The 71,688-nt window shown below is 45.2% G+C and overlaps 1 protein-coding gene across 1 annotated transcript; it reads left to right on the top strand.

The window, feature by feature from the left end:
- The first annotated feature begins 38,711 nt into the window (after positions 1–38,711).
- SYNM (synemin) lies at positions 38,712–60,039 on the top strand. The gene is made up of 4 exons (XM_075714632.1): positions 38,712–39,523; positions 45,798–45,922; positions 53,478–53,551; positions 55,085–60,039. Exons 1-4 carry the CDS (start codon positions 38,738–38,740, stop codon positions 58,903–58,905), a joined length of 4,806 nt encoding a protein of 1,601 aa, XP_075570747.1. The 5' UTR covers positions 38,712–38,737; the 3' UTR covers positions 58,906–60,039.
- The last annotated feature ends 11,649 nt before the right edge of the window (positions 60,040–71,688 follow it).

The following is a 71,688-nucleotide window of genomic DNA, read 5'->3' as shown; positions in this document are numbered from 1 at the left end:
AGTCTAACACAGCTGCATTTCAATGGAAATGAAGTGATTCCTTTATATTGTAGCTATTTTGCTAAGAGCATATGGTGTGAGGTGGATAAAAAGGACAATATTGCAGACAGCCACAGGAGAACCTCATCTATCCTACTCTGAACCTCCTCTAGCGCAATTTTTATGTCTCTCCATCACTAGCTGACCCCTTCTTGCCAGGATGTGCAGTGACAGGAGCACTCGCAGTGTCCCCCAAGCAGCTCAGCCATCAGATGATCTGCTTCATTTCAACCCCAGCTCAGCAGAACCCATTTCCTCTCCAAGAGCAAGAAACACCGCTACGTTATGGCTGCGGAGGAAACATTAATGAGGGTGGCCGTATTTTCCCGGCCTCTCGTACCCGGTGTTGCAGCCAAGCAGCCAAGGTACCCCATGGGGGAGCTGCTGTTGATTTTGGAAGGGACTGGTGGCACAGGGACGCGGGGACTTCTGTCCCACCAGAGCTGTAGGCTATGGGATGAATTTTCGCTGTCAATAGATCCTGGGCAATGAACGGCAGGCTTCAGGGCAGCCCTTCGCACAGTGGGCTCGGGTTTTATTTCTGGCAACCCCTACTGGAGAACGTTCACTAATGCATCCGAAACCTTCTTCTGACAAACATGCCGCTTCCCAAGAAAGACAGAAACTCATCCTCTTTTGTTTTCACCCGTTTTCACAGTGTACTTCTGTTGAGCTGACTGACATTTGAATAAGCCCCAGGAGAATTATACCTAGGACGTTTCTACTAAATATTGCCGTTGTAGTAGGAGGGTGCAAAGGCAAGGGAGGCATTTGGAAGAGACTTGTAAACAGTTGCCTTGGTACTACCTAATTAGAGTGTTACATTGTCTGGTGGGATCCACTCCCAGGGATGTTCATCGCCTGGATTAACTTTCCCAGAGCCAGGGTGGTAGACTGCAAGCAGTCAAGATCAGGAAATAATTTGTGAAAGGAGCTGGGTCACTTTTGAATCTCTTTTCCTGGGGGCTTTTGTACTGGTGAGCAGAAAAGAAGTTGTTTAGCCTGACACTACGGCAGCTGTGCCTGCATAATTGAGGGTCCAGGTTCTTTAATGAGAAATATTGTCATTTATCCTCTCGCTGTGGGGTTGCTTGTGTGGAAAGCAGCATGGTCTAAGGAAACATCTCCACAGGAGGATTTCAAAGTCCTGGGTTTTACTTCTAAGGCTGCTTTTGACCTGTTTGGCAACCTTGGCTAAGACAGTTCTTCTGCCCTTGTTCATACTCTAAATTTTATTTTCCTGGTCCTGGGGCTCTACAGGTGTACGTATCTGTACAGGTGCCAAGGCAGACCGAGGCGCTGCTGCAGCTCAGGGTAATACAAGCACATGGTAACACATCTAAGGAGATTTCAGGACCATATCACCTGGGCACCGTTCGAAGCATCCTTCTCTCAACACCGCCATGAATTCTTTCACAGACCTTATCTATGGTCAAAATAAGCTTGTGCTTTTTGGCTCTTTTTTCCTGTTCTTTTATTCACCTAATCTATCACACTTCGTTATGTCAGCACCCGTTTTCCCCCCAGATTCTCCTACATACAGCTATGGAAGAACCATCATGTGAGAATGTTCTGGGCTGCATCCTTCTTCAGTGCTTGCCAATGGCTTAGTACTTGAACGCAAAACTCACGTGCCCACCAGCTATACTACCAGGGAATATGGTAGTGCTTCATCCCTGAATACTCTAGGGGAAAAAGGATCTTGATTTTCTCCTCAGTCAGAATTCCCAGGAACTTTCTGGAAGTCTTTCCTAGGTGCAGAACTGCTGAGAACGCACATGCTGGTACTTGATGCTCGATAGAAGCTGTTGTGCGTGTAGGAGATATCCTGGAAAAGGAAAGGAAGCGTCCTCATGCCTCAACAGGGGAGCAACAACACTAGGTGATCTTTCCCGTGCGAAGGATCAGACCTGACTTAAGATATATGAGAGAGCTCATTAACACAGTCTAGCCATTTATTGCACATACTAATTAGTTACTTAATGGTATTGCTATTTGATTATTTAATGGCTTTAGCACCCCTTTTGATCATTCTTTTGTACACGCTTCAGTGTAACAATTTCCAATTAATTAAATGGCTTTGGATTTCATATCACTATTTTAAACAAAAAGAAGGGAGGTTAAAGATAGCTGTTTGAATAATTCTGGGATTCCTGAGATTTTTTTAAGTCTGTTTTCTCAATTACGGAGGAGAATTAGTTCCAGGTTCTGAATTCTGAATTCTGAATGTACAGAGGGAAAAGTGCTGGGAACCAGCTCAGCCCACAAAACCGAGAGCAATGTTTCTGTGGGGCTTCTGATAACCATCTCTGTGAAAAATTCTAGATGATGTAATTTCAGCAACTTTCCCTACCATGACTCTTTTCCTCTATAATGCCAGCTGAATTGTTGCTCAATGTATTTAAAGAGAGTTTTAAATTTTAAAACTACCCAAAAAAATCAAAATGCAAGCTAAATGTCATGCAAACTTGACACCGCAGGTCTGACTGTGAGCTCATCTAGCATGATGTCCACTGGAAATTTAATCAATTCCACAATAAATTCTTCTTTTATTAATGAGTAGCTGATTGAATTTGATTCCTGTGGACTGACATGTGTGAGTCCACCTGCCAGTTTTTGTGGCTTCAACCATCATATTTTAAAAGGTTTTTACTCTCGCTCTCTTTATATCATTGTGAAAAAACAACCACTTGAAGAACAAAAGGAAACTACCTAAGTGACCGCACAGTGGAAACACTGAAACCAAATACCCTCTCCGCAAAGTGATATCGAATGAACCAAGTCAGCAACCTGGAAAGAAAGAGACAAAACCATTCTTCTTATCTCTTTCAATTTTTGTAATCTTAGACGTTATTTTCGACCACAGCAAAAATAATAAAAAAAAAAAGGCAATTTTAAGAAGCTTTTAAAAAAAATGTGCCAGGACGCCGGTGGAGCTGCTGCCGGTTCACCCCGGCGGGAGCCGAGTCAGGCTTGGCCGGGTCAGGCTGCGTCCCTTGTCCCTTGGAGCCTGCGATGGCAAAATTCGGGTTGTCTGCTTGCTCGGTCTGAAGTGATTTCTTTATATTGGTGAGTCACTAGCCAGGAACTGCATATCATGCGGACCATATGCAGGGAGCTGCAAAGATCTGACTCAGAGATGTAAATCTGTGTCGTGGTGAGGCACCGGGGGGTTTAGCGACACTTTATTCTTTCCGCCCTTTTTTGCTGTTGTGGGGGCGGCAAAAAAAACCCTCTTTTGTCATTTTAGGGATGTTTACATTAGGAGAAATCAATTTCTTCTTTGTGGTTGTGATCAGAGGTGCGTGGAAAACGCGCCGGCGCTCGGATGCTGCCCGGGTCAATCGCCTACAGAAAGCGGCGAGATGGTACGTGAATCCCACCGCTCGCATTCCTCTCGCCGGGACCACCCACATCCGACGGGAGCCGTGGAGGCATGGAAATCATTTCGCTTGCGTGCGCGCGCGTGTGTGTCTGAGCGTGTAACCTCAGAGCTAGGAGAGCCGGGCTCGGTTTTGGGGCACGAAAAGCGAAGGCCAAGCCACCGACCCATGGCTGCTCCTCGGCCGGTGGGTGACGGCGCGGGGGCTGCCGAGAGGCGCCCGGAGCTGCCCGGCTCCCGTCGGCTGCCGTGGGGTTGGTGGTGGCAACCGCCTGGGTGGCCCTCCCCAGCCCCTTGCCCTCGGGCTGCCCTTGGTGCCCAGCACCCACGGGTCTCCCTCCAGGTCCCGATCCCACCCAGGCGAGACTCCACTCCGCTCTTTAGGGCGCCGCATATTTTGCTCATGACATATGGACTGTCTGGGGGTGCGCGCCAAGAGGTGGGGTGGACTTTACTTCGGGAAACCTGGATCCTCATTGAAAAACCCTCATTCATCCAGAGCAAAGAGAGGGGGAAAAAAAAAAAAAAAAAAAAAAAACCACCCAGCTGCAATGCCTGCAGGCAGGCTCTGCTCCGCTATAAATAGACGCTGTTTATTTTACACCAATTTACTGCACCCTACCACCGAATCGCGAAGCAGATTTCTCTGGGTGCGGGCTATCTCCGCCTTGGCTACCTATGCTGATGCCAGCGGGCTTTGCCTTGGTTCCTTTGTTTTGCTTTGATATGTGGAATTATTGTCTGATAAAATCTTCCAAGCTGGGATGCTGAGAGAGGAGGAAATGAAAGGTGTAGGGTGTAATGGGGATCGCTCAGGAAGAGTGGCTTCTTCACATTATTTGGAGTTGTAAAGTCGTGAGACAAGACCACAGGTGGGCAACCTGTCGGCAAAGTCTTCCTTAGCGTGAGCAAAATTTTATTCACTGCCCTTCCTGTACAACATTGCCTTTGCGACCAGATAGAGAAGCTGCCGCAGGCTTCAGCTGGACAGAAGAAACCTAAACTAAAGAATTAGTTGGCCTTTTAAATTTAAACAATTAAAATCGGACCTAGGGAGCAAAGAAATTCTGAAAGAAAACAGCATTTCTACTACCTTTGGTCTCTTTCTGAGGCCCCCTTATGTTGCTTAAGGTTGAGTCCTTGGTATTGCAACTACTACAAAAACCTGTGCAAGAGCTGCTTAAGGCTGGACCATTGCATCATGCTGGTAAACTGCAGATGGATTTTGCATAACTCTCCAGTTCTAATTCTGTTGTTACGGTGCGCTCTGGACGTCTGCAATGGCTCCTCTGAGGAGTGCATGTTCAGAAGCTTTCCAGAGGCTGGAGCAGACAGAAGATCGTAATCTCGATGGGGCTGCTCCCGCCAGAACAGAAGGGGTTTGTGCGCTGGGGCTGTGCAGAAACCCGCTCGGGGCCTGCGGTAGGCTTGGAGAATTTCAGGACCGTCCTAATTGGTTTTCTGCTTCTCCCTAACCCTCAAAAGCTGAGCAGACCCTAACAGAGTGAATGCAGGCTGCACATCTGTCTTCTCTGCCAGGGAAGCCCGGTGGTGGGAAGTACGCTCAAGTGGCCACATCTTTCCAGAAATCATGACAAGGAGGCATTAGCGCAAGGCTGAAAATCAGGGGGTGGCTGCCGTGTCCAGAGGGATGCCCGAGAGCGGGTACAGCAGCCGCACCGCGCGCAGGGCAAGAGGAGCTTGCGGTGCCCGTGCGCGTTCTTCCTCCCATCTCCTGCTGCCGGTCCTGCTAGGGAAACTGGGATTTCATTTTGCCACTCCTGAGAAAAGCAACTCGAGGCTGGGGGTGCTTCCTGGCAGACAGGGTGCAGTACGGGTTGGGTAAGGCAGAAACAATGTGCAATGGCAGAAAGAGAGAGGACGGGGGGAAGAGCAGGAGCTACAGGTCTGGGCACAGTCATGCCTTCGGTAGGAATTTTGCAAGTCCCTGTCTGCATAGTGTTGTTGTTGATTTTGCCATCTTTGATCAAGGTAAACAGGACTGGTGTGCACAATGAAAACAAACAAGCCAGGCTGGAAAATATCATGAGTCAATAAGGCTCTTTCGGTGCCTCCACCTTTCTTAACCCCGAGTCAGCAAATGCTTAAGTGCTTGGCGGATCCAGGGAAGAGCCCAGGACTCAAAGCCTGGGGCAGCCCAGCCTCCACGCTGGGCTCCAGCCACCTTCCCCTGGTTAATTAAAAGACCATCAGTGAAATGTTTAAACACTGGGCAATCAGCGTTGTGTTATGAATAATTGTACTGACACTACGGGAAAGCAGGTTCCCTCTGCATCTGAGACTTAGATCGAGTCTGCAAAGGATCCTCCCAAATTAAATTTGTGGATCAGCAATAAACTATTTTTCCCTTGCTGCAGAGTAGCAGCTCACTCCCTGTACTCCTTCTCACCTCTTCCATACAGCTACCATCAGCCAGAACTTACACTTTGTTACAGCGCAGATCTTTTCTTTCATCTGGAGCCATTTCTCGGGATGATGAAAAGTTTGGGTGTTTCTTAAAGTTTTCTGCGTTAGGCTGATGAAAAAAGAATTGGACATTTAAAAACTATTCCCTCTTTTTGTATTTTATTTCGGCTGGATCACTTCCTACATTATTTTTATGACGAAACACGCTTTTTGACATCAAGACAAATGCTGGCAACTTTCCAGGAGCCCGGGAAGTGCAGCGCGTGTTAACAGCAGCCCTGGCTGTCTTCTGGTGTGAATGGAAGTTAGTTGGGGTGGAAAGAATTTTTCCTGAGCACCAGCTCTATGCCCTCTAACATGCTCTCTCACCTCTGCCTCTCAAAACATCACTCACCTCTACAGCTTGGGATGCTCAGAAAATTAAAGGTATAATATTAACCCAACGCAGACCACTTGCACGCCATTTGGGTGCTTTAAATTTAGTTCTTGCAATCTCAATTTCCTTCTCAAAATGTGTTCACCCTCTCCCTGGTTAAGCCAGAAGGGCCCAGCATCTCTAAGCGGCATTAAATTGCTCTCAAAGCCTCTTTTTTTACCTTTTTTTCTTTTTTTTTTTTTTGTAGCTCTGAGGACAGTAGGAGTCAAACACACACTTATCGTCAGCCCTTTTCTGGTTTATCTATAGGTGAAAGCTGTGACGTTCTTCCCCGCTCACTGGAGAGGCAGCGGTGCCTTCTTGATCCTGCTGAGCCTGCGCGGCACCGCGGGCGATGGGCCAGGGGAGCCGGGACGGAAACTCCCGACACATCCCCGACACAGAACGGTTGCTCCCTCGGGAGCGCCCAGGGCGTGTGGGACACGGCTTTGCCCGGCGTCATCCTTCCCCGTGGGGATCCCGTGTCCCAGCTTTTCAAAAAGCAGAGCCGAACACCACCGGGAGCGGTTCGTCCTTTCTAGCGTGGTCTTTGTGACTCTCCCCGACCCCCTCATTTGCACCTATTCGCCCTCTCTCCCTGTAAGCATGGTTATTTTGCTCTTACAGAGCATGGATCAGCAACGTACCATCTGCCCCAGCCATGGCTTATCAGCCTTATTCCTTAACAGCCTTGTTTTTAACACCCCGGTACCACAATGATGGCCTCTAGAGAGAGGGCAAAACTTGCACCTCCCACGTGGCACTAGGGGACCATTACAATGAAGATTCAAGACGCCAAGAGGAAGACGACGTTGGCCACTACCCCAAGCAACTGGGGCGGCTGTCACCTCAGCAGGCTGCTCCCCTCCCCAGGACGCCCCGCGGCCACTTCAATTATTTCACTCATAGGGAGATGCTGGCATTTAAGTGGCTTAATGGCATTTTTTTTTTTTTTTTAATTACTTCAGAGTAATCGTGGTAATCATTTGAGAACCTAGAAAGAGAATTCAGCCCCTGCATATATTTTAAATTATATGCTTTGTTAAATAAATGAACACAAGGCACTGAACAATTTCTCATTTCTAGGCGGTTTTGAAGAGACAATGAAAAACCCCAAGATATTAGATAACATTTTATTGCAGAATATAAATTAATCTCTGTTTAGCTAAGCAGAGAATATATCACTCAAAAATTAAATGCTGAACTCCTAAAAAGTAATAAAATTATTAAATAACATAACTAATAATAAGAATGTCCCACAGAATTATCTCTGCTTTCATCACATGTAGCTCTTAGAAGCACTTTTGATTATTCATTTATTTTGTTTTCTTGTTTGGGAAAAAAAAACCCAAACAGAATTTTATTTAGTTATTTCCATATTAAAAAACCTTGCCCACATACGAATTAAACTTTTTTTATTGCATTGCTGAAATTAGGTAACACTTATTTCTACCCCAAAAGTATCATATGTAAAAGTATGAAAACTCTAATGGAAAGAGAATGGTAGAACTGCTCTTCTATTTGCAATATTTGATTTATTCTTCAGAACAGTTTTGCCGTTTTCAATAGAAATACTTTTCTGTCCATTTCATGAAGAGCCATTAAGTGTAACTAGCTCCTCAGCAACTATTTTAATCTTTTCTTTTTAGAATTAAATTATTTTTAAGCACAGATTTCATGTAAAACTTCTCTAGACCACCATCAACTGCTATAGTTAAACCACTTTACAAATGATACACCGGTTCAGTTGACCAGAGAACTGTACAGATAGTTCTTTTTTTTCCAGACTAACAGAATATTTTGGTGTTTTCTTTGTTTCCTCCAGAAAAAGAATGGTTTTCCAATTTAGGATTTTTAAGAGAATAGCCAGTAAATGGAATTAAACATATTAAATTTTCCAATAGACTTCTGCAGAGGCTTTGTAAAAAACACTCCCATACCTGAACTGTTCACAAAGTACGTTTTCCATTGAGTATAACAGGAATTTATCTGAAAATGGGTGTCAGGCTTTGCTTTGAGCTAGATCTGATTTCCACCCCAGTACTACAAGAGTAAGTCAGGTGTAACCCTGCTGCACCCAGTGGGGCTGTAGTTGTGTGAACTCTCTGAGAGGCCAGCTGGAGGGTGAATGCTTTAGAGACATAGCTGCTTTCTTAACAGGAATCCAACTTGTACAACTGAATTTCTCTGGTAATCTTTAATGCCCTTGAACTTGTACCCCTTTCTTTTTTTAAAGCCCAGAGCTTCCCACTATGTTCAGCCTCCAAATTTCCAGCCAGCATCCACTCCTGATGCATTTTCGCCCTCCGCGGTGGTGGTGGGGACGTTGCTAACATTTGCCTGGATGTTGCATGGGCTGCTGGAGGTGGGAGGGTGGAGGCTGTGGGCTAAACAGAGTTTAAACCTCCATTTTGGGAAGTTTTTCATATTTCAGTATGTGTAAAATACTTTCCTGGTGTTGGACTTCTAATTTATTCTGCACCCTGGTTTCAATTTACAAGAAAAGATGTCGCAGTTACTTGCTTTTGAAGGTATCCAGTGCCAGTCAATTCAGTGACAGTGAGCGGTTTTTAAGAAGAACGAATGCTGGCCCTCTGTATCCATCACATGGGTAACCAGTAACCAAGGCCATGGTAAAAAAATCCAAGTTATTGTGAACATGTGTTATAAGGAGTAACCAGAATACCGGTTGTTAAAGCGCAGTCGTGGCTCTCGTGGCGGCGGGGGTCTGCCTGCTGCTCCCAGAGAAGTCGATCCTATGGCAAAGCATCTGCCTGTGCCACTTCAGAAAATAAAGGAAGATTTGGTAGACTTAGCTTGTACAGATTTATTAGCATACCTTTTTTCTAATTGCATAAATTGAGTTGTGCATGTACGTGAGGAGTCTTAAAAACTTCCCTTCTGATACCTCTGTACAGTCCTTCCATGGCATTAACAGCCATCATTAGGTTTATCAGAATAATGTCTGGAAAACCCAGCTACGAAATGTGATGCCAATGTCCCAGAAGTTGTACAGACTCAGAGCCAAAACAATAATCCTTGAATTCCCCCAACTAAGTAAATCACAGTGGTTTTCAGGAACTGTTTGCAGGATTGGTAAGATTGCCTTAAACTGTTATATTGATTTTAAATTTGTGATGGCAAAACTACTAGCTCAAATGAAATGAAAGCAGAATACTACCTTTCTGTAGAATCAGTCAAAATTTTCCCATCGCAGTTTTGTTATAGATATTACCTATATTTATTATATTATACTAATTATATATTATATAGTTGCATATATTATTTAGGCTTGCATCAAAATGGGAAAAATGAATACTAACATTCTGCATTACATACATTTTTAATCATCCAGAAAAAAAACCAAATAAAAGGGTAAACCTCATGTTTATTAATTCACTTTCTTTTTTTTTTTTTTGGCAAGTAAATTAGTAACTTTTCAATCTGATATGCATTTTTCCCATTGACTCCTGTGTTTCCTGATTGCAGCCATGACCAGGGTCAGAAACAATAAAACTCGATGAGAAAGGACAATTCCCAGAGCTTTCTGAGCCAATATTATCTGCCTCAGAGGTTGGGATCATTCAAATAAAGATCAGCACGATATCAGAACTTTCGGTTCTTTATCCAAACAGCCGAGTCTTTCCCAGCTGGCCCATCACAGCTCAATAATCATATAGAGTTATATCAGTGATGCTCATTCATATTTCACAGGCTATAATAAACACAGCAAAAATTAGATGAGGTTCCATTTGAGGTTAAATGTTTCCATGAGATAATAATTTCTGTTTATAACAAGGGGAAGAAAAAAAAAAAAAAAAAGACCACTGGTCTATTTTTAAAACCTAATTTAGACCCAGTATCCAAAATATCAGTGCACAACAGACCATGAATGAGACAGGATTATGCTCTCTTCTTCATAGTTTTAAATGTAAATAAGGGCGTCGGGAATCCTGCTGTGCAGAGGCTGAGCGGGAGGGAGCCGCAAGCCTTTGTCTTGCCCACGTTGCAGGTGGTTTTCACTGCATCATCCCTAACAATTCTCACAATAACAGATTTTCCTGCCCTGTCCAGGGCAGAGCCTTTACATCCTTGTGCCACGTTCTGGTTTCTTCCTAAAAGCTGGAATCATCCCAAGGAAAAGGCACCGCATCCCTTTCCCCTCCCTCGCAGCCGCTTAGGGGTTTTGTCCAGCTCCGGGGAGCTCCTGCCAGTGCCACGGGGAGGGTGGGACGTCGCCGGCTGGAACGTCGCCATCGCACACGAGCACGATTGGGCAGCACGGAAAGAAAAACCGGGGTAAGCGATAACACAAAGCTCACGTTGGGAGGGACGCAGCCTCTGCTGCCAGGCAGCTCACCTGGGGCTGCGGGCGTGGGGGAATGGACAACATCTGCCAAGGCGTGAAGGCTCAAAACCCAGGACCGTCTAGTGCAACAATAAATATTGCTATTTCATAGAATTGTAGAATTGTTTAGGTTGGAAAAGACCTTTAAGATCATCCCGTCCAACCATTTGTCAGTGGGAACCTTCAAACAAGCACTTGGAAACATACCCCCGTTGACTACACCAAAACATGTGGCTATTTGGAGCTGTAGATAAGCAGGAACCTAACAGGGAGAGCGATGCTGCTGTCTAGCTAAAGGAAAGCAGGACCAAAGAGTTATCATTAATTGTACCTTGCCAGTGTGTTCAAAGCTCAGCTGAAGTTTGAGCTGCGACGCGTTGGGCGCTGAGCAAATGCGCCAGCAAAACACGATCCCTTGCTGCGAAGAGCTTCCCAGCGAGATCAAAGGGTGAGACGTAAATGCATTAGTCTTGTTTTGCAGTTTGGAAACAGCAGCAGCAGAACATTTGCAGGTGATTTTCCCCAAGGTCCTACTAAAAGTCCAAGATAAAGGTTGAGCAGACCTCCGAGGCCGTGTTCAGCACCGTAATCACCCGGCTCTTCTCCCTGCGTTGAGCTTGCGGCTGCGTTTCCTGCCCTCTCCTTGACTTCAATAGATTTTTAGGGCACGCAGAGAGTAAAACTTCCATAATTACAGGCACCGACGTGTTAAAGAGCACTCCAAATGCTTTCCTCTGGTTTTGCATTGGAGCAAGAAGGCACAGTTTCTTTTTCCCTGAATCATGCGGTTATTTGGAGTTTAGGTATTTCTGCCTACGGAGTTGTACGTTCTGTTTTTATGCCGTGGTGTTTGTGAGCCATAGGCTGCAGTCTCTGTCAAATGAGAAAACAATAAGACAACTTGCTTTGTTTCATTTCAGACACAGAACATTATACTAGCTAAAAAGTGCCTTTTAGAAACACAGCTTTGCTTGTGGAAGAGGGCTATTAACATGTTACCCCATCCTCCAGCGACTATAATTCATTGTGCCATTAAGACCATGTCACAGGCTGATAGCAAAATAAATAGCTACGAGAAAACGTTCAGTAAATTATTTTGCAACTCGAGTTTATTAAAAGCGTGTCCTTTAGCCTGTCTGCCTTAGAAAATTCAGGCAGGGTGACGGAGACTGATCCTGCTCTTCCTGGGGCGGACAGAAAGATGTCCTGGGCACCCCAGCGGGTGCCACCACGACGAGGGAGATCTGCTGCCGCCAACCCACCCGCGGGACGGAGCCCGGGCCACGGCACAGACTCCCTTGCTACTCTGCAGACAGCTCAGGCACAAGGCTTAAATTCATGCTCTACAGGAAAAAACCTACATTAGTGCAGATGGAAACCACCTTTCCATTGCGGGCGTGAAGAAATGGCAGAAAACTCCAGCAACCTGACCCCGCTAAAAACTCCAGCGCAGGGTCTCGGAGGGGGAGGTGGGGAGGAGGCACCATCCCTCAAGCCGCCGCTCTCAGGCACGTGTGTTTTTGCCAATTGCTTTTTGGAAAACCGCAGAGCCATTTATCGAGTGTTCGCATGAAAATCTCCAATTCCGGAAGTTTTAGAGCCAGATAAGATCAGAAATGTGAAGCCAAGGTTTCAAACTCAGACAGCCAGTAAGTGCTTTTTGAGAGTTTGCAGTCTGGAAGCCCTGTCTCTAGAGACAAGCGAAGAAGCTCCTTTCCGCTGAGGAGGATCAGAAGCAACAGGCTCGTGCTCGGCCAAGGGCACGCGGCGCACGAGCTGAGGGGGAACTCAGGATTTTTCAGCCTGCAGGTAGCACTACCAAGAAAATTAATAAAATTAATATCCCGCGCTGTGGTTTTTCATTCCTCCTTCCAGCGCGACGTAGCTAAAAGAGACCATCTTATGTCAAAATCTGAAAAAAATATCAGGAATCGCGGGAGTTAAGGCTTCTTTCCAGAAAAATAAAGCCCATTTGGCAGAGGGAAGGTTTCCAGGCAGGACGTAGCTGCCCGTTCAAACAGGCAGTGAGCTGAGGGAGGCAGGGAGGGATTTTGGCCAACTAAGCAGTGTTTAAATCTCATTCGATGTGGCTTTGTTTTAAAGCAGACAGGTGACTGGGAAAGTGACACACAGCCCGGCTGGGGACTGGAAATACCCCATGTGTTTTGCACAGTACCCTCATGCTAACCATGCTCGCTGAGGGCTAACTCAGCCCCCCAAAATCCCTCCCCTCCAAAAAAAACCCCGTAGGCAAGCCCTTTCCCGCAGCCAGCGCCCGTCAGTGCGTGCTGGGGGCTGGATCCTGGGCTCGGGGGCGGGTTCCCACCAGGCCTGGCAGAATGGAAACCTCCCATGGGCAGATTTTAGACTTCCAGGTAAAAAGCCTCGACGAGATGGGGAACAGAAAAATCCTTGGCAATTTCCTCAGCTTAATGACTTTTAAATTGGATGGCATTGATTATTTTAGTGATGAAGTGTACTTGGAATGTGGAGACAACACAAAAGCATGAATGAAGATAAACTCTTTTTTCCAACCCTAGAAAATGTTAAAAAAGAGTTACCAGAGTATCTGAAAATATTTTTAATAGTTTGGAACAACTAAATTTAGCTAAGCTGCAGATAGGCCTCTCTTTATTACAGCTAGAGTTACTATGGCAACATGCTACAATTATTTATCGCCATGACGATCCACTGTAGATTTTTTAAATGCATTATCTATTTTTGTTTGCATTGTCATTCCTGCCAGGGGAGGGAAGACACCAATTTGGTGCGCTGTGAAATGGTCAACATTTCATCCAGGCGATCGCGGGGTGGAGGCTGGGGGAGATTTTAAAATGAGCAGCAGTGAAGACCGAGGAACAACCACTCTCAGGATTTTTTTTTTTTCTTTTTTAATCTAAAATAGGTTACTGTTTCTAACTGACAAGCAAATAGGAGCTTGTTCTTTGCCTGTCTTCCTCCTGACTGCTCTTTGATAATCTGAGATACCAGAAACAAATGTGAATGAATGAAGTTCTGCAAACCCATGAACTGTTATTATCTCTGCCATGGAGAAAGGGAACGAGCGCGAACGAGCTATGTTAGGCAACTTCTCTAAGGTCACATCACCAGGCAGCGATAAGGACGCGATTAGGACCTGCTTCCGTGGCCACATTCTCTGGTGTGGCGGCAACATCGCGATTACAGTGCCGCTGTCACAAGTGCTCTGCGTCTTTATTATATATACCAGGTCAGGGGAAGTTGGAAAAGCCTGTCCATCCCTAGTTTGCAGGAGAAGGAGAAGGATATCTGCTATGTGCTGCAGCTTCAGTTCTTTAGCTGTGACAGTACAGGCACTCCACCAGCTCACGAACGCTTGTGGGACTTTTTTGGGTTTCCACATCGCCCAGCCCACATCAGCGTTTCAGGGTGGAGGTAGCCGGGTGCTCCAACCCGGAGATGTCTCGCCCTGGCAGAGGCACAGCAGACCTCCCTCCATCCCGGGGCACGGTGTGTGGGCAACCCTGTCTCGTGCAGGAAACACACCACCCATCTCCCTGTACCCCTCTGTGGGAAGATGCTCGAGTGGAGCGGACGTGCTTGAGGAAAGGATGGTGGATATTGTTCTGACACGTCCAAATAATGCTCTGCTGGTCTTGTCCGGAGTGACGGTTAAGTAATCCTAAGGAGGACTTGGAAAGAGCTCCCTTTGTGGCTCTCTGACTAATGAAAAGCCCTTTATATAATCCTGCAATCAACTGCATGGGGCTGCTGGGACGGGTAATTGGGCTACGAACGGGCTCCATTTACGGGAGATTATGTAATTTACCCTTCTGTCATCGTCTGCTCCCAAAACTGTGATTCTTTCTCCAAGGCTTACATTCCCAAAGATACAAGTAATGATTAAGACTTGGCTCTTTGCATCTTAGATCATGAACAGGATCTTCACAGATGTGGCCAGTTTGGATTAAACCCGACTCCCCGGTGCGCTAAGGTGGGGAATCTCCTGGCGGGAGATTCCAGATTTTTGCTCTTGTACAGCACATGGAGATGTGAAAGTGATGGGCACTCAAGAGATGAATAGACAGGCAAGCTAGACAGAGGGACTTTGTGGCTTGGACTGTATCCTAGCTTCTTTCTTATCAGCGGGTGTCCACTGAGGGCTTTGTACAGCAGGTAAAATAAGAAAGGTATTTTAGATTAAAGACGTACCTCAACAAAAAAGGACATAGCATGCAGAGACAGAAAATGCTACATTACACATTCAAATATCAGGCTGGCAGAGAATTTGCAGAGCTGCTTGAATTAGCAAAACATTAAAGAAGAAGTAAGTGTTACTTTCATTAAATAAAAACAAATGTTTTGCTCTTTTAGTGTTCAGGGTCTAGAGACAAGCAATGACTGCCCACTAACAAATGCCAACGACAACTGGTGAAACTGGAGAGGAAAGCTCCCTGGTGTTGCACATTGAGAAAGACTCCCTGGAGGGGCAAGAACCATTCTGAAATACCTCTGTACTCCCCTGAGCCAAAACCACATCATTTTAATGCTTGAGAACATGGGCTATACTGAAAAAAATCTCACTCATATAGCGGTTTTGAAATTATAATCCAGCAAAACCACCTTCCTTCTAAGGGAGCTCTTGGGTCACACATCTCCTGCTCCTCAGTCTAATAGAGCAGAGAGTGCTGGTGCTCACCCCTGGTGTCTCCTGGTACTTTATGTTGCAGGACAACCTGGTATTTGCTGCTTGTGAGGGTGTTGGAGCCAGGTCTTTACTCGTTAGCAAAAAAGCAGGGCACCCCACTTCCCACTCCTCTGTTGCCAAACACGCACCCAGCAGCGTCAAAGCGGAGAAGAGTTTTTACAGCAGCCCCAGCAGTGACTCACCCGTTGGCTTCCTGGTCCTTATCAGGGGAGATCCGCCTTGCAGAACAAGCACCGTGCTGCTCCGCGTCCCCGGGCCTTGGCGGCTTCATCCCCACCATTGCCCCGATCTACGCGTACCAAACAATGGCAAAGAGGGCGGCATTCCCCAGAGCTGGCGCCCACAATTTGCAAACTCAAACCAGCGTGTGGAAGGTGGAGGGGGAGAGCAAAGGGAGCAGGATGGAAGAGGGTCGCAATAATCCCAGCAGGATTTCACATGGATTTGGTAGGTGCTCAGCTTGCAGGGTGGCAACCTGCTGCTGTCAGGTGTATGTGGAACAACAAAAAAGCCTGACCATCTCCAAGGCCCAGCTTAGTGTTGCGCTGAGAGGTTAGGACTAGCTATAAGCAGGCTTGTGCGATGCTTTCCCATGGGTAATTCATCCCGCTTCTCAGAGTCTTCAAGGGGGACCTTGCTGAGGGTCAGCGCTGCAAGACCAATAACCAGACTGACAAATATAAAGAACAAGCATAAGAAAGGCTTGCTTTCCAGCCCTGTTTCTGAGGTGACGGTTCCCTACCTTTGGCACATGCTGTGGCACAGAGACTCCTTCAGAGCGCTGCGTGGTCCTGCCTGCAAAGCCACACGCCACGTCTTGTGGCAAATCACCCGAGATGCACGGTTGTAGCGAGCCCCAGAGCGCTCCTGCTGTCATGTCAATGGTCCCTGGGCAAAGGGAGTTTAGAAACTGCTGTTTCAGACCAGGGAGGTTAACATTCATTGATTTAATACTTTTCCTCCACCTTCCAAGGCTGAGACATTGCTGAGTAGATGGACTTTTTTGCTTTTTCTCCTGACTATATAAACCACAGGTCCGAGTACCAAATCCACCGGTGACTGCTAACAAAACCCTAAGAAGCATTTGCAGAAAGCCTGAGCACAACCAGGCTCCGTGGCAGGAGCGTTTGATGGGTAATGGTTGGGTCACACTGAATAACAACCTCTTTTCCATCTGGCAGGGAAATATCGCTTGAAGGAAAAGAAAGAGGCAGGACCAAAACTGTTAAGACCTCCAGAGTTTGTTGTTGCCACGAGGGTCCACAGGCAGCGAGAACGGGAGCATCTGTCATCACGGTTTGAAACCCTGAGGATACAGAAGGTGAGTTGGAGCAAATGGGATTTCCCTGATTTTGCGGTTTTGATGCCAGGATGGGGAGAGGGCAAATGTACCCCTGATGCACAGGGGGACATGAGGCCGCTTCTGCAACACACGCCACGAGATGCCAGCTGCAGCACAAGCCTGTGCAGAGGAAACTCTGCAAGTCTTTTTCTCCCCCAAGTTACTCTGCTCCTGTATAGGAAGCTGCAGACGTAGGTGGATTATATTTTATGAGTTTTGCAGGACCAGAGAAAACCTATGAGGAATTAGGCCCTTGTTGTACTAAGCACTGCAAATATGCAAGGTAAAGGACAGTATCTCTCTCCAGCTACTTACGATCTGTCCAAAGGAAGGATGGGATTTCAACAAGAAACTGGAAACATGGGTATATTCAGTGATTTTTCACAGGTGACACGCACAACAGAGTGGTTTCTTTGCTCAGACTATTTACTGATGTGAAAACCAAAATCCTGCATGAAAAATCAGACACACGCTGTTTGAAAAGGTCTTTTCTAAGAATTAGCTCTGGCTAAAGTCCTGAGCCCATCTTCGCACAGACTATTGCATCAGGTGCAGGAGGACAGATTTAGTTTTAGGATGGGTCTGTGGGATTACAATGAGCCCTCTGATGTTTCTCAAGTGATGAATTATTTCGAGGAGCAACCTGGGCTATAGCAGCCCCTGTGTCATGGTGGCAGGGTGAGAGAGGAACACTTTTAAATGTTAATTAGTAGGGAAGAGCTGTCTTGCACACTAACCACAAAGATCTCCGGTGATGGCGGGAGGCAAAGGAGAGCAATAGAGCATTTCATTTGTAATGCATGTTTTTATTTCACCTTGGAGATCTGTTCATTGATGGATTTGGCATGCAGATAATGAAACTGCATTGCTGTAGGGTTCCTGAATGCAAGGTGCTTAAGCACAAAAGGAAGCCCCTAGGAAACCTCCTGGCAGGGGGCAGGAAACGTGGCACTTGGCAGGGATTATGGGAAAAGGTAGCAGGAAAGAGTTGTTCCTGCAAGCAGGTGAGAAACAGCCGAGGCTGATGATGCACAGCCCTCAGCTGGGCAAGGGGAGGGTGAAATGGCAGAGGGAGGATGGAGCAATGCTACGCAAGTAAGACAAAATGGATGAGCTGGGCAACCGGGACAGTTCGTGCTCCTTTCTGTTGCTTCCTTTTTTCATGTTGAGGTCTCCTAAGCAAATCCCACTCATGCTCCATCGCCATCAAGCTGGCAGCAGTTCCCAGTCCTCCAGCTTTGCTTCCCATCGCACAAGTCCTTTTCATTAAATGGACAGAGGTGCCATGGCTCTACCATGTGCCGGTTTTGAAATGTTGCCAAACTGGGGGCACAGTTCACCTCTGCCCTGGCCCGGTGTCATACTTTGCACTGGCGAGAAGTGGGTGGGGAGCGCTGCCGAATCGGAGCAGGTACGGCTCTTGAGCTACACGTGGTTTTGCTGGAGCGGTGACGGGATGTGCAGATGCCACGCCAATGGCCACCTGCTCAGAGCAGACCTCCCTCCCACCGCTCCGCTGCGGTTTCCTCCACCGGGGTCAAGCGCGTGCTGCCATGAGGGTCACCTCTGCCGCAGGCTGTCCCGTGAAGAGCAGCGGTGGGGTAACGCTGTGCCCCACCCGGAGCCAGAGGGCACGCCTCAGCCTTTCCTTGGGTTGCAACAAAAAGCACCTCCAGGCCCTCCTAAGCTGGTGTAAATCAGGAATGACTTCCCTGGTGTTAGAAGGGCCAAATACAGTGTCAGGCGAGAATGGAGCCAAATGTTCCTGCCTGAATCCTTCCTTCTAATTAAACTTAAATTAAAAAAAAAATTTAAAAAGGGCAGAGGAACGGGCTGATAAGGTATGCTGGGCTGCTGCAACCAGCTGCTGCATCTCGCCTCAGGGGCAGTTGACTTCAGTGGCTGCAATTTTGCTCAGTTGCACAGAGTTTTTAAAGTGTTTTTTGATCCCAGGATGAAAAGTGCTGTATGAATGTAACATTCCCTCGTACAGCTGTCTGTCTGTCAATCCCCAGAGCACGGTCTGCAGCTTGCTTATTTTCTGCGGTTAAGGGGAACCGCAGTTACAGCACTCCTGCATGTCTAACACTATTTCAAAGTCCCTCTTGACTTCCCTTTTCATCCTTCTTCAGGGCTATGTTTAGACTCTGATTTCCAAGCTCCTGGACTGAGATTGTTATTAAAATGCAGCACTGGTAATGCTCCATGCATCCCAGCCATAACAAACCACTGCAGGCGAGCGCAGCACTGGGGAAGGGGGGGCTCTGAGCCACCACATGGTGTTTAGGCTTTAAAACCAGCCAGGTTTGCTTTGTTTACGTAGATCTAAAGACTATTCCCATCTACTATACACAAATATGGCAACAGGGAAAGGGGGGGAGAAAGGAGGGATGAGTGTAATCTGCAGAACCAAACGTAAGGGCTATAATTAATCAGGTAATTGCAGTATTTGCGTGGAGTGTCTGTAAATATTACCTCTATTTCTAAGTATAGTACTTTGGACCACATATCTTATCATGAAACAAACTGCCAAATGGAAAACACATCCACTTGACTGGAATATAATGAATATTAGGTCAGCCAAAATGCAAACTGACTAAATTGATTTGTAGTTGTGTACCAACTGACGTTGGTGCAATAATTTAATGAAACCCTCCAAATAAATATCCGCTGGGGGAACAATGCCGAGGAGCAATCGGAGTGTGCACTCCAGGATTACGAGGGTTTTTCTGTGATTACAGAAGGAGGTCCCAGAGAGCAAACAGAAACGGAGGGTGATCTCGCAGAGCGCAGGGGAGGATGCGAGAGCTGAGCCGGGGAACCCGGCGATGCTTTGCAGAGAGCCTTGCTCTGTGGAGCTCAGAGCTGCCCCTGAAGGACCTCAGCTGGGACACCCACGGCTGGGCTCAGCCCTCCGGAGCGAGCGTGACGCAGGCAGAGGCTCCGTGGGTGGCCCTCGGCTCGCACCGGGCTCCGGCTGCCCCGACGCTGCGTCGTGCCGCTCGCCGGGAAAGCCGCTGGTTGACGTGACGGTGATTTGGGGTGGTTCAAGAAACACTGTCTCAGTCCCGTGATATACACAGAGCAAAACGCACAGGTGTGAATCCTGCTTGGTTCCTTAGTCAGATGGTTTGGGGATTCTGAAAACCGAAACGCTCTCTATTTCTGCCTTTTTCTTATCCCTCTGTTTCCTTTTTTGTTTGGGCAAGGTCAAAATAATCACCGAAATAATTCATTTGAGGAGCCACAAGATGTTGATCCCAATGGGAATCCGGGGGCAGAATGAGCCCTTTTTGAAGGGGGAGCGTGTCTGACCTCTGGCATGGGAGGGCTGCTGCCCATCACTCCAGCACACGCCAGATTGGATGTTATTTCCACAGAAAAGCAGAGCTGAGAAATAGGGTGCTGAGACAAGACCCTGAGTGGTGCCGCAGGACTCGGGGCCACCCTCTCGCGGCAGCCCTACGGGCTCCCCTGTGCAGAGCACGGGCCACACAGAGCTCCTGCTGGAAAACCCTCCCGGAGCACTTGTGGCACTGGGGGTCTCACGCCGCGCCGGTGGCACAGGGACTCTGCAGACTCAGGGGACGAGCACCTGGTGGGAAACGCTGGTCCTGATGGTGCCATTCCCCCTGAGCACCCCGTTGGCAGGTGGGGACCCCGGGTGTCCCAGAGGCTGCTGGGCTCCCAGCCCAGCAATGCAGCACACTTACCCTGCGAGAAGCAGACCCCAGGGCTGGGAACGGGTCTGCCTCCGAGCTGCCAAATCTTCCAACTCAAACCTGACTCCTGCAGCGCCATGGACAGTCCAACAGCAGCTACAAGGCCCGAGCTGCCTCGTCCCAGGGGAGTCTGTTTTGTGCACTCCCCGCAGGGAATGCACTTTGGTCTCAGTCCCCAAACTCGGTTTCAATTTGGATGGCACAAAGGAAGAAATGAGTGAGTTAAAGCATGAGAAATGGCTAAGGAAAAATTCATGCTATTCTACTAGTTGGTGAGTGGAAAGTTCCCCGTAAGAGCTAAACACACGTCTTATCTCCAGCTCAGCACGAGCGTTTCACAGTGGTCGGAGCTGCTGCCCATGGTTGCAGAGGCAAGAGGGGAATCCCTCTGACCCGCAAAGTTCCAGTGCTGTGTTCCCGGGGGAGCGCAGTAGCTAACTTAGTGATGTTGACATAACAGATGCCCTTGAAGTGGGATTATAGGACACATGCTGAATTTATTGGGGGAGTCTATTAATTTGCCCACATGACGTGTCATACGACTGTCTGCTAAGTTTACATCAGCTATTCACAGTAATATCAGGTGCACTTTATCAGATTCGGCATTAGTTGCCTTGGCGTGAAACAGCAGACGACCAACTGTTAAGGGCTAATAAAGTAATGGCTACAATGATAATGGGTAGCTGTAAATGAGAGTCGTGTTTGGGGTTCAATGTCAGCCCAAATCCGGGCAGTCAGACAAAAAAGCTGTGGAAGGCTCCGGCAGGGTCACGCCAGCACAGACCGAGCAGGAGCTGCTCGGGGGTTGCAGCGGCCGCACTGATGAACCAGCACGTGTCCCACCGGGAGAGCCTGGAACAGAGGCCACGGAGGGCCCGTGCTCCCCCCAAGGAGGCTCCAGGTTACCTCCTCTCCTCCGGGATGCAGCGGATGCTGGTGCAGAGCGATGCCGGAGGGGTTGCGCGGGGTCCTTCTGCAGCTCCAGGACTCGGTGCTAAAGCAGCCGACGGGTAGGAGGGCAGATGGCTGCGGGCAGCAGTGGGGAGATGGGCTGAAGGTTGAGGAGCAAACAGGCTTGATCCAGGTGTGGGGGGCCTGGTGGGATGGGCTGCAGCAGGGGAGAAGGGGTGTGGGGGAAGGCAAACACAGGGACAGGCATAGCTGTGGGGCTGCACTAAATGCACCTTCTGCCACAAACCAGAGGACCCAATATTAGCGCTCAAGCTCATTATGATGAGAAATACCCTCCCATATCACCATGCGGTGCGATAAACAGCAGCACAGGCTAAAAAAAAAGACTAAGTGCATCAGGATAGAGAAGGAACTGAGGGGCTTTCTCTGCATGAATGCGCTTACCCACGCGACGTAGGTGTTACTGTCCCCGCACAACCCGAGGCACCACCATCTCCCGGAGCTGCCGCATTTTGGCTGGTGGCTGCGGATATCCTTGACAGCTCCAGCCTCTGCATTTACCCCATTTGGCACGCAGGATTTGTTGGGTAAGTGCTGCAGCTTCGTTCCCAAGGTGGCCCTGGATGTGGGCTGTGGGCTCTCCCTTCCCGCAGGCGATCCGGATGCTGCCCAGCGAGGTCCTGGGGGGTTTCTCTCCCGCCAGCCGGCTCTGCTGGCTCTGGCATTAGCACTGCCATAACTTGAAGAGCAGGAGGAGGAAGGAAGCTCTCCTCCCATTGCTGCTCCGCTGTGGGGGCAGGGAGGGGAGGATGCTGTGGAAGGGCTCTCCAAAAAGTGCCTCGGAGGCAGAGAGAACCACCTCTGTGCAGAAACCTGCCTGTGCCAGTCCGGGCAGAGCCTCCCATGACATCAGCTCTCAACCGGCTTCACAACAACGCGCCGGAGGAGCCCCTGCCGCACGCCGCGGAGGGAACCCGCTCCCGGCCGCAGAGGAGGCACGCTGCGAGGCAGAGACAGCCTGGCCCTGGCGAAGCTCGGAGGGACCCTGCTCTGTCCCCAGAACCTCTGGGACTTTGCCTGCCGCCCAAATCCCTGCCAGGGGATGCTCCTGCGTGTACAGAGGCGGGCTTCATCTCAAGCAGTACTGGCCTAACGGCAGCCCAAAGCACGTTGGGATGGCACTTTGGATAACTGGGCATTTTATATTGATTTAGCCGCTCCCTCACCCCCCCGGCGAGGCTGCCCCTGTTACTTACACCTGATTTACACAGCGGCAACCAAAGCCAGGCCTGGCCCCCACCCTGGGAAGCGGGATGGCACCAAGCCTGTTGCGCTGATGGCGATCTGGGCGAGCCCCAAAGAGCCTCAGGAGCATTGCTGGGGGGTCGGGGCTGTGACGTTCCCTGGGCTCACTCAGGCAGAAGCAATCCCAGGAGAGCTGTTTTCATGCCCTTGCTGCTCCAAGTCCTCCCCGCCGTGCATTTAAACCGGTCACCAAGTCGGCTATAAAATGGCATCGAACGAACCTGGCTGCGAGCACCTGTTTGCCAACGTGACCGCTCTGACTCTGCTTGGGGGTTGTTTCCAAAAGGCACCCGGGAGAACTCAGACTCCCAGCCCGTAACCCTCGTCAGGCAGGAGGCTCTGCTGGGAGCGGTCAGCGCGCGCGGGCCCCGGCTGCCTGCCGGGGAATGAGCCCTGCCTGACTGCGGGCAAGGGCCTGCAAGCCCACGGGAGCCCGGCACAGGTGTTTTCGCTGCTCTCGCTTGTGGAGGCATCGCAAAGTGTGGGAGGGTGCCGGAGACTCTGTAATTATAGCCTGTGAATTTAAATCCCACAGTTTGCAGGAGTTCTGGGATATTTCATGCAGCGTAAGCTCAGCAACACCTTCGTGACAACATGAAGACTCATAAGTTTTTGCCTCGCTGGAGCAAGGTGCGAGCTTTCGCTCATTAACCCCTGCCTGACCAGTCAGTCCTCTTTGCCTGCTGTAAATGATGGGAAAAAGGACAGAAAAGAAAGAGGAAAAGGTGAAGGAAAACGCCCAGAGATGCCTTTCTTACTGCAGAGCTCAGGGGAGGCCTTGGCTGTACCTGGTTGCCTGCTTGGGTTTGTTTCTGCCTCTGAGCATAGAGCGGTAAATAAGGTGAGAGGTTCACGTATTCACATTGAATTTTCTTCACCTGAATTAATCCCTGCTGTGTATACAGAGACACCGTTCCCATCGCTCTGCTTTAAACCCCTCCTCGTTCCCGTCTCCTGTTTTCAAAGCATTCCCTTTAGTTTAGAGGCGCTTGTATTGGGCTCCCAAATTCAGGGACGTCATCTGGAAATGGGATCCTTCACTCTCAGCACCTCGGTTTGCCTCCCGCCGGGGAGAGCAGCAGGGCTCCACGGGTTGCTTGCTAATATGTGTAAAGCACTTGGAGAGGTTAATGATTTTCAAGCAACGAGTCTTAGTTGTGCACAGGGTTTCAGCATTGCCTATTATCTTAGCATATTTATTTAATAAATACATCTGTATCCTCTACTTCAGAGGCAACACTCTGCCCTGTTTGTCACCTGCAGCCTCAGCGATGCTTTCGCTCACCCTCCTGCCGCGGCGCTTCACCTGCTCTCCTTATTTATGCAGACTTTCTCCCTGACTAACACGCATGCCTTCACACCCCAGGTTTGTGCATGCAAATTGGGGATGAGGTGTGTGGAGAGCAGCTGCGCGCAGTGCAGGCACCCTGGGCAGGTTTCCAACACCTCCTTGGCACCCCACGCTCAGCCAGGAGCTCTGGGGCCAAAGGCACGATCTCGCCGCCCCACCAAACCCCTCGGTGATGCTAATCGCTGCCAATGTTCCCGTGCTTTTTAGAATGTAGTTAGCTTTGAAGAAAAATATAAAAGCCATGTCCATCTGTTGCTTTCTGCAGCATAAGGGAAGGAGGTTGTTGGTCACTTCTCTCGGAGCACGGCTCGCCCTGTGGCTATTGCCCAGCTCCCTGACAGTCTCCGACGGTCTTTTGGCTTGGTTCCTGCACAGCCTTCCCCCAGGAGCTACGGGAGCTTTGCTGAAATTAATTCCCACAGGCTTGTGACAACAGTACTGAATTATACCTTTAGCTACCTCAGTTTTCTCTGCTGAACCTGAAATATGCAGCGGCTCGGGCTGCCCCGAGTTTGAAAGTCCATCATTCACCCTCTTTATCATAACTCATGGAGCCAACGGGCTGTTTCCTCCAGAATAATAAATATACCTTGAAACGGAGGTTAAAATAGGGCCAGAGAGCGCTGGGAGCACTGGGGCAGGCAGTGACATGTTCGTGTTGCTCCTTCTCCTCTCTCTGTACCAGCGGCAGCTCTTCCTGCTCGAGTACTGCCCCAGGCCTCGGATGGGGATGTGGGGACAGAGGTTTTTGGCCCTTGCTGGATGAGGGGAGCATGAGGTGACAGCAGGGCAGGAGCCATGGTGAGAAGGTCTTCCCTGACCCGGTAAGGAAACCAAAGTGATGGGTTGCAGCTAAGTAACATCGGTGCACAAAGCTTTGCCTTAAGCATTTTGCTCTCCCTGTCCTAAATGGATGGGGGTGACCAGCAGATGCAAAGTCTAACTGAGGAGGCAATCTTCCCCATTCCCAAACCTTCTTGTCATTTGGGTTTTTACATTCCTAAGTACCATTGGAAAATGTTTGTGAATAAGATACCTAAGTGACAGGTGATAATTCACACGAAGTACTGGAGCATCAGCTTTTCACACAGCTGTGGGTTTTTGAAAACTTGGAGAAATTTAGTGTCTTCACATCTCTGCTGCTCTGTCAAAAGTGATTGAGAAGTTCAAAAATGACTGTGGGGAGAGAGGGGTGCTGGCTGGCAGACAGACAGACAAACTTTCTGTGCATGACCACAGAAAGAAGTAACAGCCTGCAACAGGCAGGTGAAAATACGGGGTGAGTGACGGTGAATTCTGCCTCTGTGTGTGCACATCCCCCCGTGCGGCTCTTTAATTGACCAAATAGGTGCAAAAAAAATTGTATCTGAGCTTGAACTTCCCCATGATCCAGGTGTGAGCACTTCAGACTGGTTAGTCATAAGAAATAGCAGGGAAGTTGAGAGATGTTGGGAGGTTTTTTAGTGTAGCATGATTGTACCCAGGACTTCAGCAAGGTCATGTCATAGATAAATAGATATTTTTCCCCGTCACGGCTTTGTCTTTCATTGCGTTTGTGAGAGCAGAACAGCAGGTCTGAGCCTCCTGCCCGGGTGTAACTCCATTGACACGAGTTGTGTGAGAGGAGAGTTCGACCCCTGGCTTTGAAGTATCCTTGTGCCAACAGATTTATCACTGGGGCCACACGAAGGCCTTGAAAGAAAGGAAGCAGTTCTGGTTTGCAGCCCTTTCTTCCCACAAGTTTGTTTGCAGTTGTCCTTTTATTACTATTTTAGCTCCAGTGATTACACACGTGGGGCCCTTGGTGCTTTGAGGTCTTTTTGCTTTGTCGGAATCTCAGGGCTGTTAATGAAAAGGTTGTTTAAAAATAAAAATCACTTGTGAAGTGGGTTTTGCTCGTTGTGGATCTGGTACCAGACTTTACTTGGCGAGGCGTAATTAGTCATTGCATAGGGACTGGCAAGTGGGAGGCAAAGGGTTAAGAGCAAACGCTGGAGAAAGGAAAGATATGTATCATTAAATAAAAATGTGACCACCCATGATTACAAGTGTTGTAGTCCTCCTTTTAACAAGCACACACCGTACTTTCATTAACCCGGGCCTGCCTGAATAGCAGCCTGTCTGGCCGAGCGGGCAGTGATTTTGTAAAAGCTGTCCCTAATGACAAAGACAGGCCACCTACCCTGAACTTTTCTCTATGACTTTATTCTTCAGCAGTGCTCAAGTGTAAATAAACTTGTTTACTCCCATCAGGATGGTAATGATAATGAAGCCTTATTTGTTTCGCCACAATGACGAAGTAATTTGTGCATAGCCCAAGCGGAGAAAGGCGGGGGGAGGCAAGAGTGCAGTTCTGCTTTATGGTTTCTCCATAGGCAAAGTTGCTGCAGTCAGTGTTTTCCTTTGCTCTTCATGGCGTGCGATGGGTCAACGAGGGAGAACTTCGCATCCCGAAGCTCCGCCGTGGAGCACAGGCTGGAAAGGGAAGGGCGAAGAAAAGGGAGTAATAATAAGCCGGGAGTGAAGTGAGGAGTCAGACAAGCCTATCTGGAGGGAGAGAGTGACTAAGTGAGAGGGAAGGGGACTTATCTGGTCAGACTCGTGAGTCACTATTCAAAACGTACAGAGCAGCACAACCTGACGTTTGGTTAGGTTTTTTCCATTCCCTGGTATCTCCGAAGCGTTAATGAATCACAGCAACAGCAGCGAGAGGATGTGCGGAAGGGGGAAGGGGAACCTGGCACAGGACGGGCAGAGGGTGCAGCCCGGCGTGCGCTGCAGAGGGCCAAGAGCAGCAAGGGGAGCGGCTGGAAGGGGACGGGGCATCTCTGGGGAAGAGGAGGATGAAGCGAGGGTGTACTCGTGGGTGGCTCAAGCTGACCTAAGACTGCTGAGACAAAAAGGGCCCCTCCTGGCTGCACTCGCCCTGTTTGTGTCCCATTGCCTCTCCCTTGCCCGGGGTTTGGGCAGCCTTGCAGGCGAGGACCTGACCAGGGTGGCAATCGATCCCTTCATTTTTTGGTATGCTTAGTCTTCAGCTGATCACACCGAACTGGAGAAAGCACGTGTGGAAAAAGATCTGTTTTAAATGTTAAACCAAACAGTTTTAAACTGGCTTTTGTAATTGTTGCTGGAACTAAGAGCAGAGATGGGGCAATGTGGTCCCAGCTCACTGCACCCATAACAAGGCAGGCAGGGCAGGTTTAGCTTGTGTTTCGTACTTGTAACTTCCTGAAAAAACATGATTAATTGAAAAGAAAAGAAAAACATAATTTAAAAACACACACCACCACCACCACCCAAACCAGAATTGAAGGAGGGAAGGAAAAAGCCAGCGCAAACAAAATACCCATTGGCAGGAAACCTAGTCAGCCGCTGCAGACTCCTTCCAGAGGTGGGGAGGCCAATGTATCTGGAAGTTGGAGAGGATTTGGCAGGGGACCCACCCCGTGGGGTCTCCCACACAGGGGAGCAGGTGAAGGAGTGAGGGATGGGGAAACTGGAGCCCAATCCACGGATGCAGAAGTACCCAGAGCTGTGTGGTGATTCCCAAGTGCAAATGGGTTTAGCGGGAGTTTAGGTGGGGCTGGAGAGCAGCAGATACCTGAAAGGCACTGAGAGACTTGGTTGGGAATAGAAATGTAAAATCCCTTAGGCCGTAGCACGTTACATTCCTGAATTACAGACAAGTATGCGGTATTACTCCGCCGCAGCATCGGGGTGCAATCTGCTCCGAGCTATACCAGAGCGCTCGGCATTCACCACTGAAGTCAGGAGCAGAAACTAATTGCAGCTCCTAATTGCAACAGGATTAAGTGGCTATACACCCCTGAAGTGGCTGCATACTTTAATAGCAGTAAATAGTGTCTTCTGACAGCTTTTGGGGGGTGACCCTCACATCCAAGGCAGCAGCAGATCCCCAGTTCCCCCCGCTGTGTGGAGTGCTGTGAGCTCTCACCCGCTCCGTCCTGCTGGCTGCTGTCTAGATAGGCACCAGAGCACTAACCATGCGCTGCCATTTCTTCTTATGAATTCCCTCCATTTTGCCCGTGTAAATCAGGCTATTGAGCTTTCCAGTATGTATTCCCTGTCTGACTGCATTTGCAGAAGTTTTGCTCAGACCCGCCATCCGTGTCGAGGTGACTTTCTGCAACACGGACGTGCTGGCAGAAGAGCTCTCCAGGAGGCCATCGTTACAAGAAGACCTTGTTCCCTTGTTCTGGCTTCCACCAAGCACAGTGAACACTCACAGCCGTGACTCCAGGGCAAAACAGAAACAGTTAATCTGAGGTAATAACACTTTGCTCCTCTGTAGCACCTTCTTCAAGGAACTCAAAGTGCTTTTCAAACATTAATGAATTAAAGCTTTGCAACCCTCCTGATGGAAGGGAAAAGGAAGGCGAAACACAGCACAGCAATGCTACACAAGCTCAAAAACTCTCCAAATTGTTTCCATGGGGACTGAAGCGCAGCCCTCTCCGCTAGCAGCAGCGGGGATCAGCCCACCCCTCCAAAATGCCAAGGGAGCAGGAGCACAGCACTTGCCTGGTGGGAGATGGAAACCGGCAAGGGCACAAGGAAGTCTGGTTGGGAAAAGACCTTTCTGCTGAGACATGTATTTGTATAATTCTCTCTTTCTGGTCAAAGTGTCTAAAAACCAAACCACTGAATCCTCCTGAGCAAGCATCTGATCCTCTGAGAAATGATGGTTTGCATCAAGCTTCTTCATTTGTAAGAACAAGAAAGTCCGGGCAAGGCTGAGGAGCTGTGCATGCAGCTTAGCTTTAAAACTTTCCTTGTGCTGCACAATGCATGGCTCTGCTCTAGCACCAAGCCACTGGGCATCCCTAATGACCTTGTTGTCTCAACTCATCCAAGACAGCACAACACAACGCCCTTCCGCACACCTCCTCCGCTCTGGCTCAGAAATAACAAGTGGCACCTGCGAAACCTCTGGCACCACCTCACACGCTTCTTCGAGGACTTTCACCCCACGCCTGTCTCGTTTTGACATTGTCTGGCGAGGAGAACCTGACAGGAACCCTAACACAGGGAAATACAGGAACCAAATTCCCTGCACAAGCCACCTTTGCTGCATGACTAAGGATGCAGATGCCCTCAGGCTGTGGGAGCAACTGCATCTACACCCAAAAATCACAATATCTTCATGTCTCTTCCCTTCCCAGCGGTCTGTCCAGAGCCAACTGTTCTGCTTGCCCTCACGTCCGCTGCGAGCAGGGCTGAGTTTCTGGGTTTCCAGTTCTGCACCCTTTGACCACAGTACTGCAGCCTTCACCTGCAAAGCTGAGCCTGGTCTCTGGGGAAGAGGTATGTTGAGACCTCTGGTGTCATAAAAGATCCCAGAGCAGAAACCAAGGGGCCATAATTTTGGTTCTTACTGTAACTGTGCTCCAGTGTTGCTTCAGAGGCACTGACAAAGGTGAGGTAAGGGCTAGGTGACTTTTCTCTCTGTGCCAGACTTTAACGTGAGAGAAAATGGTTCCAGGGCAAAAACTAAAATTTGGACTGGGACTCTGAAACCTGAAAAGACAAAATAATTGCATGTATTAATTCCTCTGAATGACAAGAATTCATCACTCTGATGTGGCTAAATGTTAGTTCCTAATTCAGATTTGTTTCATTGAGTGAATTGGAATAATAATTAAAATGGTAGATCCAGCCTGCTTCATAGGCTTTCCAGTACCAAACCAGAGCTAAATCTGACGAGTACCAGTAAGCAAATGAAAAGGCCAGGTAGAGTATTAGAAATGAGTGTAACACAGATAATAAGCACTGAGATCAATAAAAACAGCACAGTACAATTTAATGGTGGAGGTAGATTATAAATTATTGAGTTATTTGTATTTTGGAATTGATTGCCACAATAACTGTCCTGCAGATGTTCCTGTTGTTAACTCTCAAGGCCTTGAGCGGGACAAATGGCTCAGATTATCATTTATAAAAATGACTCCTTTCAAGGCTTTTTAAGCTTGTGATTAAATATTGTCCTAAATGAGGATCCAAGGTTAACAGTCAGTATTGCTGGAATAACAAACTAAACTCGCCTCCCTTAGCTGACTGTCAAAATAGGCAAGGGCATGTGAGGAGGAACGTTAAGATTTGTCCTGCAAACCTAATTGCTTGAACTTTATACGAGTCTGAGATAAAACTAGGGTAGATAGGAGACAGTCCGTCCCACCACTGCTTTTTAGAAAGCTGACAATAATTGCATGGCTCGGAAAATGCATTTCTTTGTGCATGAAGAAACTTAAAACATGTCTTCTATGTGAAAACAGCCAATGCGTTCCCAGCCAGAATGATACAAAGGGCTGAATGGGGTGCGGAGAATTTCAGGGGAGAAGATGTTGCATCAACACATGGGCTGAAAACATCCATTTTGAAGGTTTAACCCAAGCTACCAAGGCTAAGAGGAGACAAGAGACCAGCCTGGCCCCTGCAAGCTGCCCTTGCTGGGCTCTCCTTGCCCCGTGCCACCGCTTCAGGTGGGGCAGGACCACCCCTGTGGGAGGTACCACCCTCTCCCAAGAGCACCAGGGCTTTTAACCTTTAATAACAATTACGGCTGGTGCTAAGCCATGGCCAAAAGATTGTGGGGGACACAGGAAAGCAAGCTGATAAGGCTAATGTCAGAGGTGTTGTATCCGTGTGAGCAGATCTACCGCTTCTCCCCACGTTCATCTGCACAGACGCCCGGCTGACAGACGAGGAGAAGAGCGCTGTTGCTGAGGCTTCTCTGAATATTTTGGGCCTGATTAAATTCCGAGTGCAAACGCTCTCAGCAGTTTCCTTGCAAACAACCTGCTGTTAAAAAATGTGATCAACAGCCTCTCAGGTGTGTTTTCCAGAACCTAAAATAGCGCAGCTGCGGTGCTGCCCTTCACAAAATCCCAAACAGGGGCAGCGAAAACACAGGTAGGAGGACAGGAGGAGGTTAGAGCCAAGCAAGTGTAGAAGGCCAGAAAGGGGTGAGAGGCTGAAAAGGGGTGAGAGGATGAAAAAGGGCTGAAATAGGGGTGCCAGGCTGAAAACAGGGTTACAGGTGGAAAAAAAGGGTGCCAGGCTGAAAACGGGGTTACAGGCCAAGAAGAGGAGGGACGCCAAAAAAGATGGGAGGTTCAAAAAGGGGTGGGAGGCTGAAAAGGGATGAGCTGGGACAGCGGTGGCCAGCCAAAAAAGGGTGTGGCAGGCCAAAAAGGGGGTGGGAGTTTAGGAGGGGTTGGGAGGCAAAAAAGGGGCTGGAGGTGGTGGTGGGCGGGAGGCTGAAGAGTGGGGTGGGAGGTCAGAAAAGGAGGGTGGGAAGCTGGGGGGCTGAAAAGGGTGGGAGGGCCAAAAAACAGTTAGAGACCTGGAGGGGGGGGTCGGGGTGGGGCTGCAAAAGATTCAGAGGCCAGGAGGGGTTGGGGTCCCACAGGGGGTTGAACGGGAGGCCCAAAAAGTGGGGCAGGACAGGAGCGGGTGGGAGGCTGAAATGAGTGGGAGGCCAGTAGAGGGTGGGAGGTTGAAGAAGAGTGGGAGACCGAAAAAAAGAGGGAAGCTGGGAGGCCAAGAAGGCGTGGGAGCGGGCAGAGGTGTCCTCCGAGAAGGCTCCGAGTGCCGTCTTTTCTCGATGTCTCCTGTGTTGCGGCAAGGAATGTCTGCCATCGTGCTAAAACCGGGGGATACAAATTGGAAAGAAGAAAAAAACCCAAATCGTGTAAGAATGAACCTCAAAGCCCGCCTCCAGCGCCTGAAACAAAGAAGGAGAACATCGCATTAAACCAGGACCCAGCAATAACCACGTGGCTGCTCAGCCCCGGTCACGGCAACAAAACCAGAGGGGGGCTCGGCAGGAGAGGCACCTCTGATGGCATTTATGGGCCTCTCAGCGATCGGGAGGAAAAATCTCCTGGTAAAAAGCTAAATGAAACCCTCTAGCAACACCCTGCGATAACCACATGAAAGCTTAATTCCTGTGCGGTGGCCTTTTGTCAGGGCCCCGCCAGCGGAGTGCGAAATGTCGCATGCTGCAGAGAAGCAGCCCAGGTTGTGCCCGCGCTCCTCCCTAGGCTGCTCCTGGAGAAAACAGGGTATTTAAGCAGACGTAACAAAGCTGTTTATACCCTAAAGTGTTCTTTTACGCTTGGGAACTGAGACTGTAGCCTCAGCATCAAAGATAACTTCATAATAGCCTTTTAGTGCAAATAACCCTTATTTACAAGCAAGTTCTGTCGCTAAGCTGAGATGTAAAATAAAAGCAGTAGATATTACTCATAATGCGCTAGAAAAGTTGATTCCATACAAGGGCTTTTTTTAAACTGCTAAAAGCAGCAATTTCAGGTTAGAAATCATGGAGAAAATCTTGGACCCACTGAAGTCAGCATGAGCAATTTCCTTACCTGTGTTACGAAGAACACTTTCGCTTATGAAAGCCCAGCAGATTTTTTGATCTAATTTATTTTACATCATTTATTCTGTTTGATTACTTTCTGTACAGTTGGGCAGTGCAAGCAGATTGGTGTCTTTTCTGCTCCGAATTAATTTAACCGTACCATTCCTATGCCAAAGAACAGTGAGGACAACTACACATTCTTTAAATTTCTAGAATGACAACCAAAGAACCCCCAAAAACAAAACAAAAAAAAATGCAGCAAAACCAAATGGGCCTTATCCCTAGCCCCAAATTAGTGATATTAATTCTCTATGTCCTCCTTTTTTCTTTTCTAAGTGACCAAAAATGGGGGTGTTAAATTATCTCGTGTTGTTCCTTCAAGCAGGGAAATGCTGACATCCAGAAGGAAACCGCTCTCTATTTCAAGTAAGTCACAAACCATATCTTGGGTATTTGGTTAAGCAGGGTATATCACTTATTTATGTTCCTGAGTATTGAAGGCTATTAGGGAATTAAATATTACAGAATTAAACCAGAATAACATAAGCTGTGACACTTGTTCTTGGACATACTTCTGTACAGGTTTTCCTCCGGACTGTCAAAAACCAGGTACAAAACAGAATCACAGGTCCAATGATAGATCAGATTTTGACTCTTCCAAGACATTTCCACAGAGCAATTCTACAAGGTGTACAGTACACCCCAGCACAGCCCTGCGTGAGTGTAACGTGAACTCCCTGGTTTTTGCACCACAAAGCACATCTCTACCTGCCGTCCTCTCCCCATCACTGTAAGAGTTGTGCCTTTTAAGATCCGAATTCAGGCTGCAGGGAGTTATGATCGCCCTCCACGACATAGATCTGATAGTCATCTTCTCTGTTGTCTGCCCTGAACTCTTGTGCTACGTATTAAGAGCAACTGTGATGTCCTGAAAGGGGCCTGGGACATGAAGACCATGTCAGGACCATTTAATCTGCCTCACAAAAAAGTTTTAAATCTTAATTAATTAATATCTGGACAGGGGTTTTTTTAGCCTTTTGGGCAGCACGCCCCCCAGAAATCATCCTACAACAGTCAGGAGTCATCTGCCCAAACAGCCTACAGCTCTCAAAGAGCTTCCAAAGTTTGTGGGAATGCTACACACTTGCTAAAATACTTCTTTTTTCCCTCCAAAGCTTCATAGCTCCATCCTATGCTGTCCAGAGAAAAGAAGTATAAATACTGGGGATGGAGTTAGTTATTGCAATGCCACGGCCATTTTAGCCTTGTGGTATTACCCATATTTGTTCCTTCCTTCTTTCTTTACATTCAAGTACAACAGCAGAGGCATTGTATTAGAAAAAAATAGATTCTGTTTTGATTTAGTTAGCACAAGAATGAACCCAGAAGACATGCAATGTTATCAGTTACACAGTAGATACCTCACATGTCCAACCAAATGTGCCATATAACACACCTTTTTGCAGGTAATCTAAGTAATACTTTTTTATCATTTTTGCATCACACTGTGGCCAGCTTATCATGTTAAGAAAACAAGGAAATACGAGAATCTGTGTGGTTTGGTTGAAGAGTGTTTGCAACCTCAGACAAGTGAGCAGAAGTTATGTAAAGGCCGAGGCGTGAAGTTCTTCTGAGTAAAACACACCATCTAGAGGTGGACACTACTTCTGCAAGTGCTCTTCAAAATTAAACCGCGCACAGAAAAGAAGAAAACTCAGCTCGATAGAGGCAACAAAAATACCTTAATAGGAACCTTTGCGTTCTTTGAAATAAGTCTTTCTGAGGAAGTTTCTAAAAAAGGCACTTCTGCACCAAGTCCAATAAGGCTCCTGTTTTCAAAGGCCTTTTGGAAAGAAAACCAGGTTACGGCTCATGCTTCTAACATCCAAAGGTCACAGAAGGAAGGTGCTCGCTCTCGGGGGCTGTGGCATGTAGGGACAGCACATATGCCTCTGCAGATAGACTCTTGCTCTCAGGTTATAGATCTGCAAAGATTTATCCAAAGGGGTGCAAATATGATGGGACGGCATATAGGAAATGGATCTTCCTAGGTCCTTCTCGTAGAAGAAATCCATAAACTGTGAAACTCCCGCTGAAGTCAGCGAGGACAAGTGGAGATGCTGCAGGGACTGTGGGAGCGGCAAAGCATCCCCCCTGGTCTGGAAGCACAGAGAGGATCCTTAGTTCCAGTCTGTGGAGAAACATTCCCTCCCCTGGTGACATTATCGCCCATTTTTGAGGTTTTTCCAAGCTTTGTAGAGCCCAGCAAAGGGGATGCAGAGAGCTGCAGTCCAGCTCCCCCCAGTACTGAGGAAGTATCTGACATTCATTAAAATAGTAAATGGCTGGTGTTTGCTTTATTTTCTCTGTTATGAGTGCGGGGTAGCCATGAAAGCCAAAAGGTGAAGATGGGAAATATTGCACTTCACACTCCTTCCCCACCTACCGTGGGGGAATATTCCTGCATTGATCTAATTGCAGGAACTGCCGGTAAACAAACATCTGTTTTGAAACTCCCATATAAATAGGAATCACAACATCTTGCACCATTTTAATAAACTACGTTTTCGTCATGTCAGTCTATCTCCAGAATGTCGGAATCAGAACATTTCCCCAGTGACAGCTTCATCCTTTAAACTCCGCAGACGAGAGAGCATGCAGAACAATCTGTGCTGAAGCAGGATTAAGAGTTACCAGGGTGACACTTTGTAGTTTGTAGGATGCTGACAATGAGCCTCTCAAAAGCGCAAGACCTTCACTGGAGCTGAAGAGACCACAGAGACCCAATTTGCCTCTGCTGTCACTGAAGTGGCAATGAAGATTGTGAATTCCCTCTGCCCTCTCCCTCCCTGGGTCTTTGCTACTATCGCCTGTGCGTTACAGCTGACTTCCCAGGGGCAGGATGCGGGCCATGGCACCAGGGATTTACTTTGGGAAGAGGGATGCTCCATGCCATTGCTTGTCTTGGTTGTGCCGAAGGTCTGCTGCTTCACTTCCTCTTCGTTCAGGCTCTCCCGCGGCCATCTTCAACGTCAGCGACAGCACAAAGTTGTGTCTCCGCTGCACTTCTTCCCACAAAGAAAGAGAAATAGCTGTGGCAGCAGAAGCCTCTGGGTGTTTTTCATTTGCCCATCATTGGTAGAGTGCATCAGGTTTCTTTCCCTTTTTCTGCAGATGCAAATTAATTCACTGAAGTCTTTAGGGAGAAGGACTCCAATGACTCATTCGCATTTCAGGTCTCCACATACCTGCATTGGTCAGGGGGTTCTCGGTGGGCTATCCAGTGTCGAGTATTGGAACGCAGCTAACAAAACTTCAAGATCTGTTTCAGCAATGGCTTGCCCAAACGTTGCCTGTTTCAGGCATTCCCTGTCCTAGACCATGAATTCCTCGCCCAGTTGGAGGTCCAGGCCCAGGAATAAACAACAGGCTGCTCAGCAGACATCAGCATATCCAACTTTGATGGAGAAGTAGATCCCCCAGCCTGGAAACCTATCCAACATCTAGAGAGAGGTTTAGGGTGGGTTTTTTTCAAGCGAGATAAAAGCAGAGGTTCAGGATCTACTGTGTTTTCAACAATGACATCGTAAAAATTTATGAATACAGTTGCAGCAAAAAATTAGTCAAATTGTCAGGAAGAACAGACAAGTGTCTGCTGGCTCGGCATTTGGCAGGACGTTCGCAGTGAACCCCGGAAAGCTCGTTGAAACCGGCCGCCCTGCTCCTGCCCCCGCAGCAGCGCTGCTCTGTGCAGCGCGCTGGTTGTCGGTGCGCTCTTTACTTGGGGTTTTTTAGGATAACAGTGACATCAGAGGTAGAAAAAGCCTCCTAAACCACAGGAACTTACCTCTTCCCAGAAGCATGGTGGTTTCCCTCATAAAAGAACAGCAGGTGTTAGAGTGCCACCGAGGGACTTGATTTTGACCACAAAGCCAAGAAAAAGCAAGTGTCTTTAGTAAATCTCAGCTTCTCGGTGACCTCTGACGGGGCAAATCTGCCAAGGCTAAATTGGCTGACTTTTAGGCCAAAGCCAATGATTTATCTGCGTCGGTTGGGCTCAAATCCTTGAGGCTTTATTGAGATTAGAAGGAAACTTACTCAGCGGAGAGCAAAGCAGCAGCCAAAATTTGGCGTTTCTGACAGCAGGGAGGTGCGGTGCTGAGGTGGGAGGCTTCGGGAAGGGTGGGCCAGAGCGGAGAAGGGGGTGCACAGTGCCCAGGGCAGATTGGCACGGCGGAGCTGTGCCCCGATCCCAGCTTTGCGGGGCTTGTACCAAATTCCGGCGCTTTCCCTGTGTGAGCTTTGGTTGGGAGCGGTCCTGAGGAGTGAATGCAGAGGTGGGAGCTGTGCAGAGCCGGCTGCCTTGCGGGAAGCAGCAAATCCCTGCAAAACTCCCAAGGCTGCAGCGCTGGGTGAAATGTAAATGTGTGCCTGTGCCTGAGAGAGAGAACGCCTGGGGAGATGAGGAAGGTTGAAGTGAGTCACTCCTCGTCTTTTTGTCTAATTTGGTAGAAATGCCCGGGCGCGATGCTTGCTGAGCCGCTCGCGCAGAGCCAGCTGCGGTGCAGTCGAGGGAAGGATTTCTCCGGATCCAGCCCATGCACGGTGCGGGACGAAGCCGAGCGGCATCGGGCACAGCGACGCGCTTCGCACCTTAGGCCGGCGGGCGGGATGCTCTTCCGTCGCGCGAAGCTTTCATGACTTGTGACACAAGCTCAAAACTGGAGGCATTTCGGTGGCTTCCTCGACTTAAAGGCAGCGTTCTAAACCCGTGACGCCTTCTGTCGGCTCAAGCCCAGCCGGGGCACGGCAGCAGCAGCCGGCGGCTCGCAAACCGGAGTAGCACCCCCGGCGAGGGGCGGGGGGGGGGGGGGGGGGCCGGCCGGTGCGGCCCCGCCGGGGGGGGAGCGCAGGGGGGGAGCCGGAGGGGTCCGAGAGGGCGGCGGGGGGCCGCGATACCCGGGCGGGGCCGCGATACCCGGGCGGAGCCGCGATACCGGGGCGGGGCCGCGATACCCGGGCGGGGCCGCGATCCCTAGGTTGGGCTTCGCCCTCCTGAGGCGGGGCTGCGATCGCCAGGAGGGGCTTTGCTCCCCCAGGGTGGGCTTCGCTCCCCAGGCGGGGCTGCGATCCCCAGGCGGGGCTGAGCTTCCTAGGAGGGGCTTCGCTCTCCCTAGGAGGGGCTTCGCTCTCCCTAGGAGGGGCTTCTCTCTCCCTAGGAAGGGCTTCGCTCTCCCTAGGAGGGGCTTCTCTCTCCCTAGGAGGGGCTTCGCTCTCCCTAGGAGGGGCTTCTCTCTCCCTAGGAGGGGCTTCTCTCTCCCCAGGCGGGGCTTCGCTCTCCCTAGGAGGGGCTTCTCTCTCCCTAGGAGGGGCTTCTCTCTCCCCAGGAGGGGCTTCGCTCTCCCTAGGAGGGGCTTCGCTCTCCCTAGGAGGGGCTTCTCTCTCCCTAGGAAGGGCTTCGCTCTCCCCAGGAGGGGCTTCTCTCTCCCTAGGAGGGGCTTCTCTCTCCCTAGGAAGGGCTTCGCTCTCCCTAGGAAGGGCTTCTCTCTCCCTAGGAGGGGCTTCTCTCTCCCTAGGAGGGGCTTCTCTCTCCCCAGGCGGGGCTTCGCTCTTCCCAGGAGGGGCTTCTCTCTCCCTAGGAGGGGCTTCTCTCTCCCCAGGCGGGGCTTCGCTCTCCCTAGGAGGGGCTTCTCTCTCCCTAGGAGGGGCTTCTCTCTCCCCAGGAGGGGCTTCGCTCTCCCTAGGAGGGGCTTCTCTCTCCCTAGGAGGGGCTTCTCTCTCCCCAGGCGGGGCTTCGCTCTCCCTAGGAGGGGCTTCGCTCTCCCCAGGCGGGGCTTCGCTCTCCCTAGGAGGGGCTTCTCTCTCCCTAGGAGGGGCTTCTCTCTCCCCAGGCGGGGCTTTGCTCCCCAGGCGGGGCTTTGGCTTCCCCCTCGGAGCAGCTTGGCAGGAGACGCCAGGAGCCCGGCAGGAGGCGCCGCAGGGCAGCGGCGCGGCCGCGGGGGCGGGGCCTGGAGGGCGGGGCGGGGCCTAGTGGGCGGGGGCCTGGCGGAGTGGGGCGGGGCGTAGTGGGGCAGGGCGGGGCCTGGGGCGGGGCCGGGCGGTGCGGGGCCTAGCGGGCGGGGCCTGGCGGAATGGGGCCTGGCGGAGCGGGGCGGGGCCTAGTGGGGCAGGGCGGGGCCCGGGGCGGGGCCCGGCGGGGCGGGGCGGGGCCTGGGGGCGGGGCGGGGCCGTGGGCAGCGGCGCCCCGCGGGCGGCGGCGGGAGCGGCGCGCAGAGCCCCGCGGCGAGCGGGAGCTGCGCAGCGCCGGCAGCCCGGGGCCCGCCGCGGCCCTCGACCCCGCGTGCCGGTGGGCCACCGCGGCCCCCGACCCCGCGCCCCGGGGGCCTCCGCGGCCCTCGACCCCGCGTCCCCGGGCAAGATGTGGCGGCGGTGGGAAGCGGGATGGGATGAGAAGAGGGAGTTGCAGGAGCTCAACTCCCGGCTGCGGGTCTTCGTGTCCCGCGTGCGGGAGCTGGAGGAGGAGAACCGCTTTCTGGCGCGGGAGCTGGCGGAGCTGCGGGAGCAGGAGCTGATCGGGCTGCGGGTGCCCGAGCAGGAGCTGGCCTGGCTGCGGATGCAGCTGGAGGAGCTGAGTCGGGCGAAGCTGGAAGCGGAGCTGGAGCGGGACGGGCTGCGGCGGGAGCTGGAGCAGCTGCAGCTGCTGGGCGCCGAGGTGCTGGCGATGCGGCGCCGCCTGGAGCCCGAGCTGGCTGGGCAGCGGGAGCTGCTGGAGCGGCTGCGGGGCGAGTGCGTGGCGCTGGAGGAGCTGCTGCTGCAGCTGCGGGCCGAGCACGGGCACCTGGCGGAGCGGCAGCGGCGGGAGGCGGTGGAGATGCGGGAGCTGCGGGTAGACCTGGCCGCCTTGCCGCCCCCCTTGGCCGAGCTGAGCCTGGAGGAGCTGGAGGAGACCTACGAGATGCTGCTCAGCCAGAGCTGCCGGGAGACCCTGCTGCGCTACCAGGAGCAGATCCAGGTGCTGCAGGAGCAGGAGGCGCAGCGGAGCCGGGAGAACCTGGAGCTCCTGCGGGAGGAGAGCCGGCAGTGCCGCCAGCACCTGGAGGACCTCCGCCGCCAAGGCCAGGAGCTGTGCGGGCTGCGGGAGCGGCTGGAGCAGGAGCTGCTCGCCTTGCAGGACCGCCACGGCGCCGAGGTGGAGGAGTACCAGGTGCGTGGCCCTGGCCGCTCTGCCCCGGGCCCCCCCGGGCCTCCCAGCCCTCTTTGCCGGGACCCTCTGCCCGTGCCGCTTCCTTCCCGCCCCCCCGTGCTCGTTTTGGGGCTCCTCCGAGCCTCCCTCTGCCTTCCCACTTGCTTTTTCCCTTCGTTTCTGGCCCGTCGTGAGACGTGAGCCCGATTTCCCATGTCCCTGGCACTCCCCTCTCCTAGATGAGCCCCCATCCCTCGAGCCCCCATCCCTCGAGCCCCCATCCCTCGAGCCCCCATCCCTCGAGCCCCCATCCCTCCTGCTCCCGCTGCTGCGGGACGTGCCTAAACCCCTCTGAAGGCTCCCTCCGGCTCTGCGTGAGCCGGGGCTTCCTGGCCCCGCTTTGCCTCCCTGCGGGAGGATTTCCCCAGGCTGGAAGAGGAGGTGGCCCAGGCAGAGCTTGTTGCCGCTGAGCCCTTCCCTGGGTGGGCAGGGGGTCCCTCCGAGACCCGCTGCGCCGTGTAGGCAGAGCTTGGGTGCGAAGGGTGGGGACGAAAAGGGAGACGGTGACCCCGAGGACATCTTCCTGGTGACAGGTGCTCCCTTCCCAGCCCGCCCTCGGCAAGTAGCCAAGAGCACGGAGCTGGCACGCGGGCTTGCCAGGGCTCCTGCTCGGGTTGGCACGAGGGTGCGGAGCGGTCCCTGGGAGCGGATGAACCGAGTCCCTGTGCGGTGGGACACGAAGCTTCCCTTCTGGCCTGAGACTTGAGGTTGACCTGTCGTGATCTGAAATGATCTGAATTTTCTTCCTGCTTTACACACGCTCCCGTGCACCCCGAGCCTAGAGAGGAGCCTGTGGGCCCCGGCGTAGTTAAGGAAAGTTTTAGTTGTTGAAAGGCAGGAAGACTCGTTACTGTGCTACAGGCAGAGAGCAGGACGGGGATTTTTTTAAATAAAACTTTTAACGACATAGGTGACTCGTATCTGTTCGAGGGGGATGTTTGGTGTTGTTAAACAGAGGCTTATAGCATCCATAGCTGAGAATTTGCTTGCTGTCAGAATAGCGTTTGGTGTAACGCCGTACAATCACCCTGTGCGTGCGAACAGATCGGCAAATGCCGGAACAGCAAAATATCAGTTCATCAGATTTAGAGTGGAGAGCGCGTATCAGATCATCCAGGCCGTCAATCGATTTCCTGAGGGCAACGTTTCTTTTGTTCGTTGTTAGACCTTTTATTAACACCCTGCTGCAGCTCGGTGTTTGAACCCCGTGTGCTGCTGACGGCAGTGTGTCCGCCAGCCGTGGTAGATTACGGAGATGCTGGCAATTGAGAAAGGACCGGGACCTGTTGCTGCGTGGCTGGTTTTTGTACGTTGCTGGATTGTTTGCAAGTTGCTTAGTTTGCAGATGCTGTGAACTGAGGCAAATTAGGTATGTAAGAAGTACTCAGAAAGCCTTTTAACTTTTAAATCAGTTTTATTTTCATTTTTGCCAGCACAATTCCTTCTTCCAATCGTGTATGTAAACGTTTCCAAAGCCTTAGAAGAACATGTTATACGTAAAGCTCTCATTAATTAAATCTATCCATCAGTCAAAGCCAGGTGAAAATGTAAAGAAGAAAAAAAAACCCTCTTTTTTCCCCTGTTTTTTAAGGTGTATAAGTTTATATAAATGTACATAAGCCGACTAATATTTAAGGTTACTTTGATTTCCAAAAGGTGTCCTCCTTGCTGTCTGTATTTGTTGTTAGGGATTTCTAATGAAAATTTCATTGATCTTCAGTCATCGTTGCTCAAATTGAAAACCTTTAAATATGGTGTTATTTTAATAAGCGCATTTTGTATAGCTCACTATCCATGCTACCAGTTTTTCCTCTAAAGCCAGCTGGAAGGGGTGTGTTCAGTTACCCAACTCTTTCTTGCAACTCGGCAAGGTGTTTTTGTACCAGTGTGTTGTCTCTGTAGCTGGCTCTATTTTTAAAGAAGTTTATTCAGGAGAGCAAGTGGAGACAGGGCAACCCGTTGTAGAAGCCAGATAATCAAAACCAATGCATGCCCTTGAATTGTCCTGATTCAATACTCAACAATGGGTGGTTATTTTGATACCAAGATAACAAACTTCTGGTTTACTCTCACGAGCATTGGCGTGCTTTGGATTTTACAGGAACAACAGCTTCAAATCTTAGTAACACAAGAAGAAGAAAAAAGTGCTTTGATACCAACCTGAAAACACGTGAGCTGTCTTATCTTTGAATGTCCATCTAGATAATACTTAAATTCTGGTGAAAATGATATCGTAAGGTTTAAAGTTTCTGAACGGTTTCATGTTTAAAATGTTTGGTTTCTAATGAGAAAGGCCTTTTCCAGTGGCCAGTCTAGTGTAGATGAGAAATGAAATCTTTTGCTCACATCCAGGAGGAAAAATAACAGAACATATAGAAGCAGCTGTTTCAGGTTTTGTTCTTGTGGAAAAAAAAAAAAAAGCTTTGATCCTCCCTCATTGTTTCTTTTATTGGTGAAAGTATGTTCAGCATGGATTTTAGACTACTCTTTAAAGAGCATCTACTCCATGCTCATTTATTGTAAAGTGTCACACAGAAATGATATGCATGTACAGATTTAAGTCAAGTGATTATTGTTCATTGCAGCTGCAATGGCAATTAGATTTATTCATATTTTCCATATATCATCCAGTCGCCTTATATGTCCATCTTCGCCTCCTGCGCTGTCCTTAGCCTCACTAAAACTTTCAGCAATGTTAAATAGAAATATCTATTTGGAGTTATAATTTAGCTGAACCAGGCAAGCTGTAAATCATACATTGTTTGGAAAATTTTCACTGGTCCTGGGTGCTAAAGGGATGAACTCAGTAGGTCTCTTTCCTAATTTTAGCTGCGTGCTGTGACAATACTTAGGCAAAATCTCTCAGTGATTTGAGAAAGCCCTGTATTTTTTGGATGTAAAAATGGCCATGGCTCATCCTGCTGCTTTGAAAAGAGGCAGAAATTTTTCACTAATACGGTGGGTTTAGGATCGGTTCCTGCATCAGTGTTTGTGAGCTCCAGTGAAGGAGAAAACATCTTGTCAACTGAACATATAATAGCAATGTGTGCATTTTTTTTTTTTTTTTGTGTACCACTTTCTAGCCAGCTAAGCGCAGAGTGCCGGTTCCTCCCCTGCTGAGCCACTGAATGAACTGTGGGATCGGTAAATAGTACCAGATGGAAAGGGCTGGAGCCTGGAAACCTCTCTTTATTCCCTGAGTGGGTGCAGCTTGGGCAACACAAGTAAATTCTTTTCCCCCTATTGCCCTTCTAAAATTTCCCACTGCTGCCTGGAAAGGAACATCTGAAGGGTGAGACAATCACTTCTCTTCAGTTTCTCAGTTCTAGTAGGACATCGCCGGGATTTGGGGGGGGCATGGGTTTGATGTGGTCGAGAAACAAATCTTTGCAAGAAAAATCCTGTGTGAAGCAAACACAGCTGCAACAATACAGGTTATCTTTTGAAAAAATGGCAGTTCGTCGGCTTGCGGTCTCCTGAACTTGGCCAAAGTGGTTTATGTACTTTTTTGGCATGCTTGGAAACAGGACTTAAGACCAGTTGCCCTCTGCATTATGTTTAAGCATCAGTAACTGGAGGACGAGACGAGTGGGTGTCTGCCATCCAGTCTATGCAATGTCTGCTCCTGTTGGAATGAATTCCTTTGGAACTATTTCACAGCTGGCTGAGTTACGTAGCCCCTTATGGTAAGCAATAACTCAAACTTTTGGATCCCGAGTGCTCTCCAAATCCAGTGGGTAGAATCTAGGTGGCTTTTCAAACCCAGACTACGGAACTTGGGGGTGAGGGACTCAAGTTCCTGTGTCTTTAGATAGGTGGGAATATCCCCAGTCTTTCAGAGCTCCACACACGCTGTAGTCCAGTGTACAGATTCCCTGTATAGATTCTTCTGGGACTGGAGCAAGACCTGTGCATTATGAAGCTCTTTGTAACATATGCATGCATGTGTGTAGGTTAGTCTCTGTGTTTAATTGGGGAGGCGACAAACACCTGAATCACTTCATGTTCTGCATCGGAGCTCTTATCACCTTTAGGGGTTGGCCCCCTAGAGATCCAGTCTTTTGCTCCTTCTGTTGACTCCTCTGGTTCTGTCAACACCCTGTCCATGCTTGCTTGATAGCCTTTTCCTTTTAAAAACAGGCAGGGCCTGGCATTTTTCTTCCCTTTTTGTGCTGGGATTTTCCATTGTGTCAGTTCTTGAACAGGATTGTTGCCTCAGAGCCGCTAAAGGTCAGTGGTTCTGCTTGCCGCTGTGCGTGACTGTACAGGATCTTACCTCCACTGCAGTCTGGATGAGGCTGTTGGATGGGTGGTTGATAGTGCTTTTTCAGATATGCAGATATGATTTGTCTTCTGCCATAAAAAGGGAGTTTTAAGGTACACTGAAGACTGCAGGCATGCAGTTTGTCATGTCAAAGAAAACATCAGTGTAATCATTTAACGACAGCTGCAAATGAAGAAATAGATGAATGTGTTATATAGGGAGATCTACCCACATGTATATGAACATACAGGCAGCTTCCTTCATACAGGTTTCTTTTTAATTTTGCGTAAAAAAAACCCCCAACCCCAAAAAAACTATTAATGTTTGAAATGCCAGCACTTTATATTCTTAGCTCTTAAACCTCACTTCTGCCTAGCATATCATACTGGCATTAACCAGTCTGAGGAGTTCCCTGCAGTATCTTCATTTTTATGCTATTGCTCATACTGTGATACTTGAACCACTTGCTCCATATAAATGATGTACTTTGAATTTTTTTGAAACTAGGCTATCAGTGTCTTGATTTTCCAGTTTGTATTGCAAAGCATTTGTTAGGATGCCATCTAAAATACACTGTCATGAATTCCTGTTCAGTGTTGTACGTGTGTATGAGATTTTGCTCTGTAAATGACAGTTTGGTGTCCTTGCGTAGCGCAGAGTGATGCGAACAAAATAGAATCAGGCCTTTGCTGAGATTTAATTTCTGTCTTCCCAGAACAAAGTGTAATCTATAGCATTTCGGTTAGCATCAGTCTGCTGGCTGAGGAGGATTGATCTGGCTTAGTAGATTCCATCTACAGTGAGGAGACCATCAAGAACTGCACTGAACAGCTAATACTGATACTTTTAGTTCTGAGTCTGTACTGAACAAGCTCCTCTCAATCATGAGGGGAGGGCTTATTTTCTGGAAGATGGCAATTTGCCCTTCATGTGAGAGGTAACACCAGTGATTAAAGCACTTGCTTTCTGCGATGCTCTTTTCAAGAGCATGAGAGTCAGTTGTCTTGGTCTAAATCAAATCTTAATGTTCTGTTGCATAGGTCTGCATTGCTTTTTCTGCTGTGTATGGTTATTCAGTATTTAATCTTTCATTTAGTATTTCAGAGTATGTTCAAGTCTAGATAATTTTGGACTTCAGTATTTTTCTGCTCCTCAGTCCCTCTGTCCGTTTCCAAAACTTGTTAAGTGGGCAGGCCGTACCTACTCTGTCATCAGTGCTGCTGCTCTCAAGTCCTTTGTGGGTGTCATATAAACTACATTCCTCCCATACCCCTTCCCCCCAAAGATACAAAGTTATATTTAGTTATCAAGATGAAAATGAGCAATTCCTTGTATATCTTCTGAGTAGCAGTTAAGACAAAGCTGGGTGGACTACAAAGCAGGTGTCCAAATACTGTAGAGAACTTGGCTCGAAGGAACCGCTGGAGGTTCACCCTTCGCCTTCTAGGTGCTATGAACATCTCCACATGCTAGAATCCAAACACTGATTTGGACCCACATGTCTGTGGAGCTGAAAATACTGAGAAAGAGAAATAGGCCAGGTTCTTGTGGCAAAGCAATCACCAAAATTCCTGATCTTGAGTGTGATTTAAGCATGTACATCTATGCTCTTAAAATGACAAAATGAGTCACATTTAAGTCACATTTATAAAGGAGTATATTTTCCTTGCTATATATACTCAGCAACTTTTGTACAGGGCATCTGAATGGGTTTTACTGAAATATTTAATTAGCTTAGTGAGGCATAAAATGAAATCATAGCATAAAGCTCTGCTTCAGTAACAATGCATTTCAGATTGTATATGGGGAGGTCGTAGAGCTGATTTGTTCTGGTTTTTGAAGTGATGGAACATACTGATTTATTGTTCTCTCAGATTATTTTTTTTTAATCAAAAGTTTTAAGTTATTAAGCATTCAAGTGTACTGATTCTTATGTCAGTGCAAAACTAAAAATCTATTATTTCTGTTTAGAGGATAATCGACGCCCTGGAAGAAGAAAAGCAGTTCCTGACCATGTCGATCACAGATTACCTGAAGGACTATCAAGAACTACTGCAGGTGAAAGCAGGCCTCATCCTTGAAATTGAAACCTACAGGTAAGAATTGTGGTCACACTCAAATGTCTCATTGAAGGATAATTTAAATCCCTCTTATAGATATGGGAGCAGATACGGGAGCCCTGTTCATCTTAGAATAGAGTGAATGGACCCCTAATATCCATTTTTAGCTCCCTGTTGGCTTGTTCTGTGACATGGGTCACCATGCCATTCTGTGGCATGTTCTGCCGGACTGTGCTGTCTGTGAAAGGAAGATAGCATCCCTTCAGAAGGCTGCTAATACGTGTGGAGTTGTCCGAGTTCTCTGGGAAAACGGAAATAATAGCAAAATACCGTTATTCATTAGTAACACTGATAAACATTACCAGTGGGCAGAGGTGACTGGAATTTGATCACTCGAGCAAAACTATCTCTGGTAGTAATTAATTCTATTCCTCTGTCCCTAGAACAACATGTTAGAGAAGCCAATATAATCCAGAGGAATCCTATTAACTTCCTACAAATACAGTGATATGTAAGAAACCTTCTTAGTCCTCGTCAAGTTGGTATCAAATTGATGTGAACTGTTGACGCAATATGTGGTTACAAGCTGGGGAGCCAGTATCCCTAAATGGCAATCAAGAAAACATGAGGTAGTGTAGTTGCCATTGGTCAACTTATATGCCACGTTTCATCGTTTAAATATGTTGATTAGCATCCACCTGCAGCATCGACATAAGTAGCGAGTTCCCTGTTCTTGTTTCAGTTGTAGAATAGTGGGAAGATAACAGAAAAATCTGTTTGATTAAATCTGAGCCTCTCCATCCTTGGTTTGTTATGGAAACATGTTTAGATCAAGTATGAGATAACAGCAAACAACATCTCTGCTAATGAATCTTCAGTACTGTACGTCTCTCTAGCCACTTAGCTGTGGGGTTGAAAAGCCAGAGTAATTCTCCTGTCTGGAGAATCATGATGTATGAGTTGGCACATGGCATAAAAGGGATTTGGAAGGGGAAAAAACCAACCAACCAACCAGCACTATGAACTGGAGGTAGATACTACTTTACTGTAAAGATAATGGCTTTTTTCTACAACTCGGACAATATTTGCAATAAATTTCATTGAGATGTGGTCTTCAAATACAGAGAAGTGCAATTCTTACTGAGCAAAGTAATAATTTGCAAAAAATCTAATGTCAGCCTGCTTTTGTATTCTTTTTGCCTCAGTTATTAGCTTGTCTATATTGTGTGCATTATTCATATTCAACCTGTGTAAACAGACAGTGGTATAACCAGTTATATATGATATATGCTTCTGTGTCCTAAAGCGTTAACGCTGTGTCTTAAGTGTGTAACGTTGTTATGAACAAATAAGTGTCTAAGTCTGGATAAAGATGGCACCAGCTGCATTATGGGTGAAATGTCTAGAGTACAGCAATCGAGCGATACATATGAAATTTAATTGTAGTTGCATAACCGAAAATATGAGAAGCTTGAAAGAGTAACTTCTGAGTAGCTTGATAACAGACTAGTGAGCAAATGGGTGTCTGTAGTCCATCAAAGAGCAAAAATGGTCTGTTCAAGATGCCTCGAGTATTGTGTGCTATGAGGTACGGACCAAGGCTGGCTTCTGGATGAGATGAAATCACAAGCAGTATGAGGGACGAGTAATTTGCAGTCAGTTGGTGAGCAACAGTACCTGGATGTTTGTTGGTAGAGTGGGATCCCTGTGATCCTTGGAAAGCCGTTAGTGTCCGGAGCATTACTCGTGGAAGACAAACTGTGGAAATGGTAGCCAATTGTGGTCCTTATCTGTGCGTGTTAATTCTGTTAACTTTGCTAAAACACATGATTCTTCTAAATTTAATCCTGGGTCTGACGTTGACTTTTACTGTTGTCACTTAAACTTTCTCCCTCGGTTTATTCATCTGCAAAATGGGATTAGCACTTCCACAGTAACAGAATTATCAGAATTGTTTCAATGATTATTATTCACCCAGAAGCAGGAACAATAATGCCCAGATATTTAGTTGTTTGGACACACTCTCAGTTAATAAGTGAGCCCATCAGTGCTTCTGCTCTGTAAAACCTTGTAAGCCCATTAAATTCTGGAACTCCTCCAGAGGTCACATCACTGATTATCTGAGCATTACTGGTTTGTCTAAGGATTCCCTGCCCTCGTTAATGAAAGGAGAACAATTCAGCATCACCTGCAGCATGTGTTTGTTGTCCCATTAAGAAGCCTCCTTAACCTGTAGGGTTTCTTCATCTGATTGTAGCGAATGCAACTTGTATCACTGATTGCCTTGGCAAGGACCAGTCAGTGGACAAATGAGCGTCTACCCTACCTACTGAAAGAGACCTGCAGATGAAAACGGAGAAATGGGCCTTGCCACGCATCAGAAAACAGGCTATCAAATGCTGCTGGAAAGTGATTGTTTTGATTGGTGTCTTTACGTTTATGCAGTTTTACCTACTCCTCTTTTCTTCTTACTCTCCATTTGCTTAAGCAAATAATGCCTTCCCTACTGTATGCCTTTATCAGCGCTGCTGTGGGAGGGAATCAGCGTGGATCCAGTTAGTAAGCTGTTAGTAAGAGAATTCTGGACTGCTCATCTATGTACTTTTCCAAATCCTGTTCCTCTCCCAGGTCTTTTTATCGGTGATAACCAGGGCATGTGAAGCCAGCTTCAGTTTGTTTTCATGAAGGATGCTGGCATATGTCCCTGCTTATGCGCACTGGAAACAAAAGGCACCTATTCACACTTAGTTCAACATCCTGAACTTTCCACCGAGAGGTTTCCATGAGGGCCTTGCCACCTCCTCTCCTCCTGGCCTTATAGCTTAGGGGTGTGGTATCTGGTTTACTTCTTGGAGCTTTCTTTGTACCTCCCACCCTGTATTTTCTCTTTGTTTTACAACTCCTACAGCTCCTGTTTTAAAGCCAGTTCTTTCCGTTAGTCAACATTGCTCCTGGGCTGGCAAGAGGATCACTGTTGCAAGGAACACCCTTCCCCAAGGACCAAGGGTACTTCCTCTCTGATTCTGCTCACCCTTCCTGCTCTGGGAGCTGAGACTCACTCGGGAAGTGGAATATATGTCTTATGTGGCTTTATGAAGTTATACCTCATGGGAATCTTCATTCCCGATCCTTTTTCAAGTAAAGTAAATATTTATCAAGTGTCTTGCAGTTTTGTTCTGTGTTCTTGGAACCCTGCAAAACCATAACTACTTAGTCTGCGCTTAAGTTTTATTTCCAGAGAGAAGTGGTGAATTACTCACTGTGTAAGACTCTTAATTTTAAAAGGAAATAGAAAAATCTGCCTAGGATCGGAATTACTATTAAGCTTTTCTCCTCAACTATCAGAAGCTTCTTCTCCTCAAATAGCAGAGGCTGCCCATAGCCTCTGCCATGGGTTAAGCAGTTTTTCTGCCATCTCTAAAATATGTTGCTGTTGAAGGGTAAAAGCTTTTTTTTTTTTACTTTGAAATCCTAGTGTCATGCAGATGTTCTGGTTTAGGTTACCACCCTGCATTTTGAAGCAGCAGAGGCTACAAGGTTTGGTTTGGTTTTTTTTTTCCTTTCCTTTTTATGTCATGGTCATCATCAGGATCTCTTAATACACTTCTCAGGCATACTTTCCAATCCACCTTTCGCTGGTTTCCTCCATCAACACTTCTTCTTGACCGTTTCCATGCCTTCATCACCAGAATTAAGGCCTCCCCAGCTACTCACCACAGCTTTTTCAGTCAGTTTCATTATTTCCTGTTTACAACTTGTACCATCCAATATGTCCTATTCCTGAACTTGTTTTATTTTGAGAACTTTCCGAGTTTTCTACACCCAGGGAATTTAACATGCAGTTAGTTACCTGCTGTTCTTCACACAGTCCTTGTCCTCCCATCCCGTGATTGCAAAAAGATGTGGAGTGGCCTTTACCCCTAAAAATGTTTCCTTCGTTTCACTTCCTGGAGAGGGGTTTTTTTTATAGCTCCTTCCCAAATACCCAGGATAGAGACGATGAATTTTTAAGGCCTGCTGGCAAACTGCCCCTACCTGAGATTTGGGGTTTCTGTAGCTGAAACAAAGTCATTGCTGTTGTGAATGACCCTGATGACATTTTCACTGCACCCTTGGTAATTTCTCTCTCCTCACCCCAACCAGTTTATCTCATCCACCTGCTTTCATGGACTAGTTATTTCTGTTGTCATCCAGCACGCTGTGGGGCTTCAGGCTGACTTGCATGTCGCTGCTAACTTTAGATAAATGACATTAATAATGAGATGAGTTAAAGGTGCAGCTGGAATATTTTCTGGCAACACTTAAACTAAGTGTTAACCCAACATGTGTGTATGTCATTTGGGATCTGATTTCCAGGAAGTGGCTGATATGGTTATTTTTTAGAAGGATGCTGCTTGGAGGAATGTTTTTTGTTATTACTGTGAATACTTAAAGAGCTCATACAGTTGAGATTAACACCCTATTCTTCAGGCAGTTTAAGTTTAAAAGCAGTCCTCACCACGAAGAGGTTATAGTTTAAATTAGTATTAGGAAAGGATACAAAGGAACAGAGAAGCAAAATGACTTGCATGAGCTGAAGCTGTGGTCAAGCTGAGGAACATAACCTGAATTTGCTGGCTTCCAAGCCAGTGCTCAGTACATTACATTACAGTTTTTCATGCTAGTTTATTAAGCCAAAGTCAGTTTAACATTTTCTTGTTTATCTGATAAGCTATTATTACGAACTGTGTACAGTAAAACACTGGTTCACTGTCCAGTTTTATAGAGGTTTCATGAAGCTTTGCCTTTCATTTTCAAATACAACTTATTTTCAGTAGTAAAATTTCAGATCCAGCTTTTCCGTGTGCTTTTGCCCTTTGCCATATACAGTTACCTCTTGGAACTTATTTTTAGTGACTTCATACGTTGCTGCAGCAACTGGACAACTGTTGTTTTAACAGCAGCCAAAAATCCTTAGTCAAACTACCCACATTCCTAGTTTCCTTCGTCATGGTTAACGCTTTCGTTGCCAGCTCCTTGATATGTTTCTGCAACGTCACCACCAGCTTCTCTAGCACACGTCTATCCGAGCATTTTGTCTGGCACTCACTAGCTTCGTCAGATCAGATGGTTGGTCTTGGGAACATTCTCTATATGTGTTCAAGTCATCTAATTCCTATAAAGCCTCTTTTAACAGGGAGGAAGATAAATTGCTTTTACTTTGTTTTTTTGACTAACAAAATAGAAGTAAAGGTGTCCATCTGAGCCTGTTTTAAGGGGGAAAGTGACCTGTAAATGTGTTAAGTAATTCTAACCTGGCTTTTCTTCTGAATGTAGGCAAATCCATGATTGCAAAGAGAACCTTACTAATGATATTTTGCTGATGTAGCGTTGTCCTGCTGAATCTAGAGGCAGTCAGAAACCAAAAGAAGCACAAAATGTTTGAAGGGATCAGTCGTGAAGTATGAAATCTACAGGTGACATTTAAAATGCCTGCTTTGTTAATGTTGACAGAAATGCCCAGCAAATGTGTTTATACCACAATCCTAAATTGCTTTCAACTCCCCACCCCAGGGAGTCGGAAGCCTTGGCTATCATAATTCTCCAGCCTTACTCTTGACAACTTTCATGTTGCAGCTGTACGTTATCACTGCAAAACATCTGGCATTTCCAAAACTGGAAATGATGAAACTGGTATCTCACTAGTAGAAGCGAATATAAAAAGACCAAAGTTACCGTACTGATTATAGCATTCTGTTGCATACTGAAAGAACTGGCCACAGAATTTCTAGGCTGTTGCACCAGAATGCTGCAGTTGAGCACTTTTTCGGGGGATAACATAGCTTGTGGCTCTGCAAAAGTAGAAGAGGGACAAACTGCTTTTTTCTTTTTTTTGAAAAACAGCTGGATATATTTTATGTCAGACAGTACAACCATATAGACAGCAGGGGGGAAGGAAAGCACGCAAAGATTTCCAGAGAATTTATCAGGAATTCCAAGACTCAGTCTTACTGGATAACCATCTCTAAAACTTCTAGAACTGAATAAGACACCCTAGTATCTACTTTTTGTGTTTGGTATGTGGAAGAAGCCAACAACTTTATTTTTTTAGAGCATTTGAGTAATTCTAGAGAATGCACTTAGTCTCTTCCCCCGCCCTGAGAGGACAAAAGTATGCTGTGTGCCTATTTGAATATTCTTAATGCAGAGCAATTATTCCTGAAAATGTTTTGCCCCTCAGTTGTGCTAATCACTGTGGGAAATGTACCTCTGGAGTATTTTCCACCACTGTAGAAAGGAGAAAATGTAGGGTAGGAATAGAGCAAGCAGGAATAGACCAAGCCTGTGGCTGCTGTCAGATGGGTCTTGAGGGAGTGTGGTCCTTGTACGTGCATGCTGTATAGGGAACAAACTTTGGCATAAAGGAAGGATAGCCAGTGTTCTCAAGCAATCAGCTGGGTATAATGTCTCCAAGAACAGCTAACGTGTGTCACCAGCATAGAAGAGGCAACTCGAAGAGTCTCCATCCTGTGCGTCAGCATGCCAAGAATGGGTAGTAGACAAAATTATGAAGCAGATTATCAATGGTTGTTGCCTGCTTCTGCTATTTGCTTGTAATGCTATAATTTCCATGACGTAAAGGTAAGAAAATCAATGTCCTGTCCGTTTCTGATCAACTGCTGCTGAGCTAATATGATGTCTTGGCTGGTCAACACGAGGAAGCCTTGACCACTGTAGTCCTGTGGAAGTGCTGGCTTACTGGAACTACAGAAGCTTTTAGAGAGTCACTGCAAAAAAGAATGAATGGAAGGCTGAGGAACAGAGGGGACAAACAGAGATGTCATTAAAAGAAACCAAGCAGTTTCTGTCACAAAGAATTTTCCTAGTCCTTTGTTGTAAAATATGTTGTGTTGACTTCCGATTGAATAGGAGCTAAGAACAGTTACTTTAATGCTGTAAGTTGTTTCCCCCAGCACTAGCCAGTGTTTGACAGTAGAAATAACACTTTCCTTCAATTTTCATTTAAAAAGGATAGAACTTACAAATCCTGGCTATAACAGTTCTCTCATATATCACACTGCAACAACACCTTTAGTACTATATTACTAGCAGGAAAGATGCTGACTATTTGCTTGCAAGTACTTTTTTCATTTTTGCCTTTTCTTTATAAAACATCTCCACGTGTTTCTCTGAGAAAGCTTTACTGAAGTTTTGTGTGGCTTTGTTTTCCCCTAACTCTATTACGAAAACATCATTCCGGAAAAATTTGCTAGCTTGTATGAGTCCGTAGTGGGTATCAGTGGATCTTGTCCATGCAGCAAGCAATATGGTGGCTAGTGTGGAAGATTTGATCTAAAACTGTACTGTGTCTGCTGCTGTCACCTTCTTTAAGATTACTGCATTGTTCTCGCGAACTGGACTCTGCAAACTAAGAGTCTGGAAGATGCTAAGGATTTCTCATTCCCAGTAATAAAAATATGGGGTATGAAAAACACTCAGGGTCTGACCCAACCACAGGATAATTGTTTCAGTTTCTAAGACTTATAAATGTCAAATATTGTGATTATTCTTCCCAATATTTTAATGGAATGCCTTTTTATGTGTTTTGCAGAGCGTTGTTAGAAGGGCAGAGCAACCAGTGGATTATTACATGGAGAGATGAGCATAGAGGGAAATTGCCTCAAGGTAAAAAAATGAATATTCAAAAATGAATGTTGAATGAAATTAAATATAACTGGAAACTATTGTGTTATAGTATTCCTGAAGAACACTTTTTACAAGTGTATTGCAAAGTGAATATTGAATTGGGTTTCTTTTTTGTGTTAATATTTTAAATCAACATAGTGCTATTCTAGATGAGATAGGTTATAAAATCATGACTCAAATGGAGAAGGTAAGTAGGGAGTGATGTTTCATAGCTCTAATAGTGCAAGAACTTTTGGATGCCCGTAGGTCTTAAGAGAGTTTTGAAGTATAAAGCAAGAGGTATTTAACAAAACATGTCATTAAAACCATGGAATTCATCATCATGAGGTACTGAGTGTTAAAAAGTTTATGTGGGTTTAAAGAGAAATTTTAGCAGAGTAATGAAAGAAAACTCAAAGACTTACTAAACATAAAGATACCGTTTCTATCTTAGGAGCTGAAAATCTCTGGAGGCTGTGAGAGTATACCAGGGAAGTATCACTATTTACTTGCCCTGTTCTTATACTCTTCCCTATGTATCTACTGGTGGTCACTGTAGAAAGGATACTGGATAAGACGGACCTTCAATCTGACTGCTATGGCCATTGTTATTAATATAGAATTAGTCTCGATAATACTCCTGAGTTTAACGATGTGTGGTCTTAAAGACTATCATAGACAGTAGTCCCAGAAGAGATTTGAAGGCTCTATCTGTAGTAGTAAATTAAACAGACTGGGGCCTAGGCTGCAACGCTCACACAGAATTGCCTGTGCTGTTAAATTGCTAGCACTGTCCCTGGCACAGTTTTGATCTGGGGTAGCCAGTACTTTTGCAGACAATGCTCAGGCATATTCAGTGATTACCACAGACCAGGAAACACTACCAAAAGTCAAGAGGAGATGTGGCTAGCTTTTTAGGAGCTTTTTAGGATTTGAGTTGTGCTGTGCTGATTGGTCTTAGAGCCAGACCATGATTCCTGGTACATTTTATTAAAATTTATACATATAGCCTAAAAAGTTCTTCATTTCTTTCCCTTGTTGTACCTTGTTCTGTCTTGCGGCTATGAAGGCTTATATTTGTGTTTTCAATTTCCAGTATGTGGTGGCAGGTATGCCATTAATTCTCAAGCGGAAGCGAGACGCTTCAGGTCACTTTGACTAATGAAGCAAAAAAACAAGCCTAGGATATTAGCATACATTATTTAATAAAAAGTTGTAAATGAACATTAATATAAATATGAAAGGTGTAATTCTTCAGTAAATGCCACAATACCCAGTAGCTCACAACAGGTAAAATTAGCATGAACGTGCAACTTAGTAAAAAGCTTTGCTTTCAGTTTTAATATAATTTATGCATAGACTTAATTATCATGCAAAACCTACAGGAATGCCTTTACAAAGCTCCACTGGAAATGAAGCCATTATTTCTTTCAAAAATTTAGTATAAAATTTCTTAGTTCCTGCCCTCCATTTTATATTATTTTAGCTACAAGTTATTATTTTAATGTTTGGTTACCTCTGGTTTTTTTGCAGATATTATAAACACTTCATATAACTACACTGATATTTACTCTACTTATCAAGAAAGAAATAGAAATAAAGCTTCACCAGCTGTCAGGATCACTGATACAAGACATAGAATGCCAGTGACAAATACTAGCAGTTCTGCCCGTTACTCAGCTCGGTCAACACAGGCTGGATCACGGACAACAGCTAGTGGAAGAACTTTCGGAAGAGATGTACTTGGTTCAATATATCGCCCTTCAGCAACTGTTACAAAGGATGAAAGGATTGTAACAGACCACAAAGAATTAAGAACATTAACTCCAGCCTACAGTAGCTGGAAAAACACTGAAATGCAGCAAAAGACAATTCCAGAAAGAAAGAAAACAGAAGTTACAACTTCATCTACAGTATCTTTTTCAAAAGAATCAGTACATGCTGAAAGATCAGACAAGGACCACAAGCCTGACACAAAGCCAGGGATTTCTGAAAACATGAGAACAAAACCAAGCTTCACTAGGTTTCCAATTTATGAGCTGAATACCAATTTTAAACCATCTAAATATGAAGAAACCATAAGTGAAACTCAGACCACACTAAAAGAAAAAAGAGTAGGCAGCAAACCAACTGAAGAGAAAAAATCTCTGCTGAAAGAAAAAGATAAGCTAGAGAAACAAACAAAGGAGGAGAAAAACAAAACAGATGAGAAACCTCTTATAGAAGAAAGAAGTGTTGATTTTGGAAGGAAGACTGAGCAGAAAAAATATATCCATGAGGAAGTCATTAACCAGAAGTTAACAGGGAGCGGTATTTCTAATGCAAGAACTTTGAAAAGCGAATCAACGAAAAAGGATACAAATGTGACCTTGGAATCAAGAAGCAAAGAAGTCATTGAGATACCTATCAGTCTTGAAATGCCTGCTCCTGACAAAGAATCTCAGAGTAATAAAGAAATAAGGTTACAAGGTTTTAAAACTTCCATAAGAAGGGAAACAGATGACCATGGAACTAAGCCTGCTGAAATTCACAAAGTGAGTGTTTCAGAAGCAGAATCCAGTCTGAAAGATGAAGAGCGAATTAGTGACGGAAGTCATAAAATGGGAACTCTGTCAACTGAAAATATAGCAGAGAATATTGTTGCTGACATTCTTAAAAGTATTACGCAGTCTTCTAGTTCACAAATATCAACAGACACAAAAGTGACCTATTTTAATAAGAAAGAACAACCAGGTGATGGGAAAATAAAGACTGAGATCACAGTGCAGTCTCAAGTTCAAGACAACATAGATATTTCTGATGAAGCTGATGTAGGAGGTCTATCAAACCAGGATGTTAGAAAAGTGGTTCGAGAGGTTGTTGAGGGAACTCCTTCCAAAGAGGAGATAGAAGATATAGTACATCATGGCCTGAAAGGAAAAGAGGGCAGAAAGAACATGTCTGTTAATGTTGAGATTGTAGAGGAGCCACTAGATTATGCCACTGATGACAGGACTGATTTTTCAACACCTTTTGAAGTAGAGGAAGTGGAAGATACATACCCTGAGAGAGAGAGGCGTTACGGTGATGAGGAGGAACAAACCATAACGTTCACATATGAAGATGTTAAAAAGAAGAAACCACGCCATGAGAGTTTCACTCATGTGGAAGAAGTAACTGAGGAAGATGACTCAGCTATTGAACAAAAATATTTTGTATCCGTTCCTGATGATCATCCTATTATTAATGAAAAAGACGATGACTCAGTATATGGGCAGATTCATATAGAAGAAGAATCAACTATTAAATATTCTTGGCAAGATGAATTTTTGCAAGGCACACAAAGAAAGAGAGATGAAGGTGGAAGTTCTCCAGAAGAAACATACAAAGTGGTAGGGGAGGAAGCAAGTGCCCATATTTTAAAAGAGCATCCTGAACCTGAAACATCCCATGTTGAATCCATCGTTATTGAAAAAGAAATTAAAATTCCCCACGAATTTCAGACTTCAATAAAAGGGCTTTTATCCAAGGAAACAAAGGACCCTAAACATCAATTGACGGAAGCTTTGGAGCAGTTGGAGGGCAGTCTCCCAGAAAGTGTGAAAGTGGAGCTGTCTGCATTAACAAAAGAAAATCAAGCTGACTCTAGTACCGTAGAATTTGATATCAAAAAAGTTGATCGAACAGAGGAGGGTGGCTCGGTGACAATTGTTGCTGAAGTCAGTCTGTCACAGACCCTTAATACTGATGAATTTGATGTAGCTCATCTTGGTGAAGTAATTGCAAGTGAGGAGGAGAAGGCAACATTGGACTCCCTGAAAAAACAGAGCTCGGAGAGAGTTGTTGATAGTAGAAGCAATATAGAAGTAGATGTTTCTTCCCGCAGTGACAAAAACACTCCTTTGGCTGATCAAGAAATCTATAACTCATCCACAACAAGGAGGAGTGGTGGCACACAGTATTATACCACTGAAAAAGTAATTTATGACGGTTCGGGTTTGGAAACTGCAGGTTTCGGAGAAGTCTCTCACTCACCACAATCAACTGATGAGACCAAATCCATAAGGCATATTAAGGTTGGTCCAGCAGAAGTTCAGAGATTTGAGCAGATCATATATGAAGGGCCTGGTTCTGAAACGCTGGAGCTCAGTGCTACAGAAGATCTCATTCAGAAAGAAGGATCATCAGAGTTTAGCCGATCTGTGAAGCATTTTAAACTGGGTCCCAAAGAAATCCAAACCACAGAAGAAGTAATTTATACAGCCCCTATTACTACAACTGTAGAGGAGATTGACTCTGGAAATCTTTCCCAGAAGTTTTCAACAGACTTCAACAGGTCCGCAAGACATGTAACAGTAGGGTCAAGGCAGGTAACTGAAGAAGTCTCTTTTGAAGGGCCTGTTTCAGACTTTCTGGAGCTCAATAGCTCAGGTAACCTTTCTCAGACAGAAGGGTCTGTGGACGTTAGCAGATCAATAAGGACCTTTAGATTAGGTCCAAAAGAGATTCATACTGAGCAAGTTATCTTTGAAGGACCAATCTCCAGTAAAGTGGAGGTCAGTGACACTAGAGGCTTCTCACAGACAGAAAGTTCAGTCAGACACATTCAGTTGGGTCCCCAAGAGTTTATGACAGCTGAAGAAATCATCTACCAGGGGCCCATCTCTGAGCACACAGAAATCAGTGAACTAGAAGACCAGACTCGTTCAGAAGGCTCAATAAAGCGTGTTAGACTAGGTCAAGCGGGAGTTAAAACCACTGAACAAGTCATATATCAGGGCTCCCTTTCTGAAACCCCAGAGCTCATTAACAAAGAAGGACATCTTTCAGAGAATGAAGGAAGCTCAGATATCAACAGATCTTTCAGACACATTAAAATAAGTCCTGTAGAAACTCATCCTGAGCAAATAATCTTTACAAGACCTATTTCTGAAACGCTGGAAGATCTTTCACAAACAGAAGAGTCATCTGAGAGCAGTAGGTCTGTAAAGCATATTAAAGTAGGATCCAAGGAAACATCTTTTACTTTTCAGATGGATGTTTCCAATATGGGTGGAATATCTACAGTAAAGAGTGGAGAACAGCAAGTAACAACGCTCATATCCAACAAGCAAGACCCTTCTGGTAGTCAGTCACAGACTGTAGTTGAAAGTGACCACATTTTAGAAAATGAAAATAAAAGAGGCTATGTTCTCTCCAGTTTTTCTCAAGATCATGGTGAAAAGGTAGTGGAAAAGTCATTGTTTGATAAAACTGTACAGTTGCAAAGAATGGTAGACCAAAGGTCAGTTATTTCTGATGAAAAGAAAGTTGCTGTTCTCTATCTGGACCATGAGGAGGAAGATGATGATGATAATGATGGACAGTGGTTCTGAAAGGACTCTTTAATGAAGTCTCCTTAGTAATTTGTTTATACATATTTTTGATTATCCTTTTTTTAAAAAAGAGGAAAAAAAGGGATGGGGAAACACTCAAACTATTTAGATTACTAATAGTGGACTGAGAAGTATTGAATCTAAGCCTCTACCTATTCAGCACACTTTTTACTTTATTGGAAATTTTATTTGGGGGAGAAATCATGCTATTAATGTGTTTTTCCTCAGAGACCTGTGTCCACTAATTTCAGATTTTTCCACCCATAGAGACAGGAATTTGCTACTGGGGAGTTCAAAGGATTATATTTTTTTGTTTGTTTTATAGCAGGTCGATTAATAAGTGTGTGCTTGAATAGGACTTTTCCTTTTTTTTTTTTTTTTAAATACTGTATTGTACTTGGTAACTAAAATATTCAGCAGTTCTATTTAAATCTGAAGCTACTAACCACAAATATAACAGAACATAAGTCTAATGAGAGTGGTAGGTAGCTGATTTTCAGTTCCATTTCTGTGTACTTACATGCAACACCTAATGAAAACTTTTTAAGATACAGTTATTGCAGCTATAAAAAATAAATACAAGTCTGTAGGATCAAACTAAGCATAGCAAGAATTGACAAAAATTATAATTTTTGTATGGCTAGAATGCAGTGCAAAAAAGAAAGAGGTAACACTGAAGCAAGAATTTCTCACACTGTTCCTAATGAGAAATAGTGATTTTTATGGTTAGACAGTAGTATATTTAATATCTTTAAAAAGAAAACAAATTTAAACAAAAGACTGGATAGTATTCCCACTGAAGTAAGGAGAGCTCTTTACAGCTTCAGTGGCTAAGTACATTAATAATATCAACTTATTTTGCAGTACGTGGGTTACCTTGATACTAGGTATTGCTAAAGGTAAGTGTGAAGTGTCAAACATTATTACATAATGCCTAATTTCTTAACTCAGTGAAATTAGCTAATGTGTTCTGAAGAAAACTTGTAAAAGTGGCATTGATGACACTTACGATCATTGTATGTCAAGGCATTTCCAGATAATCCTCTCTTTGTTTACAAATGAGAAGATGCCCTTTTCAATTACTAGCCCTGCAAACCCAACCTGAGATTTAATTTTCTTCCCCCCCCCCTTCTTTTTTTTCTGGTTGTAACATTTGCCTCAGGCCAAAGTTGGTTTGTACTTAAATCATCTGAAAATAAGCTGATTTCATGTGGATTGCACATTGGTTAAATGAAGGACGTAATTTAACTTTACAACGATAATTCAGTCACTTCAACGTCCAGATCAGAAGCCAGTGCCACTAAGTGTACTAAACTGCGCAGCGCTAGCAGAAGCAAAAATAGCAGCCAAAATATTTTTGACACTGGGTAAGAAGATACCATACTGGACACATATGAGAAATAAGATACACAAATGAGAAGCTGCTATTTTTACACGCGTGCACACACACACACGCACATTCACTCACTCGCTCACTCTCTCGCACCTTCGCGGCAGAGCAGGAACACCCGTGTATCCGGACGGCTACGTTGTGCCAGCCCGGTGGGCGCTGACTCAGAATTTTTTTTCCTCTGGTTATGTAAGCCTAGTTTTGTGTGTGCTAGTCCGTATTAGAATCCAGTTAAACTATCTTAGTCTGGCATGGCTAGTCACTTTTCAGATTCCTTAATATTAACAGAAGCTAGATTTTTCAAAACTGACTGCTACTTTATACTATGAATGTAAATGCAAAGCTAAAGAGGAGCTCCGTGCTGACTGACACATCACGCTGTTTCAGACAGGAGACAGTCTAAATTGTTGTGTGCCTTGGTTACTAAGTTTGAAACTGTACAAAGCTCGTAATGTTCCAAAGATTAACTCATGAGGTTTGTCTGCACTACAAAATTTTCTGTATGTTTTCCTCATTTTGTATAAGTGTGAGTACCAGTGTACTCTGGATTGGATATTTTTCAGTTATGTACTATGAAATCACTTGTTGAAATTGGAAGCGTAACCAACAGCTGGAAAATGAATAGGAAACGAAGTTGTGTAGAAGCACTAAAGGCATGTACGCTAAGCTTATTTATACTGTTCGCTGTGTAATGGATAATATTTTTTCAAAACTATTCATATGTGCTCAAAAAAAGATCTTGTGCTTCCATTTATAAATAGGGTGTTATTAACTGTAACACTTCTAATACCATCCTACACTTTTGTTTCCTTAGCTGACCCTATGATTTTAAAGATGGTAATATCTCTGTGTTTATTTTAATAATTGTGTATAAGCCAGAATTTTCCAGCTAGATGCCTAACTGCAAGCAATCAGATTCTGTACTTCAAATATTAAATAACTGCATAAAGGAAGAAGTCAGGTCTGTAATAAGCAACAGAGTTAAAAAAAAAAATCAGCGTTAGTTTTCTCGAAGTTTAATTCTAAGCTGAAACTTAAACATTCTCTGTAAAACAGATATAAGACTATCTGCAGAACATTTATTTATTTTGTAACCACAAAAAGCTACTTACAAGGTCAAAGCCATTTATTACAAACCTTGTGGAGACAGGCATGCTCCTTAGGAACAACTGTATCAACACTCTGTTACGTTTATCTTCACCTGCTCAGAGGATTATAATGTCAGAGGAAGGAATAAATCAGTAAGGAGCAAGTTAATCATAAAATGCACATGGCTTTAGCATTGAAGGAAGGGGGAAAAAAACCCCAACCCAGTATTGTTTCCACTGAGGCAACAACAGCTCTTTAAAAATTCCTTTACACATCACTGTCCGATGCAGCAGGTTATACCAAGATATGTTTTTATTTTGATTGTCTGGAGAGAAAACTTTGTTCTGTGTACTTTCCTTTAGGTCTATTTAAGATCAGGATTTTAATCAACTGTTAGAAAGTTAGTTTATTGAAGGGAACTGGAAATGTGCATTAGCAGAACATTTAAAGATACGCACAGTTCCTTTTCATGATTACTTTCAGGCTGTGAAAACAAAGAAATCTCATGTAAAAAGGGTTTCGGTTTTAAAAATACTTGTGTAAGCAGCCCATTTTCCGTGTAGTTCTCAGTAACCTGAGACATTTTGACACAATGATAGCTTTTGGATAATACTACCTTCAGGCAGCAAGGTGTAGTCAGGCAGGGAATCGCATCCTGCAGGCCTCACGGATGCCTTTGCAGAATCAGGGCCAGAGGTACATGCATTACTAGTAAGAGCAAATATAACCTACCGTCTGATGTACTAACTCACCCTATATGATCACTTTCTGCATAAATATTATAACCGGTGGCTGAAAGGATTGGCGATATCACCTCGGTCAGCATGCACTTCTGAAGCTTACTCATATAAGTTGTGCTTTTCATTAAATACAAATAAGAACTTTACTGCTGAGTTTGGATTAAACAAACTGCTTTTAAAATATAATTAGTAATTGGGGGGGTAAAAACTATGTATTTATATGCTGATATAGATCAGAAGTGGGGCACTGTTTTCCAAATGTGTAAACCACTGGTCTAGAAAGCAAGTATAGCATAGAATATAAAGAAAGATGTGTGAGAGACCTAGAACTCTGTATTGACTGATGTTTGTGAATAGCAGGTGTTTAAAAAGATGGTAAGAATGTTGAAACTGGGTTTGTTGATGTCAGCTGTGTGAAACTTTGCAGGCAGCTTGTGTTTTGGTCATTTGCAATGAAACTGCATTTTTGTGGTGGTATAAGCTTTGTGATTTTACACTTTTTCACTATTGAGTATTAAACCATCAAAATCAATGCAGATGTTTCTTTCTTCCTGTCTGATGTTTTTAAGGCTGCATTGTCAAAGAAAAAGGACTTCATGTCTATAAATATCTTGCTCTAAGGGCTCTCAGACTGCTGAGTTCATTTCGGTTCAAAGAATGGATTTTTTCATTCCAGCAAAGGCGTACCTCTCTCACGTTGCTAATAGCAATGATGGCAAAACATAGCACACTCTTGATTGCCACTACGCACAACATGGGTGGACAAGCAGTGGTTCTTGAGTTCAACAGCAGGTAGTGGGAGAGGCAGAGTAGAAAACAACATAGAAGGTGGAATTCCTGGAGTTGCCAGCATCATAGTCTTCCTTGGATCCTGCGATTTGACCAAGGTAAGTCATAACTTTTACCCTTTTCTAGCAATGAAAACCTTTTTATGCACGTTTAGACCTTTAATGGAAAAGGATACATATATACATTTTTAAATGGTACCTCTCTATGCTGTGAAGTTTATTTTTCTCTTTAACCACATACTTTATTTGTAATTAAGAAAACCTCATGCCTTTAACCCAATTTGCTCTTGATTAAATGGGTCATAATGAGGTTTTTTGTGTGAAAGAGCGAGACTTTCTAAACAGATCATCCATTTTTAATACATTGAGAAAGAACACATAGTTCTCTGTTTCTTGCAAAACAGGGAAAAACAGTATCTGAAGCTACTGACTAAATCACAGCATATTCTGCAGATGGCTAAATGATCAGCAAAATAGTTTCCACTGAAACTGCCCTCTGTCAGAAAAACGTTTTCAGCCTTCATCTACTAAGTTAAGTAGTATTGCTGTTTAAACTGTCAATGGTGAAGATCTGATTTCTCTGAAGCTTGAAGCATGTCTCTGAATAGTAAGGAACGGGACCCACAGTGGGTTGGTGTTTAATACACTGTTTTAAGATTTCTTTTCAGTTTCCTGGTTTTGACACACTTGTCAGTTGTGCTAACATTTTAAAGATGCATTGGAAATACGGGGGTCTCTCAAGGTTGAATTCCAGAAAGGAGTGCTTAAAATTAAATAGGGAAAAAAGGTATTTATTCATACTCCAAACTTGAATAGTTTCAAAAGTAAAACTGTTTTTTCCTGATGCATCCCTGCAACCAAATGTGAGCAAAATAACAAGCAACATGCCCAAAACCAAGGAAAAGTTTTTCTTCAGCTAGGAAAAACTCTGGTTTTTGAAGGATGTTATCTCCAGCTATTGGGTTATCATAAACCATTAGTATTGGGTTTGCTTTTGATTTCCAAATCACAATGTGAAGTTGGTGTGGCAGGAATTTACAGCTGGAATCAAGCCTACTTTGTTCAACTACAGACCCTTTTTTCAGGTGAGAAAGTTAAGAGATGCTGAACATTAATACTAGGTAGAATTTGCTTCAGGTTTTATAGACCTGATAGGAAAAGCAATAGACTTGAACCAAAATGCCCCTGACAGGCCAAGATTTCTACTTTCCTTTTACTTTTGTGATTCATTCTACAGTAAAAAAATTACCTTGAATAGACTGGAAAACTAAAATCTAGATGTATACTAGAAGTTAGCAAGTTGATTTGTAATCCACAAGCAGATATGTCTGCCTGAATTTTATCTTTATTTTACTTTTTTTGTACTGAATTTCAGTGAGTTTTTTTACTAAAGGAAATACAGTGACTAATGTTCTGAAAAGACAGTGTAAGAAATATGCTCACCAGTATTAATTTTAGTCCTGTACTCATCTATGTAACCAATCTGTCTTCAAGGAAATTTGTTTTTTTTAGTATTTCATGCAAAGAAGGGACACTGGGTCTTCATGATGGATAGGAGAAATGGAACAAATTGATTCATCCTTGTTAAGAATGAGAAGCTTGTCATACTGGCCTTGTTTCCTGATAGTAGTGTTGTGCTTTTGGACAATAGTCAGAAGGAAACTCATGGTGGGTTGATGTTTCAGTGTGTTGGTCTATCTTATTTGATCTTTGTTTTGTCAGCTTTTTTGTGGCCTGGAAAAAACAGGCAGGGAGATACAGGTTATAGTTTTATTATCAGGTCAACATTGTTTGCCATTGTAATTTTGTGTTGCAGAGAGTGTATGCCTGCAAGATACCCAGCTATTTCATACAACTCTATAAAAAGGCAAATTCTCTTAGTAATTGGAAACTGCTGCTTTCGGTTGGTTGATTTTTCTCATAATTTTGGCTTTACTTTCACTTAATGTCATTGCATCACCCTGTGAAAACAATAAGAATCTGTATGACCACCTCTGTCACAATTTGCTATTATCACTTAAGCAGAGGAGTTAACCAAGAGAACTACTGATTTTCTTCCTATGAGTTAGGAATAAAATTGAAGGTGAACATATTCTCTTCTTATTTTTCTCTTGCTGCTTTAATTAATCAAGAGGAGAGATGGTGGCACATAATCAAATCCCTTCAGGCAATGGCTGTTAAAGCGGTGACACATCTGACATTTAGCGGAGGAAAAAGTCTGAAGAGTTAGCGATCTGAACTGCTGCCCTGGGAACTTTCCAACAGTTTGACTCATCTGTCTTTTCCATCAGGCATTTGTGTGACTCTTGTGCCTAAATATCTCAGAGAAGTGCAAAGGAACATAGATTCTAACAGGATGCAAAAAGATGCTCAGCCAAGAAGAGAGCTAATTAAAAAAATCACTCTGAATATGTCACCAGTTTCTTGAATTGCTATCAATCCTTTTTTTGTTGTGGGTGCCAAATGAGGTTTGTAAGTGAAGGTAGTAAAACATATAATTCAACGATGTACAGTTCTTAGACTCCCACTGGAGTAAACTGATAAAGAGAAAACTCAAATACATCTATTTTCCACTAGCATATACAGATGTATTGAAAAATACTGGTACTCTGAGTAATACAGTTAGCCCTGCGACAGTCAAACTAAGTAAGGATACGGTTCATTTCATTAAACCTCTCAGCTTTCATAAAAACTTTGCCTCTGGAGCTGTGCTTTCAGGGGGAAGTGTGATTAAGATAACTTTTTATTTGCTATCACATTACTGGGAACTAAAGTATATTTATTGTAGATGGCTTTGACTCTACAGTGGTGAACATTTATATAAATACTGGTCATTAGTTAGCTATCATTGATAGTGCAGACCACGTTCTGTTTGGCAAGGGGTTTTTTAGGATTTTTTTAAAGAAATTACTCTAAAATCCTTAGGTTATTGACCAAAGCCAGGAAAGAACACCCTGAAAATGAATAAGTTACTGAAAATGGGTAAGTTACAATATTACTACCATGTTTTTATTTCTTTCCTTTGAACCTACATGCTGATGTTTTTCTTTTCCCTCATTTATCATGGCAATTGTATGCAAGCCAAAGAACGTTTAGAGGGAATGAATAATCTGGGGTCACAATACTAGTCCTTAGGGAGTTGGGGGGTGAAAAAGGGTTTCGAGGCTCAATGTTTTAAGACTCTATTTACTAAATCTGAAAGTAAAGATTGTAGGGAAAAAAAAAAAACAACCTTTCCAGATCAGCTCATGCAGTTAGAAAAGAAAGCAAATGTTTTCAGGCACATGGTTCTTTCCTATTCTTGGGAGACTGCTAAGATTATTTATTCTCACTTATGTGATACTTTCCTGTTGAATGCAGCATGCACTGTGTATTATACCCAGAGACAAAGATAATGTGGCGCTACTTATGCAGGGCCTGTTTCATCCAAATTTTAAGCAAATAGTACAAGAAATTGATTTTTTAACTAGTTTTATGGTTGGTTTTAAATGCAATACTATAAAGTATTAACCTTTTATTTTGCTGTTATCAGATACTAACTTAGGAGTTTTCAGAGATCCATCTTTCAAATGCCAGTGATACTTCATACAAAGGTAGATCTTGTTCCTGTAGTGGGAGAAAATCTGAATGCTTTCAGCCCACTAGCTCTAAATGTCAAGATTTAATTTCAACACTCAGTATATTTAAAATATATTATTTGCAAGCACCTCCACAAACTTTGGGTGGCAGTAACTGAGAGATGGACATTAATATATGATAACTGGCACTACATCTGAAAAATCAGCTGGTTTTTCATCATCTGACTGACTGTTCATGGTATAATGTACATCTAAGGATCCTGCAGTGGTTTGGAGAGGGGAAGAGAGAGAAAATAAGAGGAGGAAAAGGAGGGTCTGGAAATTGGTTCTGTAAAAATATGCTGCAGAACACCAGAGAATACACATTTCTCCCCCCGCCCCCAAATCCTTGTCTAATAAAATAGTCTGAATCCTAGATTAGGTGGGCGAATTGAAAAGCTGTAACTTTTTCAATTCAGTATTTTAAGCTAGTCCTCTCATTCAGCAGTAGGAAGTGGTATACTAAACGCAGCCCAGGTGCTTCACAGTTGACATACAATAATAGAACAGAATAATCTGCAATGGTAGGCTGTACTCAACAAAACTTCAGATAATGGTAAGGTAATGCATAGACATTGGTCTTTGCCTTAAACATCAGTGTTTCTTTGAAGGGGGAAAGAGTTAAAGCTTAGAATTCTTATAACCTAAGAACTAGTAACGTTAGAAAGATGCTTTTCTGATAGGTAATTTAATTAGTGGGTATTTTTTATGTATTATGGGTATAAAATCAATTTTCTGAAGCCTCAGTAGAAATCCTTCTAACTTTATACAGATTATTAGACAATTTGTATTACTGGGAGGGGAAAAAAGAAAAACTTGGGGGGTTGGAGGGGGAAAGAAGGCTTTGACACATTTTTGTATCACTCTCCAAATTAAGCCCTGTGGAACCATTACCATTTTTCAGAGCAGGCAGGTTCTTTGAGCTGAGCATTGATTAAAGCTGATTACTGCTAAAGCACCATAGTCTCCACTTCCAATTTGCTTTTTATACTGAAGAGCCAGACCATTTGGCACACTCGAACCTACATCTGGAAAAAACTTCTATTGAAATGGTTTCCAAACAGCTATGCTGGAAACTACCCCTGCAGCTGCTGTTATAATGCAGAACAGACAGTTAAAATAGCCCACAGAACCAGCCTATGCTAAGAGACTAGGGGCCTCGCCTCTCGAATCCTGAATCAGGCAACATTTGCAGCTTGGATTCAGCTTTTCAAGTTTTGTCTTTTTGTTAGATGTTGCTACTCAGCATCAGATTAGTTATTACAAAAGAACAGTTTGCACAATTCTCACTGAAAAATCTTTCTCTAAAAATTGGCCAAGTTTAATAAATTTCTTCCAATTAGACCAGGAACAGCACATCACTGTGTAGCATAGTAGATTTTCCTGCAGAAGGAAAAGATCAGCTTCTGAGCAATGTCGGGGTGGGGGGGAATTGTGTTGTGTATTCTTTTTAAAAAATGAAGTGAGCCATAATATCTCTTAGACTGCTATAGATGCTTTTGAAATAAAGTAGAAGACTGCACTTCCATAAAATCAAACTACTTTATTTCTTTCTAGGAAATGTTTGTAAGAAGTGATTGTTACTTTGAATACTGAACTTACCAGAGCGGGGAGGACCAGCAGGTTAATTTCTTGCTTTCTTTTAAAGAAAAAAAAAATATAAATCATTATATTCATTCCTTAAAGGGAACTGTTACACAGCCCAATTTTTCTTTAATAACTAACTGTACCTCTTATTTTGCACCATGGTTCAATTAAGAGTAAATAACATAGCAGTGGGTTAAACTGGTGTTATAAAAATCTAAATTGGAGATGTGCTGTTTATTTTATGTGACACCAAATATGGCTTTGCTTAGCTGTAGCTGAAAATAGGTTAACCTCATTTGAAGCATGGGAATTCACTTTAACTGTACATTAACGCCAGGGAAAAACAAAGATAAGTAAAACTTGTTTTGCTAGCATTCCTGAGTGGATATAATTCTGTGTCAGAACATAAGGTAAAATACAGTGTTCTGTAATAAATGTATTAGTTTTCCCTTTTCTGGAAACTTAAAAAGGGCATGCTCACTATTAAAATCACTCCACTGAGTTGCTAAATTACAGTAAAATAGTTCCATGTAAACCAGTTGCTGGCAGGCCATTCGATATATTGATGGCTTACTGATCACTCTCTTATCCTGGCACAAATACCTTTCAGCTTGGGGGAGCTGGGGGGGGAAGGAAAAGCATGTTTCTTAGCAATTCTTTGACTATGGTATGATTTGCAAAGAGTGGCTGATGGTTGGGCCCTGATCCCACATCATTAAAGTAAATAGTAAGCTGGACATAAACTTCATGCAAGGGATGATCAAACCCATAGCAATGTAAGCCGGCGACTCCCTTTTAGGACTTGTTTTCAGAGGAATGAGATTGAAAAGATTATTTTTGGAAAGCAAGCAGTGACAACCCCTCTTCTTTTGTCTTGAAGCAGAGCAAATATTTTGTGATATCATAAATAAAACACTTCCTGCCGGCAAGAGGAGAGGGGAGGAACCTCCCATTGTCAGTGCCTATGAAGCATCAGCCAAATTCCCAAGAGTGTAGGAGGGCTCTGGCAGATGGGCTCTGTCACTTGAGGAGATTATTGCCCCCGGTTATCTGCCAGCAATTAGCTAGCACTGTATCAAGGACAACAGAAGGGGACATGTGCAACTTCTTCAGCTTCTACTGTTCACAGACAGGAGTGTCAGTGTCAGCTTAGACTGAAACTAAATGGTTAAACTTCTATTCAAACCATATAGCCGTCTAAGAGTTCTGGATCCGAGCCGATGAACAGCCTTCTATGCTGCTCCGGCAGGAACCTGGTGTCTCTTGGTCCTGTACACCGATGTTCCGATGCCTGCTTGTGGCCACAATGCCACGATTCACAGCAGGGGAAAGTAGGGAAGTCAGCAGAGTTCATGATGAACTCCGGTGTCCCTTATGGAGAAGAGTACCTGCCTCCTACCACAGCAGTTTTCAGAAGTGCTGACAAACAAGAAATAAGTTAGATACAGGTTAATATTAGATGGTAGAGCTGAAAAGCGTAACTTTTTCCGTGAGTTATGGAGTGCAGATGCCACCACCAGATTCTCCAGCAGAATCAGTCAGCAGCAACTACAAATATGGGATTTATCTTCACTGCTTGCTTTCACACTTCCCTAGTTCTGTAGATGATTTGGATGAGCCAAGTTCCTGTTACTGAGATGAAGAACCCTGGTTCATTACAAAGAGTCAGCCAGAATAAGATCTGCCAGGGTATAAATTGCCTATCTGAAAAGCATCTTTATAACATTGCCAGCTCTTAAGCTAAATGGTTCTACCTGCTTAGGTTTCATGTGTGCTTTATTTGTGTGACCTTTTACCCATTCTGTCACTTCTAGGCGCCTCTCTGTCTTGCGTACTTCTGGGCTAAGATCCCTGCATGTAGCCATTCTAATTCCTGGCCCTTCTTTCAGCAGCACAGTTGCTTTTTGTGAAAGAAACAGTGACCAAGACATTTAAGAACTGGTGGTCGGAGAAGAGAGGAAAAAATATCAACTGCTACATGAGTTAATGAACTTCCATTTTTGTTATGAAAGAGGATGAAAATAAATCCTACTTATTACAAAACCCAAATCTTCTCTGCCTGTGGCCTAATCTTAAAATACTCTTAGTTAAGACAGGACATGAGTACCTAAACTGTATGTGCAAGATAACATCAGGTGTTGCAACCTGAACTTAACATAGGGCAGCCATTTAAAAAAAAAAAACCAATCAAAAGTTTACTTTCTGGGATTGAACAAAGATTGGTAACAGTTTCCTGTGTTTCTGATCAACTTGCTTTTGCAAACTGCCTTCTGAATAGAGTGGAGGGCTTGCCATCATCTTCCATGAGTTTGTTTGGTATTGTAATTATTATCCTTTAAATGTAATCCAAATGTATTTGTCAGAGTTTTTGTCTGTAAAGCCTGTTGGATTCCCTGCGCTAATATTTACAAAATACAAAATGTGGAAAAATGCAACTAAGGTCTCTATTAGTAACAGTAAAAGAAGAAAATTGTGACTAACAAATGTGTAGTTGTGAAAACTTTCCCCTGTGGAAGTGCTCTCCGAGCACACTGAAAATCTGCACAATATATTCAAGAGCCTCCTCTTGTTCATGGCAATAGCACAGTAAGCCTGAAGTAACCCCCTGCCTTCTCCTTTCATCAGCATGCGAGATTGCTAACAGCGCCAATATGTGAGCAAACTAGTATCGAAGCACTGCAAATAAAATTCTTAACAATCGTAACCTGATGTCAGTACTAGCTATGCAATTTAACTAATTGGGTGGGAGGAAGACGACCAAATTATTACCTATGTTTCTCTTTTTCTTTGTCTTTTCTTTCTTTATTGCTATTCATGATAAGCTGAGTAGAAAATTATAGTATTCCATGGAAAGACTATGGCAAAAAAAAAAAAAAACCCTGTATAGATACTCACTGCTACTGGTGAACTATGTCAACAAGCAAAGCTGGGCATGCCGTTGTAATGATCTCTGCGGTTTTTGTTTTGAGGCTGTAAGAAAGACAGGAACAATCCTCAGTTTTAAAGCACTATTTTCTATATTACCTTCAGCTTCCTTGAGAGAATTCTGAAAGTATCTTCCAGCCACCTAATCAAAAGCTAAATCCAGTATCTTGAACTCTATAAAAATGCATCCATTAGCAATTATCTCAGATATCACAGAAAACATCTTTAATGCTAAAAGAGGGATTTTTTCCAAATACATTTTTCAACAAACTTGTAGTAAAAAAAAAAAATCCAATTCCAATAATCTAGTTTTTAATTTTACTTTGAATTGTTTGAATTGTAAATCTATCCTTGAATTGTTAATTCAAATGTTGTTTACAACCAGCTTTGCTAAGAATCTGACTGAAACATACTGTAGCTCTTTATAACAGTGAAAAATAAAGCAATTCACCGTTCTTCAGTACAAATGGTATAAATTACCTATTTCAATGGAAAAAAAGTAAGTCCACATGTTTAGCTTTTAATAATAAATCTATAAATAAACAGTAAGAGGAACAAGTTAGGAATTATTTATTTAAGAATTTGTGAATATTAAATTATTTCATTAGTTCAAGGTAATAATGCAGAATTCTTTATTTCTACTAGAA

Source organism: Pelecanus crispus, chromosome 7, assembly GCF_030463565.1.
Source record: "Pelecanus crispus isolate bPelCri1 chromosome 7, bPelCri1.pri, whole genome shotgun sequence".
Taxonomy (NCBI): domain Eukaryota; kingdom Metazoa; phylum Chordata; class Aves; order Pelecaniformes; family Pelecanidae; genus Pelecanus; species Pelecanus crispus.
Note: the sequence above shows the minus strand (reverse complement) of the source record. Positions and strands in the feature narration are given on the sequence as shown.

Coding starts and splice junctions, on each gene's coding strand:
- SYNM (XM_075714632.1), top strand. CDS start 38,738: ATGTGGCGGCGGTGGGAAGCGGGATGGGATGAGAAGAGGGAGTTGCAG. Junction 39,524..45,797: donor CCGAGGTGGAGGAGTACCAG/GTGCGTGGCCCT, acceptor ATTTCTGTTTAG/AGGATAATCGACGCCCTGGA. Junction 45,923..53,477: donor CTTGAAATTGAAACCTACAG/GTAAGAATTGTG, acceptor TGTGTTTTGCAG/AGCGTTGTTAGAAGGGCAGA.